The sequence below is a fragment of the Mus caroli genome, unplaced genomic scaffold (genome assembly GCF_978045245.1).
Source record: "Mus caroli unplaced genomic scaffold, Mus_caroli_1 scaffold_9, whole genome shotgun sequence".
NCBI lineage: Eukaryota > Metazoa > Chordata > Mammalia > Rodentia > Muridae > Mus > Mus caroli.
In genome coordinates, this window is record NW_028227264.1 from 129,375,732 (window position 1) to 129,447,820 (window position 72,089).

The following is a 72,089-nucleotide window of genomic DNA, read 5'->3' on the forward strand; positions in this document are numbered from 1 at the left end:
ATTTACTGTCAATAACAGAACCATGTCAATACATGGAGGCTCTTCAAATGTAACTCCAGCTGCATAGTTCTTTGTACGGCTAAACTTATTTTATCATTCTCTCAGAGGTCAGGCAACAGTTTTCAATTATAATATTCAGAACACTATTAATATCTAAATGGTGTGTGAATATTTTGTGATATATTTTCAAAAACCATAAACTGCTCAATGTTTAACTTTTGTTATCACCACTGTGATGAACTCCTCATAGTGAAATTGTTGACTCAAAATTAAACAGTACTTTAAATAAAACTAAATAAATGATCTATCTGAATCCAATCAATTCTCCACATTAGTGTACAAATGCTCCTATTTCTTTTATTCTATGTCCCCCTCTCTGAGAGATCCATGAGTCCAGAGGATCCACAGTTCATTCTTCTATGCCTTGACATTTAGGGTCTACTGATTATAACTTGATTTTCATTTATTAATGACCAATATCTACATATAATCAAATATTTATCTGTCTTGATCTTGGTTACATAACTTAGGATGACTTTTTCTAGTTTTATCCATTTGCCTTTAATAATGTGATCTTTTCTAACAGCAGAACAAATACTTCATTGTGAAATGCACCACTTTTTTTTTTTAATCCATACTTCAGTTGAGGTACTTCTAGGTTGTTTCCAGTTTCTGGCTATTATAATTACAACAGCAATGAACATGGTTGAGCAAGTGTCCTTGTGGTAGGATGATATAATCTTTAGGTATATGCCCAAGAGTGGTATAGTTGTATTTTAGGTAGATTAATTCTCAGCTTTCTAAGTAACTGTTGTTCTAATTTCCATATTGGCACACCCTTCCCAAGGCAGTCTAGCTTGGGGAGGGAACTCTACAGACAGGCAATAGCTTCAGAATAGCCCTGCTTCAGTTTTTGGGGGACCATATGAAGACTGAACTGCACATCTGCTACACCAGTGCTTGGAGCTTTGGTTCAGCCCATGTATGCTCCGTGTTTGGTGGCCCAATCTCTGAGAGTTCCCAAACGCCCAGGTTAGCTGACTCTGTTGGTCCTCCTGTGGAGGTCTGATACCTACTAGGGTCTTCAGTTGTTCCCTCAACTCCTTCACAAGAGTCCTCAAGCTCCATACAATGTCTGGCAGTGGGTCTCTGTATCTTTTCAGTCAGATGCTGTGTGGAGCCTCTCATACTAGGCTCCTGTCTCTAGCACAATAGAGCATCGTCAATAGTATCAGGGATTGGTGCTTGTTCATGGGATGAGTCTCAAGTTGGGCCAGTCATTAGTTGCCCATTCCTTCAGTCTCTGCTTCATCTTTCTCCCTGCATTTCTTGTAGACAGGACAAATTTTGGGTCAAAAATTCGTTGGTGGATTGGTGTCCCCATCTCTCTACTGGGGACCCCTCCCTGCCACAGGAAGCATCCGCAGGTTCCACATTCCCACTGCTATGCATCTGAGCACAGGTTACTTTCAATGACCCCTGAGACCCTCTCTGACCTGGTTGGTAGTTCTGGAAGATCTGAGTTTTAAATTCCTTTGCAATTGTAGGAAACTAAAGGGACCCTCAGTGAAAACTTGGCATCCTAAAGGATGTTTTTATTTCTCCTAATTCATTCTATAAATTCCACTAGCTTAGCAAAATTTCTTCAGTGTTGTATGTATTAATTTGCATGTTTCATGCAGCCTATAATAGCCATAGTATGTGATGATTAATAAATACTTTATGTAGTACATGACCTAGGATAGGGAAATGCTAGGCTACTGAGGCAGGAGAGGGTGGGTGGGTGGGTGGGTGGGGAAGCACCCTCATAGAGGCAGGAGGAGGGAGTAGGGGAAAGAGGGCTTTTGGAGGGAATCTGGGAAGGGGAAAACATTTGAAATGTAAATAAATAAAATAACCAATAAAAAACCAAACAAATATTTTATGGAAGATAGTAAAACATGGGAAACTATTATGAAGAGTGTATCCTTTTCCTCAATTGTTATAAAGGTGCTATCAGAGTTCTTACAGTAAACATTTATGAAAAATACTGTTAAAAGGCATTTTTAATATTTACAAAACTACTATTGAAATCTTTAAATGTATTGTTTGGAATGATGGAATATACCTGTAATCTCAGTTATGCAGCAAGTTCACTGTAAACGTGAGCTAAATGAGATGTCTCAAGGAAAAAAAAAAAGACAGGTATGGTGGCTCAGGCCTTCAATCCCAACACTTAGGAGGCAGACTCAGGCAGAAGTGTATGCTTTTGAAGTCAGTCTGGTCTATATAGCAACCTTCTAGGACAGCCAGAACTAAGTAGAAGAACTCTGTAACAAAAAACAAAAACAAAACCAACAAACAAAAAAGTCAAAACAAAAGCCAGTAAAATGGCCATCCTACCAAAAACATTCTACAGATTTAATGCAATCCCCATCAAAATTCCGACACAATTCTGGAAAATACAATTCTCAAATTCATCTGGAAAAACAAAAAACCCAGAATAGCGAAAACAATTCTTAACAATAAAAGAACATCTGGGGAATCACCATCCCTGGCTCAAACTATACTACAGATTAATAGTGATAAAAACAGCATAGTAATGGTACAAAGACAGATAGGTTGATCAATAGAATAGAATTGAAGACCCACAAATAAATCCACACATTTACAGACACTTGATCTTTGACAGAGAAGCCAAAATTATACAATGGAAAAAAGAAAGTATTTTCAATAAATGGTGCTGGTTTAACTGGTAGTCTATATATAGATAAATGAAATTTGATACATATTTGTCACCTTGCACAAAGCTCAAGTCCAAGTGGATCAAGGACCTCAATATAAAACCAGATACACTGAACCTAATAGAAGAAAAAGTGTGAAAGAGCCTCAGACTCATTGGCACAGGGGGAAATTTCCTTCATAGAACTCTAGTGGTTCAGGCTCTAAGATTAAGAACTGATAAATAGGACCTCATGAAACTGGAAAGCTTCTGTAAGGCAAAGGACATAGTCAATAGGACAAACCAAACCAGCAACCTAAAGATTGGAAAAAAAACTTCCCTAACCTTACATCCGATAGAGGGCTAATATTCAGAATATATGAAGAACTTGAGAAGCTAACCACAAAGAAATGAAATAACCCAATCAAAAAATGGGGTATAGAACTAAACAGAGAATTCACAATAGAGGAATCTCAAAGAGCTGAGAAGCTCTTAAAGAAATGCTCAAAGACAATTTTTTATTTTATTTTATTTTTTTACGGAGATATTATTTTGGTACAAGTTTTTTTTTTTAATTGGATATTTTCTTTATTTACATTTCAAATGTTATCCCATTTCCTCGTTTCTATCCCTCCTGGAAACACCCTATCACATCCTCCCTCCCCCTTCTTATATGAGGGTGTTCCTCCACCTACCCACCCATACACTCCCACCTTTCTGCCCCTACACTGGGGCATCTATTGAGCTTTCATAGGACCAAGGACCTCTCCTCCCATTGATGCATGACAAGGCAATCCTCTGCTACATATGCAGCTAGAGCCATGTGTACTCCTTTGTTGATGACTTAGTTTCTGGGAGTTCTGGGAGGGTGTCTGTTGGTTGATAGTCTAGTTCTTCCTATGGAGTTGAAAACCCCTTAAATTCCTTCAGTCCTTTCTCTAACTCTATTGGGGACCCTGAGCTCAGTCCAATGGTTGGTTGTGAACATTCGCCTCTATTTGTAAGGCTATGGCAGGGCCTCTCAGTTCTTAGTGATCAGAGAAATGCAAATTAAAATGACCCTGAAATTCCATCTTACACCAATCAGAATGGCTAAGATCAAAAACTTAGGTGACAGCACATGCTGGTGAAGATTGGAGAAAGAGGAACACCCCTTCATTGCTGGTGGGATTGCAAATTGGAACAACCACTCTTGAAATCAATCTAGAGGTTCACCAGAAAATTGGAAATAGATGTACCTGATGACCCACTTATACTGATCTTAGGAATATACCCAAGTGATTCCCCATCATACTACAAGGACACAATGTTCATAGTAGCCTTATTTGTAATAGACAAAAACTGGAAACAACCCACATGTCCTTCAAACAATGAATGGATACAGAAAATGTGGTTCATTTACACAGTGGAATACTATTCAGCAATTAAGAATGAACACATCATGAGTTTTTCAGGCAAATGCGTGGAACTAGAAAATATCATCCTGAGTAAGGTAACTCAGACCCAAAAGGACATACATGATTTGTACTCACTATTAAGTGGATATTAGCCAAAAACTACAGAATACCTAGGGTACAATCCACAGAATTTAAGAAGTTTAACAAGCAGAAATGCCAAGGAAAGGATGCTTTAATTCCACTTAGTAGGTGGAAGAAAATAATCCCGAGAGATAGAAGGAGGGAGGGAATTAGGTGGGAGAGGGGAAAAGGGAACAGGATCAGGTATGGGGATGGTGACAGGAAAGAAGCCCAGGAAGTGGGAGATGGGGAGACCCTTTATAAAGGACAAGAGACCTGGAAGGTCAGAGACTCTCAGGACTCAATAGGAGTGACCTTAGATGAAATGCCCAACAGCGGGGAAAGGGAACTCGAAGAGTCCACCTCCAGTAGATTGAACGGGCCTCAAGAGGAAGGATACTGTTGCTAAGCCTCAGTCAAAATTTCTGACAAGAAGTGTTCCTATCTAAAAGTACTGCAGGGACAAAAATGGAGAAGAGACTGAGGGAAAGGCAGGCCAATGACTGGCCCAACTGGAGATCTACCTCATGGGAAGACACCAGGCCTGACAATATTACTAATGCTATGATCTGAGAGACAAGAACCTAGCATAGCTGTCCTCTGAGAGGCCTAACAAGCAGCTGACTAAGACAGATACAGATACTTACACTCATCCACAGGACTTAAGTCGGGGCCCCTACGGTTGAATTAGGGGAAGGATGGAAGAAGTGGAAAAGGAGGCCAATCCCATAGGAAGACCAGCAGTCTCAACTAACCTGGACCCCAGAGAGCACCCAGAGACTGAACCACCAACCAGGGAGCATACATGAACTGGACCAAGGCCCCCAGCATTGTGTGTCTGTCTGTCTGTCTGTGTATGTTCATGTCTATGTATATATTATGAATATGTATACATATATGATGTATATGTATAATCAGAGGACTGCCTGGTCTGGCCTCAGTGGGAGAAGGTGCACCTAATCCTGGTGAGACTTGAGGTACCAGGGAGGGGAGAAGCCTGGTGGTTGGGGAATATCCTCTCAGAGACAGTGGTGGGAAGAAGAAAAGGATGAGGGAGACTGTGGGAAGGGAGAGCAGGAGGGGGCAATCGCTGTATTGTAAATAAATTAATAATATATATATTATATATTAGTTTTTCGAAACAGGGTATCTTTGTATAGCCCTGGTTGTCCTGGAACTCACTCTGTAGACCAGGCTGGCCTCAAACTCAGAAATCTGCCTGCCTCTGCCTCCCAAGTGCTGGGATTAAAGGCATGTGCCACCACTGCCTAGCAATAATAATAAAATTTAAAAAGCCATTTCTTTGACCATTTTTAACAACAACAAAAAAGATAACAAGTATCAAGCACTGTCCCCTTAATGAGACATGTTTACACACCTCAGAAGCCCCTCTTCCTGCAGTTGCTCACAGATTCTCATGGCTTAGTGTGCTCATTTTTCTGTGTTCTAACTTGAAAAATGTAAATTTTTCTTTTCTCTGTAATTAAAACATTTCTGAATCTGCTCAATTTCTACTTGGTCTGAGCTTTACTCTGGGCATTCTCTCTCTCTCTCTCTCTCTCTCTCTCTCTCTCTCTCTCTCTCTCTCTCTCTCTCTCTCTCTCACACACACACACACACACACACACACACACACACACACTCATTCCCAATGCAGCAGCTTGCAAATTTTCATTGTAGAGCCTGTCTCTTCCATTCATTTCTAAAAGGCTTGGCCTTTTCCATCCCTTTGATCCAACTCCACCCTCCTGGCATCTACCAAGTTACAGCCTCCTCTGCTCTTCTTTTAAAAATCTTTATGTTTCTGACTTCTTTCAAATATTTTTTTTCTGTAAAGAAGATAAAGAACCTGCATGAGGGTCCAGATGATACTTGGCAACATATTCAGCCTTGGTAAATTACTTATATGATTCTGAAATCTTCAGTAGTTTAATCCATTTCCAAGCTATTTCTCAAGATCTAATCAGTCTTTGATAGCAACTCCATAGGGAAACCAACCCTTCAGTACATGAAGCTTTTAGTCATATCAGAACACTAACAATCACATTTTTACTTATGGAAGTTTTACAGATGTTTTAAGATTCAGTTTTATTATTCTAATTATGTGCATGTGTGTGGAGTCTCTGTGTGCATATGTGCACATGAGTTCAGGGGGCCATAGAAGACAGAGTAGTTTGGTACTTTTACAACCAGGATTATAAGCGATAGTGAGCCAGCTAAGATGGATACTGGGAACTAAACTCAGGACTTCTGGAAGCACTCTTTTCTTAAACACTTCGGCTCCTGACTATTTATTTATATAAATCATGGCTTTAAATGGTATTGTTAAAGAATGTTGTAAGTTAAATACATACCATAATTCAAACATTTTGAAAGTATGATGTGAAGAGTATATATGTATATACAACCATAAATATTCATATACATATTTATAATATATATGAATGCTTAATATCTTTTAGAATTTTTATATTAAATTCTAGAGCTGTTTTGAGCAAGGCATACATACAAATATAATTATAAATATTAAATATTTGTCTGCTAATATTCATAGTATTGCTTTCTGTTGATAGATTCAGAAAAAGCAAATTTGAATCCTGAATATAATGGCCAATTCTTCACTATTTTTTTTACATGTGTGTTGTGTGTTATTGTCAACTATTTTATCTATTTGTTATAGATATATATATCAGTTACATTTAGGGAAATGATGCTAATTTATCTGTATTGGGAGCACTCAGGAATTTAATAACATAAATGTTTATTTAACATTTTACCTAAAGTTTAAATGAGTAATGGTCTATGATGACTCATCAATAATCAAATCACTGAAGCATAACTTATGAAAGTAAGCATCAGCTAACATGTCTTCGCTAATAAAAAATACCTTACATTTCATTCATGGGTAGGCTTTGATTTGGCATTTGAATCTATTTTAAAGGTAAGGTGAGTTTGGAATTTCTATAAAAAAAGTTTTGGCCCACATCAATTGATTATCCAATACAAAATGGTATTTCTTGGAGAGTAAAATTATGTTAGAACTATGTAGGGAAGCAATTTTAATTGGATGACCAAGGATAGAGAGCCATATTGATATAAGTAGGTCATTGAAATCTTCTATTTTGGCCTTCAACGTACCTCTCATTCACAGTCCATTTCATTTAGTTGTAGAAAACACCATCTTCCTTGCCATGTTCATAAAGGCTTGCTTGACTTGCTGATTCCTCAGGCTATAAATGAAGGGGTTGAGCATGGGAGCGACTGAGGTATTTAGTATGGCAACTCCCTTGGTCAATGATGCTCTCTCTGTAGCTGAGGGTTTAATGTACATAAAAATGCAGCTGCCATAAGAGATGGAGATGACAATCATGTGGGAAGAACATGTGGAAAAGGCCTTTGACCTCTGACTGGCAGAAGGAATCTTCACAATCGTCCTGATGATGTATGTATAGGACAGAAATATTAACACCAAAGTTAACATTAGGGTAAAAACAGCACAGGAAAATCCCATCCTCTCCAGGAACTTTGTGTCTGAACAGGAAAGTTGAAGCAGGGGGAAATAATCACAGGTATAGTGATCAATAATATTGGAACCACAATAATCAAGCTGTAGAAGTAACATCAGTAATGGGAAGATGATTAGGAAAGAAGTCAGCCAGGAGGCGAAGACTAGCATTGTGCATACCTTCTGACTCATGATGGTCAGGTAATGCAGGGGCTTGCAGATGGCAACGTAACGGTCATAGGACATGGCAGCTAGAAGGTAAAATTCAGTGACTCCCAAAAGGATGAAAAAAAATAACTGTGCTATACAGTTGTTGAAGGAAATGGTTTTATCCCCTGAGATAATGGTGCCTAAGAACTTGGGTATAGTGACGGTTGTGAAGGATACTTCTAAAACAGAGAAATTCCTAAGGAGGAAATACATGGGAGTCTGGAGGTGAGAATCCAGCAAGGTGAGAGTGATGATGGTCAGGTTCCCTGTGATGCTGAGTGTGTAGGTGATGAAGAGAAAGATGAAGATCACAACCTGGAGCTTTGGGTCATCTGACAATCCCAGAAGAATGAACTCTGTAGTTTCTGTATGGTTGCTCATTCTGCAGTTACTTTTTAATCCTTCTGCCAAATCTAGATACAAAAACTAGAAAGAATCATGTAGAATTGAGAATTTGTGAAAACCCAAACAGGGGGCTGTTCAAGTAGTATGCTGTTTCTACCTGTAAGGGAAATGTAAAGCTCTTAAATACTAGTGATTCTTTAATTACCTTTCTTTGTACAGAGAACAACTTCACATTCAAGGCAGTTTGAAAGACAGTTTGGAATTAAAAGTGTAATGCAATATCTTTCATCTCAATGAACAAGAAAATTATGAAAAATATTCTCTTGGGGGCTGTAAAGAGAAAAGTACTCTAAGACATTTCAGTAGTGATGTTGTCTTGGTACAACTAGTATGAGAACAGAATAGAGTTACCCCAAATAGGAATAAGAACTTAGCATATATCCCTGTCGCCCTGTTCCAAGGTATATATCCAATTGATGCTATTTGAAAGAGGGTTTTACTTTTCATAGAAAGTGAGGTGATCTTGCAGCTATATAACCCCAGGAAATGTTAAGGATACCTTGTGTTGAATATGAATAACTTACTAGCCTGAAAGTTAGTTAACCCCTTTTGCTTCATTTTTCTGCCATGTAAATAAATAGTTTCATTTTCAGACAAATCAATATTGAAGGACAACTTTAAGTTGTAAGTGTTAACATATATTAAACATTTGAAAATCATATAGGTGGTCATGATTGTATTTGTAGCTCAGTGTAATGACAACCAAACCACATTTTCTCACTCCTTTATTTCCATGACATCAGCAGTACCACCTGCTGTTACCACACATAAAACCTTACATTCCATAGGAGGAACAACAATATGAACCAAGCAGTACCCCCAGAGCTCCCAGGGACTAAACCAAAGAGTACACATGAAGGGACTCAGGGCTCCAGCTGCTTGTGTAACAGAGGATGGCCTTGTTAGTCATCTATGGGAGGAGAGATCCTTGGTCCTGTGAAGGTTCTATGCCATCTGTTTAGGTACAGAATGTTAAACGGCATAGGTTATTTATGCATTTAAATACATATTGATTTACTTATTTATTTTTATGTATATGAGTGCTCTGTCAGCATGTATGCCTGCATGCCAGAGTGGTCTTCAGATCTCATTATAAAAAGTCGTGAGCTGCCAGATGGTTGTTGGGAATTAAATTTAGGACTCTGGAAGAGCAGCCAGTTCTCATAACCACAGAGCCATCTCTCCATGACATGGGTTAGATTATTAACGTCTCATTTTCTTCCACTCATTTCATCAAAATTACTTCTTGCTTATCTTCTAAAGAATCTGAACAATTCAAAATAAAATGAAAAATGATAACATTTGTTTAGTATCATGATTCTAATTAATTTTGGGGGTTTTCACTATGAAAATATCCTCAAATCATGTCCTTTCCAAGTCTCTCCAATGAAACAAATAACAAAAACTCTTAGAATAAACTAGGTAAAATATGGACAAATTATACAAAATTCATGGAGAGAAACCATATTGGAAGGTATATTAGACTGAAAGGTTAAAAATGCTCTTTTGAGAGATAGGTTATTAAATTTGACTAATTGCAATTTAATTTTGTTATGTGTATTTAAATATTGTTAGTAATATTACATGATACAATGATGATCATTTTCCGCCATGATACATTGACTTTGAAAGGCCATTTTTTCCCTCAACTTTCTCTACATTTATCTATTCTTTTCAGTCAACCCTCATTAGATTAAAGTTATTAGAAAAATTATACAAATCACATCTCCAAACATATTTTATTGACCACATTGCCTTAATTCTTTACACATTCAAATATTAAGGAGTTGTTTTTAATTTTAGAGGATAGAAAGAATAGTTATTTAATTCAATGTGTGAGTAATATCTAGCTCAGCTTCAAATTTCAAAATGTAAAAAAAAAACTCTATAAATATGAAGTTAAATAATAAGGAGGTGGAGTGGATTTAGGGTGAGTTGAGAGATAGGAAAGAATATGATCAAAATATATTATGAGCAATAGATTTAGATACATGTTAACAATAAGTAAACAATAAACAAAAATATTCTCATATCAGATACTCTCACTGCACTGCACGGTCTGGACCGTGCCACAAAGATCTTTTGAGAGCTTTATTTATTTATTTTCTTAATTTTTTTAAATTGGATATAGCAGACTTCTAAGAGCTGAATGATTGGACTTATTTTTACTAAATTATCTTTTACTACTTTCACAGCTAGTTGTGTTTTTATTTCTAGAAACATATGAATAGAATAAATTAATTATTTTCAATAATAATGAAAAGGGTCAATTTTCAACATTGCCATTTATATATAGAATAAAACTTTTCTTTTTCCCAAAAGAAACTATTGAGTTACATTTAATACTAAAACTCATATCATAGTGTTTTTGAAAATGAAAAAAGAAAATCTGATCTATTAAGAATAATGCCAGTACAGAAGAAAAATGAATTTCAAGAATACGTTTCACAGAAATGTTAGAAAAGTAATAAGTAATGCCTCATGGAAGTTTGTTTAATACCAACAAACTATATACCAACTATATACCAACAAACTATAAATTCCCTTATGTAAACTTCATTTAAAATGAATGAATTCTCAAATTTAACAGTATATTCATAGTAGTAATAATTTATTAAGGACATTATTTATTTCAGAAATGAAAGGCTTGTATATTTTTTTTCATTTGATTATTCTAACACATTTGTAAAACTTTTATTCTGATTCTCAAATGGAAAATCCGATTTGGCAATTTTCATTAATTTATACAAATGTCGAATGTCAGATATCAAGAGATTACCTACAATTAAAGAATATTTCTTCAAAAGAGCACTAAATAGCCTGTTAAAAACAGAATGAGAACTGGTGAGATAATGAACATTTGCTTTCAACCAATGGAAAATGTATAAATTGGCATAAGCAGTCATGCCACATTTCAAAATCTTCAATTTGACAACGTTGAGCTCTGAATTGATGTTTAACTTTTAGCGACTTCCACTTCCCTCTTTATGTCAGCTTACCTGTGATTATAAACAGCTTCTCAGAACAGCTAGAAGAGTGGATGCATCGTCCATTGCTATTTCTTTAAAAACTTCTTCCCCCAGGAAATGAGATTAGGATTCATTGCAAATGTTTTCATCTATGTTCTCTCATTTTACCCAAAGTGAGTTTATTCATTTAATTGCTGAGAGATAAGAAAGAATGAAGGTGGACATAGAATTAGTGTCAAAAAAGGATTTAAAATAATCATGGTTTGTTAATATGTTTTATGTTGCAAGGGATAAAGTTTTATCCATTTACTCTGCAATTGGCCCAAGGGACCAATTCAATGAGTAAAAGTTGCCAGCAGAGGAATGTACACAAAACACAGGGGAATAATCAATCATAATAGCATTAGTATCAAAACTAAAAAAAAAAAAAAAAAAAAAAAAAAGAAGCTTGGGGGACATTGTCCAGTGGCTGATTTTTCATGCAGTTTAAAATCTCCCCACCTTTAAAGTTTTGCCTACGTTAAAATTTCTTACACTTTATTCTCCTTTTATCTGTTCACTGAACTGCTAAATGACAATGAGTTAATGTTATAATTTCTGTGTCAAATATATTAGGACCATCTTCCTTGAAGGGGCCATAAATATACTGTCATGTTGGATTGATATTAAGGTCCAATAATATTGTGCAAGAATTTAGCAAATGCTGTCCAAAACATTAAAGTAGAGCATGACTAGGGATTTTGATTATGTATTTTGCTTGCTTTTTATTTCATTTTAAAATTATTTATTTTAGTTTTTGAGATAATAATTGCATGACTTGATCTTTTTGCTTTCCTCCCTCCAAACCCAACCATATACCCCTGCTTAACTCTCTTTCAAACTTTATGGCCTCGTCTTTCATTAATTATTGTTATAGACATATATGTATAGGGACATGTATGTACATAAATACAATCATCTATTAAGTCTGTTTAATATTACTTGTATGTATGTTTTCATAGATGATTATTCAGTATTGGATAACAATTGGTATGCTCTTCCCTGGGGAGGACTATTTCTCAAACTTTCTTGCTTTTTAAAATTAGTTTGTTTTACTTTTTCATGTTTTAATTAAAATAAAGTTTTATGCAATATACTCTAATTATGGTTCCCATTTTCCAAACTCTTCTCAAACCCTATCCATATCCTCACTCATCCAACTCCATGACATCTTTCACTTGCTTTTAAATTCAGGTCATCATTTTATCTATAATTGGTCAGTGATTATAATCAAGTTTCTCAACTTTCCTGAGCATTGATTACATATAAAGAGGAGGTAATGGTGATTTTCATGTAGTTATAAACATTAAATGTGACAGAAGTTAGGTCATATATATATTTCAAAATGACATTTTGTAAATGTATTATAGAATAGTATTATTTGGTATATTATATTTATTCTTTAAATATTTCTTAATTTTTTTTTCATTTTATGCTCATGAATTTTCTGCCTAGTGTATGAATATGTACCATGTGTCCACAGAAGTCAGAAAAGGATGTTGGCTACCTTGGGTGCTAGAAATTGAACTCAGGTTGTCTGCAAAAGTAACCAATGCTCCTAACTACTATGCAGTCTTGCCATAAATACTTCAGAGGTATAGCATAATATATAATTTTTTAAAATTATCATATTTTAAACAGATTTCCAGCTAAAATAATAGTAATGGTGGGTACCATTTGATTAGTCATTTGATTGGTGATAGTTTTAATACAATGGTTACATACATGATTATAGTTAAACTGAATGGGTCACCAATCAAAACTAAACATTTTAAATCTTGAAAACAGACCGGTAGAGATGATGGATATTGAAAAGGATAGGACACATATAAAAGAGAGTATCATAGCATGTAATCGGATTATGACATATACATGATTATGAAATATGTATACAAAACTAATAAAAATCAAAATGGAGAATAATGGATCAGGTAGCTGGCCTAATGTGTAAAAGAATTAATGATGCCACACTGGTAATCTCACTTCTATCCCTGGGATGCACATCAAATGCTGGATCTGGTGGTTCAAAGCAATGGTCCCAGCATGTCTACTGCTATATTGAAGGCAAAGAGAAGAATAGGAAACACAGAAAAGAAACAAGATAGACCCTGCCACAGTTGTTGAAGACAAGATCTGACTCCTGAAGTTGTAATCCATGTATGTACAATGGCACATGATGGGCAATAAAAATAATAACACAGGCATACACACATAAACATGGAAAATACAGAAACAAAATCTAGGATTTCAGCAAATCTATGAAATAAAAATATTATGAAACTCAAATTGTTTGTTAGTAGAAAATATTTGTATATCCAATAAGTGAAGAATTAGTTGGGCAATGTACACAGCTTGAAAAATAATGTTTATTGCAGATATTTAATATAGTCCATGTAAAAACTATTTCTTTTGTGACACAGAAGAGGAAATTTATGTTTATTAGGGATAGCATTGGAAATGTAAACAAAATAAATACCCAATAAAAAAAGAAAGAAAGAAAAAAAAAGAAAGAGTAATCCGCAAATTCATCTGGAATAACAAAACACCTAGGATAGCAAAAACTCTTCTCAAGGATAAAATTACCTCTGGTGGAATCACCATGCCTGACCTAAAGCTTTACTACAGAGCAATTGTGATAAAAACTGCATGGTACTGGTATAGTGACAGACCAGTAGACCAATGGAATTGAATTGAAGACCCAGAGATGAACCCACACACCTATGGTCACTTGATCTTTGACAAGGGAGCTAAAACCATCCAGTGGAATACAAATGGTGCTGGCACAACTGGCTTGTAGTGTGTACAAGAATGCAAATTGATCCATTCTCATCTCCTTGTACAAAGCTCAAGACTAAGTGGATCAAGGAACTCGACATAAAACCAGAGACACTGAAACTTATAGAGGAGAAAATGGGGGAAAGCATCGAAGATATGGGCACAGGGGGAAAATTCCTGAACAGAACAGCAATGGCTTGTGCTATAAGATCAAGAATTGACAAATGGGACCTCATAAAATTGCAAAGCTTCTATAAGGCAAAACACACTGTCAATAAGAAAAAAAAGGCCACCAATAGATTGGGAAAGGATCTTTACCTAATATCCAATATATATAAAGAAGATGGACTCCGGAAAATCAAATAACCCTACTAAAAATGGGGAACAGAGCTAAACAAAAAATTCTCACCTGAGGAATACTGAATGGCTGAGAAACACCTGAAAAAATGTTCAACATCCTTAATCATCAGGGAAATGCAAATCAAAACAACACTGAGATTCCACCTCACACCAGTCAGAATGGCTAAGATCAAAAATCCAGGTGACAGCAGATGCTGGCGAGGATGTGGTGAAAGAGGAGCACTCCTCCATTGTTGGTGGGATTGCAAGCTGGTACAACCACTCTGGAAATCAGTCTGGTGGTTCCTCAGAAAATTCGACATAGTACTATAGGAAGATCCAGCAATACCTCTCCTGGGCCTATACCCAGAAGATGTTCCAACTTGTAAGAATGACACATGCTCCACTATGTTCATAGCAGCCTTATTTATAATAGCCAGAAGCTGGAAAGAACCCAGATGTCCCTCAACAGAAGAATGGATGCAGAAAATGTGGCATATTTACACAATGGAGTACTACTCAGCTATTAAAATCAATGAATTTATGAAATTCTTAGGCAAATGGATACATCTGGAGGATTTCATCCTGAGTGAGGTAACCCAATCACAAAAGAGCACACATGATATGCACTCACTAATAAGCAGATATTAGCCCAGAAACTTACAATATCCAAGATACAATTTGCAAAGCATGAAACTCAAGAAGAAGGAAGACCAAAGTGTGGATACTTCGCTCCTTCTTAGAATGGGGAACAAAATTCCCATGAAAGGAGTCACAAAGTTTGGAACTGAGACCGAAGGAAGGACCATCCAGAGACTGCCCCACCCGGGGATCCATCCCATATACAACCACCAAATGCAGACACTATTGCATATGCCAGCAAGATTTTGCTGACAGGATCCTGATATAGCTGTCTCTTGTGAGGCTATGCCAGTGCCTGACAAATACAGAAGTGGATGCTCACAATCATCTATTGGATGGAATACAGGGCCCCTGATGAAGGAGCTAGAGAAAGTACCCAAGGAGCTAAAGGGGTCTGCAACCATATAGGAGGAACAACAATATGAACTAACCAGTACCCTCAGAGCTGTGTCTCTTGTGGCATATGTAGCAGAGGATGTCCTAGTCGGCCATCAATGGATGTAGAGGCTCATGGTCTTGCAAAGATCATATGCCTAGTACAGGGGAATGCCAGGGCTGGGAAACAGGAGTGGGTGGGTTGGGGAGCAGGGTTGGGGGAGGGTATAGGAGTCTTTGGGGATAGATTTTGAAATGTAAATGAAAAAAAATTCTAATAAAGAAAAGATGAGAGAAAAAATAAATATGACTTCATTATGAGAATAATTTTATATTCTAAGATTATTTTCACTTTAATTTTATTCCCCTTATCATTATTTTTAAATATATTGTACATTAATTCATCATATGCATTGAAGCATACAGACACATATAAACATAGACATCGTTAAATACATGTTTAAATATACTTTCTAATTAACTTATTTTTATGTGGATGAGTGATTTGCCTGCATGTATGTCTATGCATCATGTGCATGCATGGGAACCAGAAGAGAGTATCAGATCTCCTGTGATTGGAGTCACGATGGTTGTGAGTCACCATCAGGGTGCTGGGAACTGAACCAGTCCTCTGAAAGAATAAGTGCTCTTTCTTAAATACCAAGTCATCTCTCAGGCCTCTAAACACAAATATTAAGCTACTCTTATTCATTTAATATAGTAGAAGACAATGCATATGCAATATTGATTTTATCATTTTAACTTGAGCTTCTAAAAAGAAATGCTGTTAATAAGGATGTATGATTGCTTCTATGTGACTTGATATACTAGATGCTGTATTTATAGGATTTTACACTCTTAGACATTTTCTAAATACAAAAATTTTCTCCTTATATTCAAGGCTTTAAATGTAATTGAAGAATTCAGAAATTAAATTTAGCCTAGTATTAAAGATAGAACCAGCAATAAATATGAATAATTTGGGCTTTAAAATACTGCATTACAAGTGGAATAATTTTATATCTACATACCTTATTGTATTATTTGAAGTTTTTAAGAAACAAATCTTTGTCAAGACTTGGCATATTGTGGTTCAGTTTATCCTTACTTTAAATACTTAATTGGAAGTTTTAGCCTTTCTGAACAGTGAACTGAGTAAACAGGAAACGGAGACCATTAGTTTTGTGATGATGGCCCCCAACCTTGCAAATACAGGAGAAGACAAATGAGAAGACTGCCTTGGACTGCAAGGACTATGCTCTCATGCATTTACTTTGCATCACTCTAAAGAATTTCGACACTCGTCCCCAAATAATTTGACCTATCAAATATATAATTCTATAAAATAGTAATATTTTAGTATATAAATTTCAACATGTATAAATTGAAGTTTATAAAACAAATAAAATTAAAGGAAAATAAAAAAAGAATATAAAATACTATTGTCAAGAATAAAAAACAAAGTAATTTAAATTTTATAGTAACTAGTTTTCCACTCAGAATTTTATTCATATTTTCATTTTTTATTTTTTTGAATTTGGTATTATAACATAATTGCATTTCTCTCTCTTCTTTCTTGCCTCCAAAATCTCCTGTATACCCTCTCCTTCAAATTCATGGCCTCTTTTAGTGTATGTGGTGTGTGTGTGTGCGTGTGTGTGTATGTGTGTGTGTGTGTGTATTCCTAAATATAACCTGTTAAGTCTATAGCATGTTAATTGTATATATGTTTTCAGGGCTAACAATTTGTCAGTTTTTTTTTGACCAGACTGAAAGGTGTGTGATTCAAGCTACTTTGGAAAATGAGGTGCAAGAAATAGTGACTCAGCCATACCTGGGCTACAAAGAACAAGCACAAGAGTGATTTGGTAAGAGAGCATTGAGATAGACTCTATAAGATCAGTAAAGAATATAAAGGATTTAAATTTTTATTAAATTTTATTGAATATTTACAATGGCATGTGTTCATATAAACACATTTTCTTTTCATTTGTTTCTGTAAAAAACTATCTTATGAATCAAGTCTTTGAAAGCTTGTTTTACTTGCTGGTTCCTCAAAGTATAAATAAAAGGGTTCAACATGGGAGCAACTGAAGTGCTGAGAATAGTTACTGTTTTGGTCAGTGATGCTCTTTCATTTGCTGAAGGCTTCACATAGATAAATATACAGCTTCCATAAGACATGGAGATGACAATCATGTGTGAGGAACAGGTGGAGAAAGCCTTTTTCCTCTGATTGGCTGATGGAATTCTTAAAATAGTCCTGAAAATGTACGTGTAAGATAAAATCACCAATGCCAACGTGAACAGTAGAGTAACCAGAGCAACATAGAAACCAATCACTTCTAGGAGCCAAGTATCTGAGCAAGACAGTTGTAAGAGGGGAAAATAGTCACAGCAGAAGTGATCAATGACATTGGAAGCACAGAAATCTAACTTTAGGACCAGCATAAGTGGTGGGAAGATGGTCAGGAATCCTGCCAGCCATGAGGTGAAGACAAGAAGGGTGCAGACTTTCTGATTCATGATGAGGGTGTAGTGCAGTGGCTTGCAGATGGCAACATAACGATCGTAAGACATAGCTGTTAGAAGAAAAAACTCTGTCACCCCCATGAAGATGAAGAAAAATAACTGAGCAAAACAATTATTATAGGAAATGGTCTTGTCTTGGGTAATTATTGATGCCAGAAATCTGGGAATGGAAACACTAGTGAACATAATTTCTAAGAAGGAGAAATTACCAAGGAAATAATACATAGGAGTCTTTAAGTGAGAGTCCAACAATGTGAGGAGGATGATGGTTAGGTTTCCAGTGATGCTTACTATGTAAGTTATTAATAAAAAGACGAAAATTACTACCTGAAGCTCTCTGTTGCCTGATATTCCCAGGAGCACAAACTCTGTAATGATAGTGTAGTTTTTCATACTTAATTTCTCTTCTAATAAAATATATTGATGAAAAAGAGACCAAAGAGCATATTTAATGGGATGGAACTGAAATTTTTATATGCTGATATTACCATCTCCAACAAAACATTGCAATGACTTCCCTTCCCTGTAAGAATTGCTGCATGTGCATTTTCCAGGTTTCATCTAACATTTTTGTTAATCAGCATTGTCTTCCTTTATAAATACATATAGATGTCATTAATATATCATCAAAGCATGCAGGTCAAAGCCAATACTTGTGTTCATTATTATTGAAATAGAGACCATGTACCATACTATATTGAAAAGGGATATATACTTATGGATCAGCATATAAAATTCCCTTAGTAATGTTTTTATATGAAACATATAAAATGTGTAACACAACATATGTGTAATACAACATTGAAAGACAGATTGCTCCATAGTAATTATTAACTTTACATGTAATTTGAATGCTGCCAGGAAATAGCTGCCTGGAAAGAACATGTATTAATTTCAAGTTTCTGAGACTGTTTTTAGAACTGAAATATCCAGTACTTAAAGTTGATTCTGATGCCATTTGAAACTTAAAGGATTTATTGATAGAATTCAATGAACAAATGTACAATGCATAATATTTTAAATTTTTTCATTCTTATAAAAATCATTTTTATGTATAACCCCAAGTACCTGTGTCTTGCAAACAGAGATATGTAGGATTATCATTATGTTGGTTATGATTAAGAGTAATAGGGCTGGTGAGATGGCTCACTGGGTAAGAGCACTGACTGCTCTTCTGAAGGTCCTGAGTTCAAATCCCAGCAACCTCATGGTAGCTCACAACCATCCGTAATGAGATCTGATGCCCTCTTCTGGTGCATCTAAAGGCAGCTACAGTGTACCTACATATAATAATAAATATTTTAAAAAAGAACAAACAAGAATAATATTAGTCAGATATCTAGAAATAGAAACATAATATGATAAACAATAGATTTAGATGATTATTATATGAAATATTTTCATGAAAAATGAACTTTTTAATATTTGCTTAGTGTTTTATCCTTAGTTTTTTTTTTTTTTTTTTTTTTTGAGAACAAAAAGGAACTCATAAGGAAGTTTTGTTCTTTGGTGTGCAAATATAGCATTGCTTATTGCCTTAAAGACTATCTATTCTGATTAAATTTAAAAAATTATTAGATTTACTTTTTTGAATGTTTAAGGTATAAGCGACATGACTCCTAGCTGTCCTGTTTAATACTAATACCCAGTAAACAACATAATGGCTGTGGCACAAGTTCTCCATTATTATGTGATATAGCTGTCTGTCTATAACAGGTCATGCTCTTCTTGGCAAGAGGTAATTATTAAAAATTATAATGGACATTTCCCCTCTTCTACATAATGTTTTCGATAATCAGTGCTGTACTTTTTGCAGTATACATATTTGTCAATAATTTATTATTAAACAGGTAAGTCAAAGGCCTACTTATTATTTGAAAAATTATTGAACTATATTCAATGTGCTTCTACTAAGAATAAATGTTTAAATGGTAATTGAAGGCATTCTCAATTCTTTTTAATTAATAGGATTTTAAATAACAGCATGAATTTATTGAAATCACAGAACATTCTTTTCTTATATTGTATAACTACATTAGAAATGTAACCTTAAATTTTCCCAAAATCTGAAATATATTTTATGATATTTGTCAGAATAATTTTTGGCTTTCAGTTTTACATTTATATAAAATATTTTCACATAGATTAAGCACATGCTTAACCTCAAGGAAGATTTCTGGTAGTCTCACATAGAAGTAAAATAAATTGCTCTATCATCTATCTCTATCTATCTATCTATCTATCTATCTATCTATCTATCTATCTATCTATCTATCTATCCTATCTATTCAAATGCATGAATATGTGTATATTGGGATAGTCTTATTATGAAACTCTGGCTGGCCTGGAACTCACTATGTAGACCAGACTAGTCTTGAATTCATAGAGATATGCCTGCCTCTCTCTATAATATTCTTTATCCTTCCATGTGAACAGAAATATGACTAGGAACTGCACTATAAAATGTTATGTCTTGAATTACAATAATTTAACTTCTAGGGAAATGTGTATGACTAGACATTTTAAAGTTTTATGCAGAAGGTAAAGAATGAATATTACATAAGGATAAGACAACTTTACCTTCTGTGATCACTATAAATCCCTGAGAGACTAGCTTGAAGAGAAGAAGAAAGCAGAGGTTAATTCAGGAGGCGTGATGCTGTCATGACATACCTGTCTGGAAGTCACAGCAATATAGGATGATAAAAACATTGTAAGCCAATGAGCTGATGCAATAAAACCACTCTCTCTTCAGCCAAACTTAATTTTCCTAATAAACACATGGACTCTACACTCGGGACATAATTTATCCTTAATTATCTGGGGATTGGTTAAAACTGAGTGAACTATTATGCAAAGCATGCTTTGATGAGAGTAGTATCTTAATTTTATTCATCTGTGCATCTCAAGGGCACAGAAAAGATGAACAGTTAAATGAAAATATTTTAATATCTTTAAATATCAGCAAACATTATTTGCTTCTTTCAGAGTATAACATGTTGCACCCATTATGGAAATCAATATGGAGCTTTCTCAAAATTAAATTTAGCACATGACCCATTCGTGGGCATATACCCAAAGGACTCTAAATACCACCATAGAGGTGCTTGAGTATTCTTGTTACTTTTGCTCAACCAGAAAATGGAACCAGTATAGTTGTTGAACAACACATGATACATTCACAAAATGGAATTTTACTTAACTAAATAAAAAATTAAATAGTAAAATTTGTAGAAAAATGAATTGAGCTGAATTATTATATTGACTAAAGTAACATGCTCAGAAAATAGGTAAAAATTGAATGCTCTCAGGCACATTCTATCTTAATTTTTATATATGTGCAGATGTCTAGGGTATATATATATTCATATGAGGCCATGATTGTGAGTTTAGGACATATAACTAGAGTTTAGAAAAGTGACTTTAAAGACAGAAAAGGAAGTTGCCTAGTTGGGAGGAAAGGGTAGCTGGCAGAAAGGAGATATCCTATTTTTACACTCAGTGTTCTGATCTACGAACATTTGAATGATTAATAGCCTAATATTCCCTGAAAAAAGAAAGTCTGAAACAACTACCAATCCATTACCAGGGGCTTGAACAGGGAGCTAGCCTGAGATGACCACCAGTTTGGTGCCAGGCAGACCTGGCACCAGATCAAGGTGCTTATCACCTTGGGAGCCAGACCAACTCCCAGGTCCAGGAGCAAGCTAGAGGCTAGAAGATCCAGATTTGAGACTGTGAACCTCTGTGGCTGTGAGTCTGAAACAGAGGACCCTTGCATGGTGAGGAGTAAACCTGAGATGACCATCAGACTGGCATCATGGGGGCCTGGACAGGGAGCTAGCTTGATATGGACCACCAGTAGGCGAGTATGAGAATCAAGGGTGGTGGGGTTCAGATAACGCCCAAGATGACCCCTCCTGAGTTCCATAATATATGAGTAGTGCACAGCACTCCTGAGATGACCACAGACACTCAGAGATCCCAGGAACTACTAAGAGGAGCAAGTAAGTGATGGAGAAATGGAAGAGGAACATAAGGGTATGGGCACTATGAAGATGGGCAGAACTGGAGACTTGAGGGTAGTGATGAGCACCTTGATCTGAGTAGCCAGTTATGCCACCTGGGACCATGGTGTGGTCCTGGCCTGTGCTGCCACATCTGGGTCCCTGGCCCTGAAGCAATAGGGATCTATTACCACCAAAGGCCAGGAAGATGTCCCTGACCTGGGCTGCCATCTAGGGACATGTTGATGTCTGTGGGCTATGTGTAACTGGCCACAACCCTCACCTGGGCATCATGGGAGAGCTGGTCCTGCCCCTATCCAGCTGCTGTACTCAGTAGAGCCCCTGGGAGCACACTGCAGGAGTTGCAGATGAGCCAACCCCTGAAGATCTGAGTGTGGGAGGTCTGGTCCTACCACTTATCTGGGCAGTGGTGTAGATGAGGGAGAGATACCTCCTACCCCTCTTGCCCATTGCCACCTATGGGTTATCTGAGTGGGAGAGCTAACCCTGCCCCTCACCTGCTGCAACACTTGGGGAACGGTCCCCTGCACCTCACCTGGAAAGCACAGTGCATTTGATCCTTGATGTGGGGGTTGTGGGTGAGCCAGCCTGTGTGTATGAGAATGGGAGAGCTGGCCCTGCCTCTTGTCTGCTATGTGGTGGCATCAGTGAGTGAAAGATTCCCCTCCCCTCCCTTTTTGACATCACCACCAAAGTCTGGCGAAGAGTTGGCTTAACTGAGTCATGAGAGTAGGAGAGCATTCCCTGAACTTACCTAGGCAACACAATAGAACTGATCCTGATGGCTGCATTGTGTGTAAGCTGGCCAGAGAGTGTGAGTGTGTGAGAGCTGGTTCTGCCTTTTGTATGCTGGATAGTGGCATTCCTCTGCCCCATCCTTTGCCATTTATAGCAGGCAGGAGAGCTGGTCCCAGGAGCATAAAAATGGGAGAACGGGCCATGTCCCTCACTGTCTGCAATGCTTGGGAAAGTGGGCACTGCCCCTTGTTTGGGCAGCATGGTAGCGCTGGCACTGACGGCAAAGTCCTGAGGGTTTGAGGGTGGAAGAGTCCATGAGCTGACCAGCTCAGATATCTCTCAGGCCCAGATCCAGGGTTTTGAGTTGGCCCAACCCAACATCAACCACACCTATGTACTTCTAAAGTGCATGAGGATGCCATTCTTATAGTTCTAAAACTGTAGGATCTCCATGACACAAGGCACATGACAGGGTGTCTAAGATTAGTCCCAGTAAGGTTTCAGTACTGATAGAATAGCAAAAGCCAGAGACCTCATACCAGACCAACCAGTCACTGCAATGAATATTTGCAAGAAAAAAAGGGTATACCATGAGACACAGAGTGACACACTACAGCTTCCATGAGATTTTGTTTTATTTGGTTTGGGAGAAGGTTGCTGGGTGGATAGTGGGTGCAAGGGGAGGGGGCGGTGAGTGTGATTGGGCTACATGATGTTATGTTCACAAGGAACTTATAAAAAGTTTTTAAAAAGTGACATGACTACCTGGGCATAGAAACTCAGAAGCAGTATATCTTTAGAATCATGGTTTGAATATCAAAAGCCCCTCAAAGGCAATATATTTTCCAAAAGAGATATTGCATATATTTTATTATTTATTAGTTCATCAATTGCTTTTGTCTTATTTAATATTAAGTATTATTTCTGGACATTAATAAGAAACTTTTGAATTTTTATCTTATTACACAAATAATGGGTTTCATCATGGAAGTTTTGTGTGTGTGTGTGTGTGTGTATGTATGTTTATTCTTGATTCTCATGTGCACCTGTCCAATTCTCGTTTCATTCCCCCATTATTCTCTGGTCCCATGCTACCCTACCATTTCCCTAGAGAGTCTTCCTTCAGCTGCATGTCCCATGGTCCATGGTCCATGGTCCTTCCACTTATGTTCTAGTTTACTTTTCTTTTCAAATATGAACAATCTGTGGCAAAGTAGATGTGAGGGTGGCCTTTAAGTCAAGAAGTCCTCTCAGTTTCAGTTACAGCAGGGGAATTGCAGACTACCCGTGGCTGGTAAATCATTCTTTTTAAAATCAATCCAGGTTTGAAGAACTGTATATTTTAACCAGAATAGTGCAGCAGGTACAGAAAAAGATAGTTTGTATGAGTAGAAAGACATCAGCATTTACAGTGTGTATTGTCCTAGCCTGGAAATTCTGTGTGTATAGGATGTTTTTGTTAATTATATCCACATGTTTAAGACCATAAGTGTACACAAATTACATATCCTTCTTTCAGGAAAAGATGGGACACCATGCAAATGTCTACTACTAGAATCTTGGATGCATGAAGTATGTTTAGTATAATCCTAAATGCAATTGCACATATACTATAATATATATTATAATATATATAGAACATATGTATATCTGTCAAGAATAATCATACACATACTTTATAGAGCAATTGATGAGGGCAAATACCCCAGAGTGCCTCCTCTATCCTAATTTGGTGTCTTTTATGTTTCATTTCTGAGTATTCCATTTATTCGATTATTTTTTCAGTTCTGCAATGAATTTCATTTGGATTATGAGGGGGATTTTGTTGATCAATAGACTGCTTTGGGAAATATAACTACATTGATCTTATTTACATGATGAATATCCTTGTTTTCTTCTTTCAATTATTTTTCTAACAGTCTTTAACAGCCAATTCTCTTGCTCCTATAAAGTCAATTACAATGGTTAATCTTTTGCCTCTCCCCCATAAAAGGACCATCCTAGTAGGAGATTGGAAGAGAGTAAGGCTAAGGTGTCACACTGTTTTGATTGTAAAATAGTGGTGGGGCCAGCAACATTGTTCAGTAACTATTGCTAATTGTGTGAAGGCCTGTTGACTTGAGTTCAGTCCCTGAATCTCACAGGAAGCAAGAAAAAATTGACATCCAAGAGTTGTCCTCTGATCTCCACATGTGTGCTTTGGAGGCACTCACTTACCTTTACACAAACACACAAACACACAAACACATAGAGAGAGGGGGGGAGGGGGAGAGAGAGAGCAAAGCTAACAAAATGAAAGAAAGAAAGAAAAGAAAGAGAAAGAAAGAAAGAAAAAGAAAGAAAGAAAAAGAAAGAAACAATAAAACAAAACAAAAAATGTTAAAAAATAGTGTTGTAGACAATGGAAATTATATTAGATACTATGTCTTTGTAGACATAAATATCAAAGAAGACCTATGTGATCATGATAAACCCATTCAACTAGAAGCTATACTATGAACCTCAGAATGAAAGGAGCAAGGAAAGCAAAGCTTCAGCCAAAGCACATGCCATTCTCTCGTGCACCATCTGAGATCTCCAGATTAGTTCATACATAAATGAAACATAGTGAGAGATGCCTCTGGGGCTGCTGAGGTTCTTAGAAGTACAGTTTCAGGCAAACTAAGCATGTGCAGTTGTTGACCATACATTGTTAGATTGTTGTTGGGAAGAGACACCAAAGTGCCAGTTGTTGGAGTAGGAAGGAAGAATAGCGAACCAAAGAGTGTTCAGAAGACCATAGTTAGTGTCATGGCAACTACAATTGAACAAGACAATGGACAATATGGAGCAAACACATCCAGTACTCCATGGATCATTATATAATATAATGTGCTGTAGCAGTTATCTGGTAGAATTTTTGCGGAGAAGTGGATAGATCTTGAGAATATTATCCTGAGTGAGTTAATGTATTAGCTACTGAAGGACTGAGCCATCTCTCCCACTCCTGTATCCTTGGTGTGGCTCATGCATGCCTTTGCCACCAGGGCTAGCTCTACTGAGTTGCCCAGGTGAGGTATGGGACCCACTTTCTCAAGTGCTGTAGCTGCTGAGAGACTGACTAACATGTGTTCTCATAACCCTGGGGACAGCTCTCCTGACTATTGCTGGTGGTGATGGATAAGGATGGAATGGCACCACCCAATCTCCATATCACCTATAGCAGATAAGTGTCAGGGCCACCTCTCCCATGTGCATGCCACCTCTCCCATAATTTCATATAAGGGTGAGCTATATTATGCTGTTTAGGTGAGGTACAAAGCCTGTTCTCCTGAGTGCTACAGCTGGTGACAGGAAGAACCAGCTGTCCACAGTGTATGAAGCCAGTGAGGGGCAGGCCCAGCTCTGCTTAGCCCTTGAACATCTACATGTTCCTAGACAGCTGTCCCAACCAGGGTTGTCCACACGGTCTTTAGTGGTACTCTGAGCCATGGACATTGACACAGACCCTGTTGCTTCATGGCCACCAACCCTTAGAGGCAGCACAGGCTGGGACCTCACCATATCCTCAGGTGTCAGGACTGGCTACTCACCACAGGCTATTTCTCTTCAGTTCTACCTATTTTCATAATGCTTAAACTGTTCTTTTTTTCCCTCTCCCATCTGTGTACTACATATTGGTACATTGTAGTGGCTCCCACAGCTGGTGGGCCTCTGGGTGTCCTCTGCCTGCCCACACCATGTGGTGTGGCTCTTTCTTCAGCTTCTGATCCACAAATAAACTGATATTAGCTTGAAGCAGATGATCATGGACTTTCAGAGTGCTTATTCTATCTACCTTCACAGCCCCACTATTTGTCATAGAACAGCCATGCCAGGCACAGATGATACGCAGTAGGACACCTATGTATGATACAGATGATGCATACTAGGGCAACTGTGTCAGGCCAAGATCATACACAGTAGGACAACTGTGTATGGCACAGATGATGCAGAGTAGTAAGCTGAGTTAGGCACAGATTATGTCCACCAAAACAGCTATGTTAGGTACAGATGATACACAGTAGGACAACTATGTATGACACAGATGATACACAGTAGGACATCTGTGTAAGGCACAGATTATGCACACTAGGACAGCTGTGTAAGACACATATGATAAACAGTAGGGTGTTTTAGGAGATTCTATGGCAGCCTATGTCTGTAAGTGTTAAAACATTATTTAAGGAATGAAGAAAAGTATCCTATAAGGGTGGAGAACGACACTCCAGGAAGCCACATCCTAGTTAAATGAGCATCCCAGTATTAGAAGTAGTAGGTTGTCCCCTGTGAGTTGTTGGCAACAAGGTCCTTTGAGTGTCCCTGATATGATAAAGACTAGTGTCATTGCTGTTAGTTGCATGTTAGAACTAAATATTAATTGGAGAAATTAATGGAGAAATCAAGCTGTATTGGCCCAGAAACATTCATTTCCTTTGGATATCTTTCATAATGATGGAAGGAATTATGCAAGTTAGGAAAAATGATAGCCCACATTTCTACTCAGCTATTGACCCTGTATGCTATATTGTAGAAGTGCCAATCAAGGTATAACAGCTATAGCAATAGTGGCATGTATTATTATGGGTACAACCAACCTTTTATTGGATTTAGTAATCATTCAATGAGGACGGCAGAGGGCATGCTGTAAAACTGGTATTGAGAGCTCAGATAAAATCTCATGGCAGATGAAGTCACAGGCACCAGGGGAAAGTAACTGCTATTGGTTTGTTAAATGAATGTAATGCATCTGTTAAACTTTTTACTGAATATTTATAGTTTTGCCCATATATTATTACTTCTGTTAACCTTAGAGCTGAAAATGTGGATATCCACAAAGAAATAAGATAACATATACTTGATTTATATCACACACAAAAAAATCAACTTAAAGAGAATTATGTAAATAATATAATACTTGATAATTTTAAAATTTTGGAAGAAAACTTGGAGGTTCAACTTCACATTGCTCTTTTTCATTTTAAAAACATCCTTTCATTTTCTGTGTATGGGTGTTTTGTCTGCATGAGTGTCTGTATACCACTTATGTGCTGCACTTGTGGAGACCAGAAGGTGTTGCATTTCCAGGGACTGGAGTTGCATGCTGTTGTGATGTCATATGGGTGTTAGAATCCAAATCCAGGTCCTGTGAAAGAAAGCCAGTACTATTAACCATACAGACACCTTTCTAGTCTTAATGACATTGTTCTTAGTGATGATTTGAAAGATGTGATACCAAAGACACAGAACAAAAACAAAAAAATAAAAATGAATGCACCAATGTAAAAAATAAAACAAACAAACAACAAACAAAAAACTCAGCAGAATTAAAAGATAGTGTATAGAAGCATAGTTTATAAAACATAAAACCCAACAGGGGGCTAATTTCAGAAACGCATAGCAACTACAGTGAGCTGTTGATGCTTCTGAGAAGCATTTTCTTGACTTTTCTAAGCCATTTATGACACTCCTCAGGGATGCTTTTCCTAAAGTTCTGATAGACCTTGGTATCTTTTATTACATTAATGAGTACTTTGTTGCAGGTATCCCTAGAGAAGAGTTTGCTGTAAATTCAGTAGATCCCCTGAGTTAATAGGAAGTAGGAAGCAGTGGAACTAGAGCATTTATAAGTGTGTAGGTGGCTATGAGGCATCTCTTTGATCTAAGAGTTGTGTATTTCAGCAATGAGTTCATATTTTTGTTACTTCTGATTTTTTTTTACTTCATCTTTAAGAATGACATCTAATTGGAGCATTGTAGTGACAGTGATCTCAACACAAAGACCTAAATTTTGCAAAACTCAGCCTGTCATATGGCACAGTTAAAATTATCCTCATGATGTCAATATTCCGTAGTAAATGTGGGTTTGAAGGAATGTGGAAATTCTTCATGGAAGTATATTATTTATTGTGCCTTTTCTGACAAAAACATTAGAAATCAGTATTTCTAATGAATAAAAGTGATCATGCAAACAATTGAAATTATCTTTAACAAAACAGAATGGTTAATGTGCGCAAAAAGTAAGTCCATGCTGATTTTACATTAATTTTATAATGTGAAACTTTAAAATGTGAAATGTCCATGTTAATTTTAAATTAATTTTACAGTGTAGAACTAAAGCAAATGCACAGTTGTAAGTCCAATTAAGGCAATTGTGTTTGGATTACTGAATTTCTATATTTTATAAAATGTTCAAGGTAGTATGTGTTTTGAGATTATGTTTAACAAATTAACTAGTACATTTTATTTTATACTATTATATCTATAATTGTTTTTTCTTTGACTGTTTTATAAGGTGGTATGAAAAATGCTATAATAAGCAACTTGTGATTTGGTGATAGCATAATTCTAAGTCTGCTAAACCTACACCATTCATAAATGACTAATGTCTAGCCATCTTTTCAAATATGAGCATTGTGGGTAACAGGAAAATAATAAATATGTTCATTTGATGAAAGCTTACAAGTACTTAGTAACTAAAACCTGAACATAAGAAGTCAATCTTAAAATTATTCACTAATGCTGATTTTTTGTGTAAAATTTTTTTATGTTTGTACAGAATTGATTTCCCCCCAAATTGGTTTATAAAATAGCATATGGAAAGGAAAAGAATATTAATAAGATAAATAAAAAGGAATAAACAGGAAAGAAGGAGCTCTAGTAAACTCATTTAAAGGGAAAGAGAGCATCAATTTGTTATTCAAAACCAAACTCTCAGCTCTGAAACCATATACAACATCATACAGACTGAGCAGGTGGCACTCATGTATTCAGGAATAAGTGTATATAAATGTATCTATGAAAAAAGGAGTCTATGCGTTTGAAAGAGAGCAGGGGTGCAGGGTACATGGTAAATTTAGAGAGAGGAAAGGGGGAGAGGAGATATTGTAATTAAGCTACAATTTTGAAAAAAAAATTAAGTCCATAAAGAAGCAAGAACCAGTGACACAGGTCTGTAATCCAGGCTGCTTCAGAGGCCCAAGCAGGGGTGAAGGGATCAGAAGCTTATGGCCTGCATGGTGTTAGAGGCCATTTGGAAGTGAATGTATTAATTAGCACTTTTGCAAATTAAAGAAAAATACTATCTGTTTTTTAGGAGGGAGTTATATGAAGAATGGAATTATATGAAGAATGTTGAGAGAAAAAAAAACAGACTAGGACAAGTTTATAATTAACCTATGGCATATAATCATGTGTCACCTGAAATTTCAGGCTAGAGAACACTTGAAAATGGATTTTATGACACATAACCCCTTCTGCTTTAGTGTAGGTATATAAATTCTAATACACCTAAAATATTCATTTGTTTTTAGTTTCCTATATTTGTTTGCTAAGGCTCATGCATGAGAATGAAAAATCAGTCAATGGAACTTGACTTCATTCTTTTGGGATTGACAGATGACCCACAGTTGCAAATTGTGGTTTTTCTGTTTCTCTTTCTCAATTACATGATGAGCCTGGTGGGGAACTTAATCATTGTGCTTCTCACCCTGCTGGACCCTCGCCTCAAAACCCCAATGTATTTCTTTCTCCGTAATTTCTCCTTTCTGGAAATCATGTTCACAACAGTGTGTATTCCCAAATTCTTGACAACCATTGTCACTGGAGACAAAACTGTTTCTTATAATAATTGTGCAACTCAGTTGTTTTTCTATCTTTTGCTGGGAGTCACAGAATTTTATCTCCTGGCTGCCATGTCCTACGACCGCTATGTTGCCATCTGCAGACCACTGCACTACCCTATCATCATGAACAGCAAAGTATGCCACCAACTCATCCTCAGCTCCTGGGTGACTGGATTCTTGATCATCTTTCCCCCATTGGCCATGGGTCTGAAGCTGGATTTCTGTGATTCCAGGATAATTGATCATTTTATGTGTGAAACTTCTCCTATTTTACAGATCTCCTGCACAGACACTCATGTCATAGAAATGATGTCCTTTGTCTTAGCAGTGGTGACACTTGTAGTCACACTGGTACTAGTGAGTCTCTCTTACTCTTTCATCATTAAGACTATTATGAGTTTCCCTTCTGCACAGCAAAGAACCAAAGCCTTCTCCACCTGCACTTCCCACATGATTGTTGTCTCTACAACATATGGAAGTTGCATCTTCATGTATATTAAACCATCTGCAAGGGAGAGAGTGTCTGTGTCTAAAGGTGTAGCTCTGCTGTATACTTCAATCACCCCTCTCCTGAACCCCTTCATTTATACACTAAGAAACCAGCAGGTGAAAGAAGTCTTCTGGGATGTATTACGAAAGACTTTGGGCTTTTTAAAAAACAAAGTTTAAAAATGTATTTTAAACTGCAACCATGCATTAAAAAATGAAACTTTATATACTTTTATGATTGTTTTCCTATGTCAGCAGTTATTTCGTATACATGATGTTTCTGAAGAACCCTGTAACTCTGTTCCACCTTATACTCTACTTTCCCATGAAAGCTTGCACTCTTCAAGAACTAACTTCCTCCAATTCATTTCTAAAGGTATCTCTATGGGTATATGTTATTGTCTGTTACATGCCCATTTCCAGAAATCCTTGCACTTGAGTTTGACTTCCAGAAGCCAAGGTAAGTACTTTCCCCAGGAGTTTTCCTGTGACTTCCATACATGGGTGCATATGCACTTCACATCCCCACATCACACACTCCACCCCTCCTCACCTTACCAGACACTCAGTACAGATTAGACAAGTGATTCTGCCTGGCTTCTCTGTGTATTACATAGGAGAAGTGCAGCCCACAGAGTTGTTCAGTGAGTATGCTCTATTTGGACTATGGACCATTCAGTAAAGATAACACCTGAACTTGTAAAGACACACAGACACCTGTGGGACCGTTAACGGCAGCCTGATTTCTGGTTGAGCTGGGTTTAAAACCCTGGAGATCCTGCAGATAACTCTGCAAGGAATGGTAGGTATTCTGCCATGCTCCTAGATATCAGGCCCCTGATACAAGGCCATAGATCTTCATTCCACAGGTCTGTGGCCATTAGTCATATACCACATTTTCTGTATCCATTCCTTTGTTGAGGACATCTGGGTTCTTTCCAGCTTTTGGCTATTATAAATAAGGCTGCTATGAACATAGTGGAGCATGTGTCCTTATTACAAGTTGGAACATCTTCTGGGTATATGCTCAGGAGAGGAATTGCTGGATCTTAGATGGAAGGAAAGACCATCCAGAGACCACCCTACCCGGGGATCCATCCCATATACAGCCACCAAACCCAGACACTATTGCATATGCCAGAAAGATTTTGCTGACAGGACCATGACATAGCTCTCTTGTGTGAGTCTATGCCAATGCCTGGCAAATACAAAAGTGGATGCTTACAGTCATCTATTGGATGGAACACAGGATCCCCCTAGAGAAAGTACCCCAGGAGCTAAAGGGGTCTGCAACACTATAGGAGGAACAGCAATATGAACTAGCCAGTGCCCTCCAGAGCTGTGTCTCTAGTTGCATATGTAGCAAAGGATGGCCTAGTAGACCATCAATGGGAGGAGAGGCCCTTGGTATTGCGAATATCATATACCCCAGTACAGGGGAATGCTAGGGCCAGGAAGCAGGAGTGGGTGGGTTGGGGAGCAGTGTGGGGGGAGGGTATAGGGGGCTTTGGGGATAGCATTTGAAGTGTAAATGAAGAAAATATCTAATAAATAAGTAAAAAATACACATTTAAAAGAAGGTTCAACTTATCATGTTCCTCTCTTCCCCTCCCTGTCCTCTTTCCCACCCAGGATCCTCCCTCCCTCTTCCTTCCTGTGATTGCTTTCTTCTCCCTCCCAAGTGAAATTGAGGTATTCTCACTTGGGCCCTTTGGCTTATTAACCATTAACCTTTGTGAGTTCTGTGGACTGTATCCTGGCTATTTTGTATTATTATTGCTATTATTATTATTATTAATTTTTGCTAATATTCACTTATTAGTGAGTACATACCATGCATGTGCTTTTGGGTCTGATATTGTGTGGGGGAAAAGTACTGAAGCCCTGACAGCCAACATGAAAAATGGAAACAGGCAACCTGGGGAGGTAGGATGTGGGGGACACTCCAGAATGTAGTAGAGACCTGGAAGGTGAGAGACTCTCAGGACTTAAAGGAAGGGACATTAGATGAAATGTCCTATAGGGTGAAGAAGGAACTTGTAGAGCCCACCTCCAGCAGAAAGACAGGGTAGCAAGTGAGTGATGGGGTTGCTATCCCATGGTCAAAAACATTGACCTATAATTGTTCCCATCTGAAAGAACTGCAGGGACAAAAATAGAGAAGAGTCTGTGGAAAAGAAGGCCCAGCGGCAGGCCCAAAGTGGAATCAGCTCAAGGGGAGGCCTTAAGGCCTGACTCTACTACTTAGGCTATGGAATGCTCTCAAAAGGAGCCCTATCATGACTGTTCTCTGAAAGACCCAATAAGCAGCTGAGTTAGTTGCAGATATTTATACCCAACCAATGAGCAAAAGCTGCTGACCCCTGTGGCTGAGTTAAGGAAAACTTGGAGGAAGCTGAGGAGGAGGATGACTCTGTAGGAGGATCAGCAGTCTCAATTAACCTGGACCCCTGAGATCTCTCAGACACTGGATCACCAACAAGGCAGCATACACCAGCTGATATGAGGCCCCCAATACATATACATCCATCCATTGGACAGAGCACAAAGTCGCAAATGAAGTAGCTAGAAAAGGTATCCAAGGAACTAAAGGGGTTTGCAGCCCCATAGGAGGAACAATATGAATTCACCAGTACCCCCAGAACTCCCAGGGACTAAACCACCAACCAAAGAGTACACATGGAGGGACCCATGACTCCAGCTGCATATGTAGCAGAGGATGGCCGAGTTGGACATCAATGGGAGGAGAGGTCCTTGGTCCTGTGAAGGCTCTATGCCCTAGTGTGGGGGAATGCCAACGCCAGGAAGCAGAAGTGGGTGGGTTGGTGAGCAGGGGGTGGGAGGAGGGGATAGGGAGGATGGTTTTGGAGGGGAAACCAGGAAAGGGGGATAACCTTTGAAATGTAAATAAAGAAAATATCCAATTATATATATATATATATATACAGCAGAGGACTGTTGGGCTTGGGTTCTCAGAGAAGATGCACCTAACCCTCAAGAAATTGGAGGCCCCAGGTAGTGGGGAGGTCTGGTAGGGTGGGGGGGGGGTGACATACTTGTGAAAATGGAGGGGGAAGGAGGAAATATGTGATGTGGGTGTAGTCAGGGTGTGGACCGGGAGGGGTATAAAATCTGGAGTGTAAAGAAAAGATTAAATAAAACTTAAAAAATAAAAAAGTGTTCTACTCATTTGATGAAAATACAAATGAATACTACTTTGACATTTCATCTTACCTCAGTAAGAATGGCCATTATCAAGAAATCAAATGATAACCAATGCTGACACAGATTTTAAAAATAAATGTAAATTCACAGTTGGTGTGTGGGTTAAAGTGCAGTCACTGTGGAAATTACCATAGAGTTTTCTAGGAAAGCTAGAAATAGAAGTACCATAGTACTCAAGTATAAGATTTATGGGAATGTAGGCAAAGTACTACATATCATAGTACAGAGACACTTGCTCTGCCATGTTCATTGGCCTTTTGTACTCAATAGCAAAGTAATTGAGAGCATAAGCTATTTGTGTTCTGTACAGGAAAATTTCCCCTGTGCCCATGTACTTGAAGCTCTTCCCCACTTTCTTTTCTATTAGTTTCAGTGTATCTGGTTTTATGTGGAGGTCCTTTATTCATTTGGACTTGAGCTTTGTACAAGGAGATAAGAATGGATTGATTTGCATTCTTCTACATGCTAGCTGTCAGTTGAAAAGTTGAACCAGCACTATTTGTTGAAAATGCTGTCTTTTTTTTCCCCACTGAATGGTTTTAGCTCCTTTGTGAAAGATCAAGTGACCATAGGTATGTGCGTTTATTTCTGGGACTTCAATTCTATTCCACTGATCTACCTGCCTGTCACTGTACCAGTACCACACAGTTTTCAACACAATTGCTCTGTAGTACAGCTTGAGGTCAGGGGTGGTGATTCCACCAGAAGTTCTTTTATTGTTGAGAATAGATTTTAATATCTTAGGTTTTTTTTTTGTTATTCCAGATGAATTTGGAAATTGTTCTTTACAACTCTATGAAGAATTGATTTGGAATTTTTATGGGGATTGCATTGAATCTGTAGATTGCTTTTGGTAAGATGGCCATTTTTACTCTATTAATCCTACCTATCTATGAGTATGGAAGATTTTTCCATCTTCTGAGATCTTCTTTGATTTCTTTCTCCTGAGAGGCTCTGCCAGTGCCTGGCAAATACAGAAGTGGATGCTCACAGTCATCCTTTGGACTGGGCACAGGGTACCCAATAAAGGAGCTAGAGAAATTACCCAAGGAACTGAAGGGGTTTGCATCCCTATAGGAGGACCATCAATATGAACTATCCAGTACCCCCAGAGCTCCCAGAGACTAAACCACTAACCAACGGGTACACATGGAGGAACCCATGTCTCCAGCCACATATGTGGTAGAGGATGACCTTGTGGGACATCAATGGAAGGAGAGGCCCTTGGTCCTGTGAAGACTCGATGCCCCAGTGTAGGGGAATATCAGGATACAGAAATGAGAATGGGTGGGTTAGTGAGCAGGGGGAGGGGAAGGTTTCAGATAGGAAATGAGGAAAGGGGATAAAATTTGCAGTGTAATAAAGAAAACATCTAATAAAAAAGGAAACAAAGAAATTGAGTCTGAATAAATGTTCATCAACAGATGAATAAATAACAATAATATGGGCTATGCATAGAATCTGTTTTATCCAGCTTAAAGAAAATTAGATTATTAAATATCAGGAGGAAAGGATAACAGGAAAAATATTGTTCTGTAACATATGACTCAGGCCTAGAAACAACTGCCTAAAACTTCTCTCCTACAGGAATCCTAGTCTTAGATCTTTAGATTTTATGTATAACTTGTAGAATTATTAGAAATAAGCAAACTAGAAAGGGTCATGGGATTGGGAGGACTTTAAAGGTGGGAAGAAGTTCAGAACATAGATCAGATGAAAAAGAGGAGCAGGGATTTCAGGGTATATAGTTTAAAGCATGGATGTGGTTGTGAGAGAGATAAGGTGGAACAAAGGGGAAGTAACTAAAACCAAGGTATATATACACATATATATGGATGATATCTCTAAAGCCTGCATATTGATTCTCCTGTAAGGCAAGGGTAATTAAATAACCCCAGTTAGTGACAGGTATGAGTTTTCTCTTTTTTTGTGTTGTCGGCCAAAGAAGGCCCCAGAGACCTCTAAAATACTGCATTCTCTTGTCATTATTCCATTTTGCATAGTACAGAGAAACCAATCTTGGAACTTCCATCTTGTTAGTAGTAGAGAAAAGGGACTAATGGCTCAAGCCAGAAGTAAACCCTGTGAAGACCAACCTTCCAGGCAAGTTGTGCTCACTGATACAATGGTGGCATGACTAGCGTGGAGGTATCCAACTTTATTATGATTAAACGCTGGCTGATATTACAAGATGAAATTCTCATATGGTATTGTAAAGAGAGCCAAAAATCTTTGACTGATGACATCTCAGAACCAGTGGAGTTTTATCATACCACTGTTAAGCGAAATTGTCATATCACCAAATTACCTTCTTAATGTATACATACACAAGTGCTACTCCTGGTCTTACTCATAGAGGCTTCTTTTGTAATAAATGATTGTGAATGAAGGGATACATATCTGCTTAAGGTCTGATCATAAGTGGTGTTTGAGTGATCAGTCCTAAACAGGACATTTACATTATCTATTGAAGGCACAGGGGTATTACAGAGAGGGGTTAGAAGAATCTAAGGGTCCAAAGAGGGGAGAAAGGTTAGAAAATAGTGGTTTGGGGGCATGACACAGACAATGCTGTCACAACTTTAGAGAAGTTAGGGCTGCCTGAAATGGACGTAGAAATTCTGAGTACTGCAATGTCAATCAGGGATTGCCAAGAGGCTAAGAGAGTAGTATTCTTCCCAACTGAACTACTGGATACTGATGATTTGTGGGGAAGAAACTGTCTTTGTCTTTAGCTGTTTATTCTCTGAGTAGTTCCCTGGTCTACAATGAATAGTTAAAAATAGATGCCACTGTTTAAAATAAGACAAGAATGTAGGAGTGGGATACTTAGGGAGGAGGAGTAGTTATTAGGAGTGGGAATGAATTTAAAGACAAAGGAATTATATTAATTAGAATATTTTTTAATTTATTTTTTTAATTAGGTATTTTCTTCATTTATATTTCAAATGCTATCCCAAAAGTCCACGAGACACTCGCCAACTCCCCTACCCACCCACTCCTACTTCTTGATCCTGGCATTCTACCATACTGAAGTATATAAAGTTTGCAAAACCAAGGGGCCTCTCTTCCCAATGATGGCCGACTAGGCCATCTTCTGATACATATGCAGCTAGAGACAAGAGCTCCGAGGGTACTGGTTAGTTCATATTGTTGTTCCACCTATAGGATTGCAGACCCTGTTAGCTCCTTGGGTACTTTCTCTAGCTCCTACATTGTGGGCCCTGTGTTCCATCCAATAGCTGACTGTGGGCATCCACTTCTGTGTTTGCCAGGCCCCCCAGCATAGCCTCACAAGAGACAGCTATATCAGGGTCCATTTGTGGATTCTTAATCTTACAACACAAGTCATCCCTGTTCTATTCAGGAATTTTCCCCCTATACCCATATCTTCTAGGCTTTCCCCCGCTTTCTCCTCTATAAGTTTCAGTGTCTCTGGTTTTATGTGGAGTTCCTTAATCTACTTAGATTTGACCTTAATACAAGGAGATAGGAATGGATCAATTCGCATTCCTCTACATGATAACCACCAGTTGGGCGAGCACCATTTGTTGAAAATGCTATCTATTTTCCACTGGATGGTTTTTGCTCCCTTGTCAAAGATCAAGTGACCATAGGTGTGTGGGTTCATTTCTGGGTCTTCAATTCTATTCAATTGGTCTATTTGTCCATGGTCCATAAAAACCATGCAGTTTTTATCACAATTGCTCTGTAGTAGAACAGCTTTAGTGTAAGGAGCCGCCTTCACATTTGCCATTACAAGATGGCGATGATGGCACTGACACCCGTGTTCTAAGTAGTAAACAAGCAAGCTGCGCATGTGCCGGGGTAGCTTTCCACACCATGTGCTCTGCCTTTCCCGTGACGACAACTCCAGCTGATGGGCTGCAGCCAATCAGGGAGTGACACGTCCGAGGCGGAGGACAGTCCTCCATAAAAGGGAGGGGGCTCCGCCATATCTCTCTCTCTCTGGCTCTCTTCTCCACTGGCTCCTGATGGGGTAAGCAATAAAGTTTGTGCTGCAGAAGATTCCGGTTGCCCTGAGCATGTTCTTACCAGGGGGACACAAAAGCGGCGGGCAATACTTTAGGTCAGGCATGGTGATTCCACCAGAGGTTCTTTTATCATTGAGAAGAGTTTTTGCTATCCTAGGTTTTTTGTTATTCCAGATGAATTTGCAAATTGCCCTTTCTAGTTCGTTGAAGAATTGAGTTGGAATTTTTATGGGGATTACATTGAATCTGTAGATTGCTTTTGGCAAGATAGCCATTTTTACTGTGCTGACCCTGCCAATCCATGAGCATGGGAGATCTTATCATCTTCTGAGATCTTCTTTAATTTCTTTCTTCAGAGACTTGAAGTTCTTATCATATAGATCTTTCACTTCCTAAGTTAGAGTCATGCCAAGGTATTTGATATTATTTGTGACTATTGTAAAGGGTGTTGTTTCCCTAATTTCTTTCTCAGCCTGTTTATCCTTTGTGTAGAGAAAGGCCATTGACTTATTTAAGTTAATTTTGTTTCCAGCTACTTCACTAAAGGTGTTTCTCAGGCTTAGGAGTTCTCTGGTGGAATTTTTAGGGTCACTTATATATACTATCATATCATCTGCAAAAAGTGATATTTTGACTTCTTACTTTCCAATTTGTATCCCCTTGATCTCCTTTTGTTGTCTAATTGCTCTGGCTAGGACTTCAAGTACAATGTTGAATAGGTAAGGAGAAAGTGGGCAGCCTTGTCTAGTCCCTGATTTTAGTGGGATTGCTTCCAACTTCTCACCATTTACTTTGATGTTGGCTACTGGTTTGCTATAGATTGCTTTTATCATGTTTAGGTATGGACCTTGAATTCCTGATCTTTCCAAGACTTTTATCATGAATGGGTATTGGATTTTGTCAAATGCTTTCTCTACATCTAAGGGTGTGGATTTTGTCTTTGAGTTTGTTTATATAGTGGATTACATTGATTAAACCATCCCTGCTTCCCTGGAATGAAACATACTTGGTCAGGATTTATGATTGTTTTGATGTGTTCTTGGATTCTGTTAGCGATAATTTTTTTGAGTATTTTTGCATTTATATTCATAAGGAAAATTGGTCTGAAGTTCTCTATCTTTGTTGGGTCTTTCTGTCGTTTAGGTTTTAGAGTAATTATGCTTTCATAGAATGAATTGGGTAGAGTGCCTTCTGCTTCTATTTTGTGGAATAGTTTGTGAAGAACTGGAATTAGATCTTCATTGAACGTCTGATAAAACTGCACTAAATCCATCTGGTCCTGGGCTTATTCTTTTTTGGTTGGGAGACTATTAATGACTGCGTCTATTTCTTTAGGGGATATAGGACTGTTTAGATCATTAATCTGATCCTGATTTAATGCTGTTACCTGGTATCTGTCTAGAAATTTGTCCATTTCATCCAGATTTTCCAGTTTTGTTGAGTATAGTCTTTTGTGGAAGGACCTGATGGTGTTTTGGATTTCTTCAGGATCTGTTGTTATGTCTCCCTTTTCATTTCTGATTTTGTTAATTAGGATGCTGTCCCTGTGCCCTCTAGTGAGTCTGGCTAAGGGTTTATCTATCTTGTTGATTTTCTCAAAGAATCAACTCCTCTTTTTGTTGATTCTTTGAGACAGCTATATCTGGGTCCTTTCAGCAAAATCTTGCTAGTGTCTTTGAATAGTTCTTGTTTCCAGTTGGTTGATTTTGCCCCTGAGTTTGATTATTTCCTGTAGTCTACTCCTCTTTGGTGAATTTGCTTCCTTTTTTTCTAGAGCTTTTAGGTGTGTTGTCAAGCTGCTAGTGTGTGCTCTCTCTAGTTTCTTTTTGGAGGCACTCAGAGCTATGAGTTTTCCTCTTAGAAATGCTTTCATTGTGTCCCTTAAGTTTGGGTATGTTGTGGCTTCATTTTCATTAAACTCTAAAAAGTCCTTAATTTCTTTCTTCATTCCTTCCTTGACCAAAGTATCATTGAGGAGAGTGTTGTTCTGTTTCCACGTGAATGTTGACTTTCTATTATTTATTTTGTTATTGAAGATCAGCCTTAGTCCATGGTGATCTGATAGGATGCATGGGCAATTTCAATATTTTTGTATCTCTTGAGGCCTGTTTTAGAGAAGGTATCATGAAGTGCTGAGAAGGGTATATCCTTTTGTTTTAGGATAAAATGTTCTGTAGATATCTGTAAAATCCATTTGTTTCATAACTTCTGTTAGTTTCACTGTGTCTCTGTTTAGTTTCTGTTTCCACGATATGACCATTGATGAAAGTGGTGTGTTGAAGTCTCCCACTATTATTGTGTGAGGTGCAATGTGTGCTTTGAGCTTTACTAAAATTTCTTTAATGTATGTGGTTGCCCTTGCATTTGGAGCATAGATATTCAGAATTGAGAGTTCCTCTTGGAAGATTTTACCTTTGAAGTGTATGAAGTGCCCCTCCTTGTCTTTTTTTGAAAACTTTGGGTTTGAAGTAGATTTTATTCAATATTAGAATGGCTACTCCAGCTTGTTTCTTCAGACCATTTGCTTGGAAAATTGTTTTCTAGTCTTTCATTCTGAGGTAGTGTCTGTATTTTTCCCCGAGATGGGTTTCCTGTTAGTAGCAGATTGTTGGGTCCTGTTTGTGTAGCCAGTCTGTTAGTCTATGTCTTTTTATTGGGAGAATGGAGTCCATTGATATTAAGAGGTATTAAGGAATAGTAATTGTTGTTTCCTATTATTTTTGTTGTTAGAGTTGGCATTCTGTTCTTGTGATTGTCTTCTTCTAGGTTTGTTGAAGGATTACTTTCTTGCTTTTTCTAGGGTGTAGTTTCCGTCCTTGTATTGTTGTTTTGTTTTTTGGGGGTTTTATTTTTTTCCTGTTATTATCCTTTGAAGGGCTGGATTTGTGTAAAGGTATTGTGTGAATTTGGTTTTGTCATGGAATACTTTGGTTTCTCCATCTATGGTAATTGAAAGTTTGGCTGGGTATAGTAGCCTGGGCTGGCATTTGTGTTCTCTTAGTGTCTGTATAACATTTGTCCAGGATCTTCGGGCTTTCATAGTCTCTGGTGAATGTCTGATGTAATTCTAATAGGCCTGCCTTTATATGTTATTTGACCTTTCTCCCTTACTGCTTTTAATATTCTATCTTTATTTAGTGCATTTGTTGTTCTGATTATTATGTTTCGGGAGGAATTTCTTTTCTGGTCCAGTCTATTTGGAGTTCTGTAGGTTTCTTGTATGTTCATGGGCCTCTCTTTTTTAGGTTTGGGAAGTTTTCTTCTATAATTTTGTTGAAGATATTTGCTGGCCCTTTAAGTTGAGAATATTCATTCTCATCTACTATTATCCGTAGGTTTGGTCTTCTCATTGTGTCCTGGATTTCCTGGATGTTTTGACTTAGGATCTTTTTGCCTTTTGCATTTTCTTTGATTGTTATGCCCATTAGAATATTCTTTATATATGTATAATTCAATAAAAAGCTAATAAAATAAATATAAATAAATTATTCCTGGGAAAAAAAACAGAAAAATCTTCCTTGTCTTTTAAAGATGCAAAATCCTCTATTATACATTTTAGCTGTGGTGTGTGTGTGTGTGTGTGTGTGTACACTTTATATTTGTGTCTACTTTTTGCATGGTTGTGCTCAACTAAGCATGTGTATAGAGAGGTCAGAGGTCAGGTGTTTTCTAGTCTTTCCCACCTTATTTTTATAAATGGTTTCTTCAATGAATATGAAGCTTACCATTTATAGCAGAATGACTGGCTAGCAAGCTACTGGGATTCCACTTGCTCCAACTCACCAGCACCCACACAGATTTTATGAGTATTGTTATTTTGAACTAAGTTCCTCAAGCTTGTGTAGCAAGACTTGTACCTGCTGATCTACCTATCTAGTACGTAATTATGCATTTCATTCCAAGTATATAACTGCAAGTATTATATTTTTTATAGACCACATTCTATAATCAATGGAGTTATAAACATTTATTCTCAGAGGATGTTTCATGTCAATATCTGTAAATATTACTAATATCAGTAGTTTAAAAAATTAAACTCAAATGAAAACCTATACACTTCTACACAGAATATGAAAATTACTGATTGGAAGGAATCTTTTGTAGAACTTGAAAATTAATCTTTTTTTCTCTCAGGGAACTGATAGATTTTAGAATACAGATGCAATTTATTTACAGATTAGTAAAAGCTTGGTGATATAATGTAATATATTTTAAAAATTATACTTTTAATGATTCTTTCCATTCCAACTTTAGACTCTATCCTGTTGATCAGGCCTTTCAATCAGGGCTTCAAAGGGGTTTGAAGTATTATAAGTGAGACTTCTGAACCTGAGTACTCATAATGGTTCAAATTTCAAATGTTCCTATGCAATAGAATCAAACTGTGGACAAAATGATACTTAAGTCAGTTTTCTTTACATTTTCCCCACACAGACATGAACAATGATAAAAATATCAATTGTAACTTCTGATTCTACATCTTTAGGTATTTTCACAGAGTTGCGTTTAACTGCATGCTAACACATTAGTGTCACTGATGACCTTCCTCTTAAAGGAGGAGGAGCTGGGAAGCTCTTTCCTAACATACTTTTCCCTTAGTTCTTCTATTGCAGATTTTTTAGAGGGTGGGTTTTGTATATAATTTAGTATTGGGAGATAGAGAAGAGACTTGTTCTTTGTATCCAGGATGATGAGCTAATATGACATCCATAGTGGGTTTTCAGTTTGGGAACCATTTACATTTCTGGTAAGATTATTAGCAAACACCCAAATATTACTGAAAATCACTGTCATTTCCCACTAATGTAACTTCACTTCCTGGCAGACCTCTAGTTCAAATCATAAACATTGTTAGTAGTTTTCAGACTTCACCCCCATGAGCTCTTCAAAAGGAGGCTGAACATTGTCTACCTCAGTAACAAATAAACCACTTTCCAATTTCAGCTGGGATGGGTTGTTATAGGGAGTAACAGAATTGGAATGGATCTTTCAATGTTGGGAGCACAACATGAAGATACTTGCTTTCACAGATCTCTAGAGAAACCAGAAATCTTAAGCAATGGTTATTTCCAATGGAAAAAAGTATGAAACCTGTTCCTCGACCCAGATAGCTGGGAATTGGAAGTGACTAATAAATAGCCTATTAGGCCAGACTATATCAAGCTCCTACAACCAGGACCATAAATGGCTAGTAATTTAAATGAACCTTACATTCAAGGCCTACTCAAGCTCCCACAATCAGGAACTGAAGTACATAATAGTCTAAAGGACCTTCCTTATATTATCTGTATATACAGAGGATTCCCAAAGCTGTATTACCTTATTGAAGATACCTAATAGACCAAATGATCTCTATATTATCGGTATGATTGAGGTCCTTCCTTTGGTCCCTAAGCTAGTATAATGTGAATTGAGTTTTCATTCTCACCTCTTCACAGTTGGCTTCCATGCCTGCCATGACCATCTATAGGGTTCCCTTCACTTTCATGAGTTCTGTTTCATTCTAAGAATTATTTCTAAAACTTTGGAGGAGACCTAGGTGAAATCCTGTTTGGCAGACAGTCAAGCTACACTGCTGCAAAGGTACAATGTGGAAAGCTATATTAAAAGACTTGGCAGGGCATTATATCTATTTTCTACACCTATTAAAGTAATATTCATTATTGTGTTTTTCTGAAAAAAGAAAAATAGCAATACAGTGCCAAAATGGAATGAGATCTGTCAAATAAAGAGGTGCAACAGACAGGCTAATACATCAAATCAGTACAGGGAATCAAGTATAGCATGGGAGGTGTTGAAGCCTGCTTCCCCAGCTTAGTTGTAGCCATTTTGTTCCATACCTGCCAATAATTCCATATTGCTACTGACATAGAAATATAGCTTGACTCAGAGCAGGGTCAGGTTGACCACATATCCTGTTATTTTCTGAGGTTTGTTAATCCTAAGAAGTTCCACAACCATAAGCTCCACTAAGGGCCATTCAAAATAAAGGTCATTTAGAACTGTTCTGTCTAACTAGCCAAAATAGCTTGAGTCAGAGCTGACCACTGGGCAGAACTTCCTGCACCTGCACATGAGCTTATTGTGGTTTTTCTTTTATAAACTGGCCCTGGGAAACATTTGTGGTTGCAGTTGGCTCTTCAGTCGGGTCTGAGACCCTGATGGATCACTTCTGACTGAAATTGGCATATGTATGGGTTGTGGGGGTAACTCCTGGTTCCCAGTAGGAGACCTCAAAATTTTATGTGAGCTCATAAACTCTATAAATAATATGCAAATTGAGTATTTTCTTTCAGTTAAATTTTCATAAGGGACAAGAGTATTTACAGTAACTGAAATATCAACTGTGGATACTTCATTTAATTACTAAAGGACATGGGCATTATTAGGGGAGTGACTGGAGTGAAGATGTAGAGACCTGTGGAAAAAGGGTAATAAAGAACAGGAGCCTTGAAAACAAAAGAGGGATAAACTGACTGGTTTTGTGTATGTGTGTGTGTGTGTGTGTGTGTGTGTGTGAGAGAGAGAGAGAGAGAGAGAGAGAGAGAGAGAGAGAGAGAGAGAGAGAAAGACAGAGACAGAGACAGAGAGACAGAGAGAGAGAGACAGAGAGAGAGAGAGACAGAGAGAGAGAGAGACAGAGAGACAGAGAGAGACAGAGAGAATTTAACTCAAGCTGGAGTCATTAGAAGGGAAGAAGACTCAGTTGAGAAAATGACCCTATGAGATTCAGCTGTAAGGCATTTTCAAAATTAGTGATCAGTGGGGAAAGGCCTAGCCTACTGTGAGTGCTGCCATCTCTGGTCTGGTGATCCTGGGGTCTATAAGAAAGCAGTCTGAGCAATCCATATGAAGCAAGTCAGTAAGTAGTATTCCTCTATGGCTTCTGCATCAGTTCCTGCCTCTAGGATCCTGCTCTGTTTGAGTTCCTATATTGAATTTCTTTATGATGTATGGTGCTGTGGAAGTATAAGAGAACTAAACCTTTTCTTCCCAACTTGCTTTTTCATGTAGCAATAAAAACCCTAAGACAAATTGGTACCAGTGTAGTGAGGTATTGCCATGACAGTCCTGACCATGTTTTTGGGAGAATTGTGGAAGGACTTTGGAACTTTGGACTAAAAAGTCCACTGAGTGTTGAGAACTAAGTGGAATGTTCTTTAGGAGCTTGGAAGATAAGAATTTTTGAGAGCAGCTGGAGAGGGAGGCCTGGCTTGTGAAATTTCAGAGGGAAATTTAAGGACTCTATCAGGACCATTTGCTATTTTGAATTAAGATTAAGACATTCTAATCAGCTGGGGCTGAAGAGTCTGTAGAAGAATTTTAATTCAGCAACAAGCCTCTCTGGAAAGTGATCACAGCCAGAATGCAGACATGCCCTGAATTACACTATGATCTGGCTGGAATGCAGACACACTGTTAGTACACACTTTTAATCCCTGATTTTATCCCTTGTGTTCTGATTTTATCCCGTGGAAGTCTGTTTGTTTTCTAATGAGGGACAGAAATAGGGTGGATTAGAATGGGGGAGGGGAGATGGTTAGGAACTGGGAGGAGTAGAGGGAAACTAATCAGAATGTAATATATGAGGAAAATATCATTTTCAATAAAAGGATAAAAGTAATTAAAATTCAAGAACAATAGAAAAAAAATGCTATGGAATCATTAACAGATTAGTTGGTTCTATAACCAAAAAGCTAAGCCTGTCATCAGGTAATATCTGTAGCCTATAGGAAAGATTCCCCACATTTCTGTAATCTACTTTTTAGATGCTTCCATCAATGTATTTAAGAAACATCCTGACTTATGGCTTTCTTTGATCTGTTACTAAAAGAAAAACAAACTTCATAAGACTGTTTCCAATAGGCATTTGGGACTACAAGTAACACAAATCTGTTTCTAGGCCTCAGTTACTAAAAATTTAGCTCTAGAATAAATATCTTTAATTACCTTTGACAACCAAGCTGTGTTACTTTTGCGTTGACACTATTGAACAAATGATCTAATTAGGCTGAGAACTAATTCTAAATGATTACAAATCTAGAGGAGAAACATCTTACTCCTTTGCATGCTTCAATCATCTCATCACAGTGTACTTCAATATTTATTTTCTTTATTCACATCACAAGTTTCATCATGTGGACACTTCGTTCTACAACACTAATTTAAAGTTCAGATCAACTCAGATTTCCTAGGGATTTTCCATGATAATATCCATCACATTATAGATTGATTTCATGCTCTCTACTTGTCTCTACTTTTAACAAAACAAAATATTAAACTGCAAATAAAATACTTAGCAATTAATTATGGACATAGGACTAATTCAGAATATCTAACAGCATTTAATTGTACAGTACATTTAGTAAATAAACCTATCACAAGAAGAGAGATTTCTAAGCAAAGATAGAATTACACATTATGAATTAAAGAAGCATTTTTCTCCTAGTGATTCAAAAGATTGATTCTGAAAGATGAACATAGAGCAATGAGAGTACTCATTATGATCTAAGTTTTGGAGAGAAATAGCATAGGCCATCGTGGATACATCTAACATTAATTTTCGGTTTTTAGAAATGTCTCAACAGCATGCTATTGATGCCTAAATCTTAACTCACTGTTTTGAGAATGACACAATCTTTGAAGCATCTGCTTGAAAGCATCCTTCACCTGCTGGTTTCTTAGGGTGTAAATGAAAGGGTTTAGCAAAGGGGCCACAGAAGTGTTGAGCACAGCTACACCTTTATTTAAACTCACCCTCTCCTTGGCTGATGTTTTAATATACATGAAGATACAACTCCCATATGTGATGGAGACAACAACCATGTGTGAGGAGCAGGTGGAAAAGGCCTTTTTCCTTTGTTGAGCTGAAGGGAACTTTAGGATGGTTTTGATGATGAGTGTGTAGGAAAGAATCACTAGGATCAAGGTGATGATAAGTGTCATTATAGCTATGACAAAAGCCATCCATTCTATGAAACGAGTGTCTGTGCAAGACAGCTGCAGGACAGGAGAAGTGTCACACAAGAAGTGGTCTATCAGTTTGGAAGCACAGAAATCCAGTTTGAGTCCCAACATTAAAGGGGGAAAGATGGATAAAAACCCAGTCACCCAGGAGCTGAGGACCAGTATGTGGCACACTTTGCTATTCATGATGATGGGATAATGCAGTGGTCTGCAGATGGCTACATAGCGGTCATAGGACATGGCAGCCAGGAGGTAGAACTCTGTGATTAGTAATAGAAAGAAGAAGAATAATTGAGTTAAACAAGATCCATAGGAAATTGTTTTGTCTCCAGTGAGAATGCTCATCAAGAAACGTGGAATGCAAGAAGATGTGAATGCCATTTCCAAGAAGGAGAAATTCCGGAGAAAGAAGTACATTGGAGTCTTGAGGCGAAGATCCAGCAGGGTGAGAAAGATAATTACTAAGTTCCCCATCAAGCTCAAGATGTAATTGAAAAACATAAACAGGAAAATCAGAATTTGTAGCTGACGATCATCTGTCAGTCCCAGCAAAATGAACACAATCTCTACTGACTGATTCTTCATTCCTTCTTTATTCTAACATGTCTTAAAAAAAAAAAGTTTAGGAAAAAAAGTACACATGTTAAAATTTTTTCCCTTTTCATCATAGAAAATTTCTTAGAAGTTCAACCAATGTCAAAATATTTTTAAAAATTATCTTAGAGTTTACGCACAATCTTGTCCTCCATATCCTTAGTAAGTTTAAAGAACAAATTTTTCTATTCTTGTTAAGATCTGAGTATAATTGTGTATTTTAGAGTTTTTGTCATCTGAAATATAAATTTTCAGTTTCATTAATATTAATCTTTGCCTATCTTTCCTATAATTTATTTCAATAGACTATTCAATTGTTTGATATTTAAAATTTGGGGGTTATATTAGATAACTCTGTATATTCCTGGTAGTCATACAACGTAATTTAGGAATACACACTTACAAAACTTCTAAGAAAAGAAAACAACAAAGAATTTAAATAAATGGCAATGTAAAATGAGAGTACTGTAGGATCAGTATGATGATGATCTTAGTTAAGTGCTAACATGAAAAACTTACAAGTTTCAAACTGAATCATCAATTCAACCTGCTAACATAAGCTGTTTTGTTGTTTTTTGTTTTGTTTTGTTCAGTTTTTTGTTTGTTTTGTTTTAGTATGATTTCTTAGTCGTGTCTTCAGAGTCATGACAAGCGAGAGAGGGGAAAGATATTTATAGAAAAAGTAATAACTAACATTTCACCTATAAATATAAATCTAATATTTCAGTAGATATACATTTTCATACATTTTTAGAAGGACTGTTGTAACAAATACTTCATATTTTTACCTGCAGAGTCAATCTGGGCTCATAAAGGCTCACAGAGAAAGAGCATCAACCAGGGAGCTTTCATGGGATTAACATAGGCCTTCTACAGATATCTTACAGTTATGTAGCTTGGTCTCTTTGTGCAACTTGTAACAGTGGGAGCATTGTCTCTGTTGCCTACCTTTGGAACTTTCCCTCCTATTGGGTTGCCTTGTCCAGCCTTAATAGGAAAGGAGGGGCCTACTCTTACTGTACCTTGATATGCCATGGCTGGTTGATATCATGGGAAGCCTGGCTTTTTCTGAAGAGAAATGGAGGAGTGGGGGATGGAGGTGGGGAAGGGGAGGTAGCAGAGAGGGACTGGGGAAAGAAGAGGTAGGGAAAACCACAGGTGGGATGAAAAGAAAACCAAACAAACCAACTAAAACAAACAAACAAAATCCACCAACCAACCAAACAACTCCCCCAATAGTTTATATTTCTAAACTATCTTGATTAAGTATTATTCCAGAATTTATAATTCTGTAAGCATCCAAATTTTCAAGCGAATCATTATAATAAATTCATTATAATAGATTCACATTTTTTTTTGCAAAATGCATAGAAACTAAGATAGCATGTAATTCCTTCTAATTTGTAAAGTAGAATCAAATGGCATACAAATAATAGCATATATTTGGAATTTAATACATATCTTTGTCCATGCCAGTATTTAGAATTTGTTTACTGTGTCAATTTTAATCATTTTAACAAAGCTGAAACTTACTGATTTATAGTGATATTTTGTGACTAATAATATTGCCTTCCCAATATTTCCATGAAACAAATAGGTCAATTCAGTTGCACTTCTTATAAGACTTCCAAATTGTGCATTTTTGGTGACATTACAGATAATACTTCCTTTCTTTTACAGTTTCATTAGGAAAAGTTTGGTGATACTTCCCTTGAGAGCAACATAACTTTTTTTTTCATATTCCCATGGTTTTAAAAATAGATAGGTATTAGATGTATAGCAAATTATTATAGAAATAGGGAAATATATTTTTACAGCATACTAAAGAAAACACAAAGTGAAAAGAAAGATAAATGATCATGAAAGCATACAATGCTTATTTTTCCTTTTTATGTGAAGGAATTCAAGGAAGAAGAAAGATGTATGAAAAGATCATTTACGAATATAAGTATATAATATGGACAATGCTTATTTTCTTAAAAAGGCTCTATTTTTGAAAGATTTTATGTAAAATTTTATCCATATTTTAATTATAATTTACTTTATGGAAAACATTTTAATAAAGTTTTAGGGTTCTTTCTAGGAAAAAAATTACGATGTCATTTTTTCATAATGAAAGAATTTAAGCCATTTAAAGTAGAAAATGTATAAGATCATGAATTCTTATCTGATGATAAAGTTATTTGCAACCTGTGTAGTATATGTTATTCTTTAGAAAATAGTACAAATACAAGATAAAAATACAAAGAATCAAAAGTTATTCAGGATAAATGTCTTCCCTTTTGTCATTTACAGGAATTTATAGAAGGAGCTTTGTGAGCATCTGTACTGATAAATGGTTTCTAAAAGAATTGAACACTTGAGACAGGCCACTCCAGCTAACTGAAGCAACCTGAGATTCAGAAATCTAATATGCCAAACCAAAGTTGGTTTGAAAAATATTCAGCACCCTGGTATTTTTAACTCTGCTATAACCATAAAACATTGTAAAAAACAATGTCATGGACTCAAAGGTTCTTCACAACATATAGATACTTGAATAACCATATAATATATAATGGTTTCATTTGTAAAATCTGTGTACTTGACAACATTGATATAAATGTCTAACTATATAATTCTTTAAAATCTCCTTATTTGAAATTACTGACTAGTTCTGCTTCAACGATTATATACAAAATACATTTTCACAATATAGTATAAAGGATTAAAAACACAAATCACATTACAAGATTATATGACTCACAGGCCAAGAAATACAATTGTATTGAATTTTATTGTATATTAAGAATACCTGTCTCGAAAAACCAAAAAAAAAAAAAAAAAAAAAAAGAATACCACGCCGGGTGTGGTGGCGCATGCCTTTAATCCCAGCACTCAGGAGGCAGAGGCAGGCAGATTTCTGAGTTCGAGGCCAGCCTGGTCTACAGAGTGAGTTCCAGGACAGCCAGGGCTACACAGAGAAACCCTGTCTCAAAAAACCAAAAACCAAAAACAAACAAAACAAAACTATCAAATAAGAATTAAAATATTCTCTAATGTTATAAAAAAACTTTGCATCTTACTCTATTCAAATGCCATTATTTCTCCATAGGTCAATATAAAATATATCAAAACACTTACCATTTATTAGTTTAAAAGCCTTTCTCAGTTGTGTACATTGATTCTGGTAAATGTGCACTTCCATCTTTCAGCCAGGATCCTGGTAAATAACGAGTATGGATGGACCATCTCTACTCACCATATTCTAACCTAAAATACATGGTTTTCTTTCATGTTGTTTTAGAGATAGCATTTTTGACTAATTTATTGCTTGGTTGGAAAGTAAATGATATTGACATTTCTATCACTTACTACAAAGAACTCACTTGCCTGAAGTATTGTAAACCTGACTGAGTGTGACATGCAGCACAATATGAAAATACACTGCCTCTGATGTGGTGGAGGATGTGTGCCTCTGCATCCTAGAGGAAAGCATCTCAGAACAACAAATTCTCAGGGTAACTGCAAACCACGACCATCATTTATTGCCTCAGAGATGCCAAATTTAGATATGAAGTACTTTCTATAGAAATAAAAATGTATGCACAAACCTTTTCTTTTTGAAATCTATGCTTGTAGGGAATTTGGTACAGATTAATGTTTGATTATTTATCACAAACCCACCTTTAGAAAGCATGGTTACACGGTTATGTTTGGAGCAGAATAAATACAGTGAATAGGAAAAGTGATAATATGAGACTGGTAAAGATAACCTGTTGTAGGCTAATCAAATTTAAGCTACATCCTACAAATACCTTGTTTTTTTCTTGGCGTATAGACTCACTTCTCCTCATTTTCATATAATTTTTTCTGTTTTCCACATTTGACAGAAAAATATTTGATGTGTCATTAAAGTCTGTCTAAATATTTTGATATGCTCAACTCCAGCTTATTTTGGGGTATATATACTTTGCAGTGGTTCATCTGGTAAACATAATTATTTTATTTACAGTCTTTTTGAGATGCTTCTATACTGATTTTTGATTTCCAGAGGAATATACTAATTACCAGTCATACCAATAATGTATCAGAGTTCTTTTTCACCTAGATCCTTATCTACATTACTTTTTCATATGTAACATTTTATTTTGCACTGTTATAAAAACATCCTGGTAGATCAAGGATAAAAAAGGATAAAGTTGCCTCAGTGAGTAAATGATACAATATTGAGGCACAGCAAGAGAAAAAACTATAGAGAACATTATAAGACACAGGCATAGGTAAGAACTTTCTAATTAAGATTCAAGTTACTTAGGATAAAAGGACCCAAATTGACAGATGGAACATTATTAAATTAAAAAGTTTCTGTGCAGTAAAGAAAACTAACAGAATTAAGAGGCAGTCTACATAATCTTTGCCACACAATCTTTGGCAGTGACACATCCCACTGACCTCCAATATCTAAGATACAATATCTAAGTACAAAAGAGATAAAAACACAAACATTAAGAAACTAAACAACCCATAAAATAGTCCATAAATATAATAAGAGTTACAAAAGCAGAAATATAAATCTATTAACATGTTAAAAGGTGATCAATGTCTTTTGCCAATCGAGAAATTCAAAATGAGAGAATTTTGCTATTCTAACTTACCTCAGTTAGAGTGGCTATTATCAAGGTATGAAATAACAATGGATAATAGCAAGGATGCAGGGAGTGAAGCCATTAATAAATCATATTAAGTGCTAAAAATCCCCACAAAATCTCAGTATTTTGGTTCCTCAAGAGCTAAATATAAAACTATAATATGAACCATATATAGCACTGCTTGCTGTATACCAAAAGACTATCAGAGATACTTGGAAATCAATATTCACTGTTGCTCTATTTTTAATACTTAGAAATCATTCTAATTGTTAATCAACTGATGAACAGCCAATGACAATGTGAAATGTACACAAAATGAAATTTTATTCATGCACAAAGAAAATAAAAATTATGAAATTTGCATGGAAATGAACGAAACTGAAAATAAATTCACTAAATGAGGTAACCCATGAACTACAGTCATGCCAGGCACTAGAAATCAAGTTAGTTACCCTGGGCTCATGAGATCATGATTCTTGGAGTAGAACCTACAATTGCCACTTTACTAAATCAGCATAATCCCTAACTACACTCTAAATATTTCTATCATACCCACAGATAAGAAGCTTACAGCTGTTTTTGTGGTTTGTCAGGGTGAGTTTCTTGTATTACCTGGGCATAGTGTTTCTGAGGGTAAAGTGGAATGGTCAGCTAGGGACTAAGCAATTTGTTGTGGCTTGGGATTATTTCCCAGTACAACCTGATGCAATTCCTAATGTCCTGAGGCTATGGCCCAACAAATAGAAATTACTTTATACTCATTAATATATCTCTATCTATCATCCATCTATTATATGTTATATACTTATATGCATATTGCATACACTCTACATTATATAATAGATATGCATATATATGCATATATATGCGTATATACACACACACACCACACAAAAGAAAATGCTGACTTTCAGATAACCCTAACTTTAAATAAGCTGAATAATTTTCCATTGTATCAATGTAGTACTATTTTAAAATCATTTTTTTTTCTGTTGAATAAGCATGGAGGTTGGTCTCAGTGTATGGCTATTATGAACAGAGCAATAATGACCATGGTTCAGTGTACTGGCTTGTTCTGGATGTCAACTTGACACAAGCTGGAGTTATCACAGAGAAAGGAGGCTCCCTTGAGGAAATGCCTCATGAGATCCATCTGTAAGGTATTTTCTCAATTAGTGATCAAGGGGAGAGGGTCCATTGTGGGTGATACCATCCCTGGGCTAGTAGTCTTGGATTCTATAAGAAAGCAACCTGAGCAACCCAGGGGAAGCAAGCCAGTAAGAAACATCCCTCCAAGTCCTCTGCATCAGCTCCTGCTTCCTGACCTGCTTGAGTTCCGGTCCTGACTTTCTTTAGTGATGAACAGCAATGTGAAAATGTAAGCTGAATAAACTCTTTCCTCCCCAACTTGCTTCTTCGTCATGATGTTTATGCAGGAATAGAAATACTGACTAAGACAGTTGAATAAATGTCTCTGTATTGGATGAAGTGTCTTTTGGATATATGCTCAAGATTGTCTTGAGGTACATCTATTTCCAGCTTTCTGAGGCATCTCTATAATGATTTCCACAATAGCTCTATAAATTTTCACTCCCTCCGGCAATGGAGGAGTATTTCCCTTATGCTATATCTTCACCAGCATAGTTGTCATTTGTTTTATTGATCTTGGGTATTTTGATGGGTGTAAAGTGAAATCTCCAAGTAATTGTGGTTTTATCATTTCTGTGTTTCTCCGCCATTTGAGTTTCCACTTTTGAGAATCCTCTACTTATATCTGCACAACATTTGTTTCATTTTGATTGATTGATTGGTTGATTGATTGATTGATTGATTGATTGATTTATAGTAGATTCTTCTCTCATGCATACATCCCAGACCACAGTTTCCCCTCTTCCACCCTCCAGGATCCTCTCCACCCCTCCATTTCCCCCAGATCCACTCCCTCTACATTTCTTTTAAGAAAAGAGCAGGCCCCCAAAAGACAACAACCAAACATGACAAACAAGATACAATAAAAGGTGTGTCACTGTGGATATAGGCTGTAAGACTGTTATCCTAGCTGCCTGGAATCCAGTATACTGCTAGATGAAAATGTAGCACTCCAAGCTCCTCCTGTACCATGCCTGCTTAGATGCTGCCATGTTCCCACTTTGATGATAGTGGCCTAAACCTCTGATCCTGTAAGCCAGCCCCAATTAAATGTTGTCCTTATAAGAAAAAAATATATAAGACAAAAAAAGATATAAAAAGCCCTCATGTTGAGGATGAACAAGACAATCTAATAAGAGGAAAAGAATCCTAAGAGCAGCCAAAAAATCCAGAGACACACCTGCTCCCACAGTTAGGAGTTCCACAAAATACTGAGCTAACAGCTAAAACATATATGCAGAGGACCAGCTGCAGACCTGTGAAGGCCCCTTAGGAACTAAATGGCCTAGAGACCAACAACTGGCAAAAAGGTAAAATAAAGAAATGACTCCTAATGATATTCTGCTATCTTTGTCCAGTTTTCATGAGTGAGGCTTCCTCTGGCAGCAGATAGGAGTGGGCGCAGAGACTCACAGCCAGACATGATACAGAGTCTGAACTGGAGGAGGTCTGGATTGGTTCCTTTCCCTCAGAGCTGAGGAAACACTGTGGAAAAAGAGGAATAATTGTTGGAATCTGAGGTGATGGAGGAAACCAGGAGAACATGGTAAACTGAATCAGCTGATCAGGGCTCACAGAGACTACACCATTTTTGAATTGAGTTATTTGGGTTTTTTTGACAGCCAGTTTCTTTTTTTTTAATTGTAATTATCATTTTATTTTTTTTTAATTTTTAATATTTTTTATTACATATTTTCCTCAATTACATTTCCAATGCTATCCCAAAAGTCTCCCATAGCGCCCCCCACTTCCCTACCCACCCATTCCCATTGTTTTGGCCCTGGCATTCCCCTATATTGGGGCATATAAAGTTTGCAAGTCCAATGGGCCTCTCTTTCCAGTGATGGCCGAATAGGCCATCTTTTGATACATATGCAGCTAGAGACAAGAGCTCCGGGGTACTGGTTAGTTCATAATGTTGTTCCAACTATAGGGTTGCAGATCCCTTTAGCTCCTTGGGTACTTTCTCTAGCTTCTCGATTGGGAGCCCTGTGATACATCCAATAGCTGACTGTGAGCATCCACTCCTGTGTTTGCTAGGCCCCTGCATAGTCTCACAAGAAACAGCTATCTTTGGGTCCTTTCGGCAAAATCTTGCTAGTGTATGCAATGGTGTCCGCGTTTAGAAGCTGATTATGGGATGGATCCCTGGATACGGCAGTCTCTAGATGGTCCATCCTTTCATCACAGCTCCAAGCTTTGTCTCTGTAACTCCTTCCATGGGTGTTTTGTTCCCAATTCTAAGAAGGGGCACAGTGTCCACATTTTGGTCTTCATTCTTGAGTTTCATGCGTTTAGCAAATTGTATCTTATATCTTGGATATCCTAAGTTTTGGGCTAATATCCACTTATCAGTGAATACATATTGTGTGAGTTCCTTTGTGATTGTGTTACCTCACTCAAGATGATGCCCTCCAGGTCCATCCATTTGGCTAGGAATTTCATAAATTCATTCTTTTTAATAGCTGAGTAGTACTCCATTGTGTAGATGTACCATAATTTCTGTATCCATTCCTCTGTTGAGGGACATCTGGGTTCTTTCCAGCTTCTGGCTATTATAAATAGGGCTGCTATGAACATAGTGGAGCATGTGTCCTTTTTACCGGTTGGGACATCTTCTGGATATATGCCCAGGAGAGGTATTGCTGGATCCTCCGGTAGTACTATGTCCAATTTTCTGAGGAACCGCCAGACTGATTTCCAGAGTGGTTGTACAAGCTTGCAATCCCACCAACAATGGAGGAGTGTTCCTCTTTCTCCACATCCTCGCCAGCATCTGCTGTCACCTGAATTTTTGATCTTAGCCATTCTGACTGGTGTGAGGTGGAATCTCAGGGTTGTTTTGATTTGCATTTCCCTGATGATTAAGGATGTTGAACATTTTTTCATGTGCTTCTCTGCCATTTGGTATTCTTCAGGTGAGAATTCTTTGTTCAGTTCTGAGCCCCATTTTTTAATGGGGTTATTTGACTTTCTGGAGTCCACCTTCTTGAGTTCCTTATATATATTGGATATTAGTCCCCTATCTGATTTAGGATAGGTAAAGATCCTTTCCCAATCTGTTGGTGGTTTTTTTGTCTTATTGATGGTGTCTTTTGCCTTGCAGAAGCTTTGCAGTTTCATGAGGTCCCACTTGTCAATTCTCGATCTTACAGCACAAGCCATTGCTGTTCTATTCAAGAATTTTTCCCCTGTGCCCATATCTTCAAGGCTTTTCCCCACTTTCTCCTATATAAGTTTCAGTGTCTCTGGTTTTATGTGAAGTTCCTTGATCCACTTAGACTTGACCTTAGTACAAGGAGATAGGAATGGATCGATTCGCATTCTTCTACATGAAAACAACCAGTTGTGCCAGCACCATTTGTTGAAAATGCTGTCTTTCTTCCACTGGATGGTTTTAGCTCCCTTGTCGAAGATCAAGTGACCGTAGGTGTGTGGGTTCATATCTGGGTCTTCAATTCTATTCCATTGGTCTATTTGTCTGTCACTATACCAGTACCACGCCGTTTTTATCACAATTGCTCTGTAGTAAAGCTTTAGGTCCGGCATGGTGATTCCACCAGAGGTTCTTTTATCCTTGAGAAGAGTTTTTGCTATCCTAGGTTTTTTGTTATTCCAGATGAATTTGCAGATTGCACTTTCTAATTCGTTGAAGAATTGAGTTGGAATTTTGATGGGGATTGCATTGAATCTGTAGATTGCTTTTGGCAAGATAGCCATTTTTACAATGTTGATCCTGCCAATCCATGAGCATGGGAGATCTTTCCATCTTCTGAGATCTTCTAGAATTTCTTTCTTCAGAGACTTGAAGTTTTTATTATACAGATCTTTCACTTCCTTAGTTAGAGTCACGCCAAGATATTTTATATTATTTGTGACTATTGAGAAGGGTGTTGTTTCCCTAATTTCTTTCTCAGCCTGTTTATTCTTTGTGTAGAGAAAGGCCATTGATTTGTTTGAGTTAATTTTATATCCAGCTACTTCACCGAAGCTGTTTATCAGGCTTAGGAGTTCTCTGGTGGAACTTTTAGGGTCACTTATATATACTATCATGTCATCTGCAAAAAGTGATATTTTGACTTCATCTTTTCCAATTTGTATCCCTTTGATCTCCTTTTGTTGTCGAATTGCTCTGGCTAGGACTTCAAGTACTATGTTGAATAGGTATGGAGAAAGTGGACAGCCTTGTCTAGTCCCTGATTTTAGAGGGATTGCTTCAAGCTTCTCACTATTTACTTTGATGTTGGCTACTGGTTTGCTGTATATTGCTTTTATCATGTTTAGGTATGGGCCTTGAATTCCTGATCTTTCCAAGACTTTTATCATGAATGGGTGTTGGATCTTGTCAAATGCTTTTTCCGAATCTAACGAGATGACCATGTGGTTTTTGTCTTTGAGTTTGTTTATATACTGGATTACGTTGATGGATTTCCGTATATTGAACCATCCCTGCATCCCTAGGATGAAACCTACTTGGTCAGGATGGATGATTGTTTTGATGTGTTCTTGGATTCGGTTAGCAAGAACTTTATTGAGTATTTTTGCATCAATATTCATAAGGGATATTGGTCTGAAGTTTTCTATCTTTGTTGGGTCTTTTTGTGGTTTAGGTATCAGAGTAATTGTGGCTTCATAGAATGAGTTGGGTACAGTACCTTCTGTTTCTATTTTGTGGAATAGTTTGTGAAGAACTGGGATTAGATCTTCTTTAAGGTCTGATAGAACTCTGCACTAAACCCATCTGGTCCTGGGCTTTTTTTGGTTGGGAGACTATTAATGACTGCTTCTATTTCTTTGGGGGATATAGGGCTGTTTAGATCATTAACCTGATCTTGGTTCAACTTTGGTACCTGGTACCTGTCTAGGAACTTCTCCATTTCATCCAGGTTCTCCAGTTTTGTTGAGTATAGCCTTTGGTAGAAGGATCTGATGGTGTTTTGGATGTCTTCAGGATCTGTTGTTATGTCTCCTTTTTCATTTCTGATTTTGTTAATTAGAAATCTTTCCCTGTGCCCTCTAGTGAGTCTGGCTAAGGGTTTATCTATCTTGTTGATTTTCTCAAAGAACCAGCTCCTTGATTGGTTGATTCTTTGAATAGTTCTTCTTGTTTCCACTTGATTGATTTCGCCCCTGAGTTTGATTATTTCCTGCCGTCTACTCCTTTTGGGTGAATTTGCTTCCTTTTGTTCTAGTGCTTTTAGGTGTGTTGTCAAGCTGCTAATGTGTGCTCTTTCTAGTTTCTTTTTGGAGGCACTCAGAGCTATGAGTTTTCCTCTTAGAAATGCTTTCATTGCGTCCCATAAGTTTGGGTATGTTGTGGCTTCATTTTCATTGAACTCTAAAAAGTCCTTAATTTCTTTCTTTATTCCTTCCTTGACCAAGGTATCATTGAGAAGAGTGTTGTTCAGTTTCCACGTGAATGTTGGGTTTCTATTATTTATTTTGTTATTAAAGATCAGCCTTAGTCCACGGTGATCTGATAGGATGCATGGGACAATTTCAATATTTTTGTATCTGTTGAGTCCTGTTTTGTGCCCAATTACGTGGTCAATTTTGGAGAAGGTACCATGAGGTGCTGAGAAGAAGGTATATCCTTTTGTTTTAGGGTAAAATGTTCTGTAGATATCTGCCAGATCCATTTGATCCATAACTTCTGTTAGTTTCACTGTGTCCCTGTTTAGTTTCTGTTTCCATGATCTGTCCATTGGTGAAAGTGGTGTGTTGAAGTCTCCCACTATTATTGTATGAGGTGCAATGTGTGCTTTGAGATTTACTAAAGTTTCTTTAATGAATGAGGCTGCCTTTGTATTTGGAACATAGATATTCAGGATTGATAGTTCCTCTTGGAGGATTTTACCTTTGATGAGTATGAAGTGTCCCTCCCTGTCTTTTTTGATGACTTTGGATTGGAAGTCAATCTTATCAGATATTAGAATGGCTACTCCAGCTTGTTTCTTCATACCATTTGCTTGGAAAATTGTTTTCCAGCCTTTCATTCTGAGGTAGTGTCTATCTTTTTCTCTGAGATGAGTTTCTTGTAAGCAGCAACATGTTGGGTCTTGTTTGTGTAGCCAGTTTGTTAGTCTATGTCTTTTTATCGGGGAGTTGAGACCATTGATATTAAGAGATATTAAGGAAAAGTAATTGTTGTTTCCTGTTATTTTTGTTGTTAAAGTTGGCATTCTGTTCTGTGGCTGTCTTCTTTTAGGTTTGTTGAGGGATTACCTTCTTGTTGTTTCTAGGGCGTGATTCCCGTCCTTGTATTGGTTTTTCCTGTTATTCAGTTTCTTTTTTTATTCTTTTTATACAACTGTCAGGCATTTTCTCAATTAGTGATCAAGGGGGAAAGACCCCTTGTGGTTGGGACCATCTCTGGGCTCGTAGTCTTGGTTTTATAAGAGAGCAGGCTGAGCAAGCCAGGGGAAGCAAGCCAGTAAAGAACATCCCTCCATGGCTTCTGCATCAGCTCCTGCTTTCTGACCTGCTTGAGTTCCAGTCCTGACTTCCTTTGGTGATGAACAGCAACATGGAAGTGTAAGCCAAATAAACCCTTTCCTCCCCAACTTGCTTCATGATGTTTGTGCAGGAATAGAAACCCTGACTAAGACACATGTAATAGAACTAAACTCTGAAAATGAAAATAAAGTCAACATTTTTGACCCTTTCTTAACACAGACATGACCAATAATAGAAATATTGATATTTTGACAGATGAGTTTAACTGCATGCCAACACAGCAGCATTATTTATGATCTTCCTCTTAAAGAAGTAGGAGGAGCTGGGAAGCATTTTCTGAGTATCTATTTCTCTTAGTGCTTCAACTGCAGACTTTACAGAGGGTAGTTTTTATGTATAATTTAATATTGGGAGGTGGAGAGGAGACTTGTTCTTTGTACCCAGGGTGACAAGCTAATATGACATTCATGGTGGGCTTTCATTATTTGAGAACCATCTATATTTGTGCTACAATTATTAGCAAACACTCAAACATTCCTGAAAATCACTGCCATGTCCCCCTAATGTTACTTGCAATCAGGGCTCTACTCCAAATCTTAAACATTGTTAGCAGCTTTCAGACTCCATCCCTATCAGCTCTTCAAAAGGAGGGTGAACATTGTCTGCTGCAGTAATAAACAACCCACTTTCTGATTATTTTCAGCTAAAAGGCTGAGAGCAGGACAATAGCCTTCTCCAGGGAGGATCACACTGCTTGTTTATCCAATAGTGAAAGATCAGCTCTGAGAACATGTATATGAGTACAGATTGAGTTATATTTATGGATTTATACACACATGGATGTGCACACATTCACAAAGTGCCCTCCTCCAACAACAATTACAGGAAAAGAGGCTATCAAATTTAAAAGCAAGGGGCTGGGGTACATGGTAAGGTTTGGAAGAAAGAAAGGGATGGAGAAAATGATATAATTATAATATATGTGAAATGAGTTCTTAAAGGTAGCAACCGGATTGGAATGTGTCCTCCCACGGCTTTGCTTTCCTCTAAGGATTATTTCATAAATGTTTTTTTCACAGAGAATGAAAATTGAAGAGTGTGATCCTGTTTAGTAGACTTTCTGTACTCCCATGAAGGAGCATTATGAAAAGATAAAGGAGCTGGCCTTTCAATATACCTCCTTTTAATACTTATCTAAGTATTGATTCATTCTTTCGAGTACTTTAAACAAAAAAAAAAATCCAACTCATTGGTGTAGAGGAATTTTAATCCAGTAACATGACTGCTCTGGCAAGCGTTAACATCCAAAGACCTATGTCTGTGTGATCCATCTGGAATACAGACACACTAAGACCTTTAAGCTCTTTGATTTTAATACATATACACCCTTAGTACACCTTTTCATGTATAGTTAGTTTGTAGAAGGAAGCAGCCACGTTTGAAAGTGACATCTAATTTAGGGGCAGACAAAGTGATGAATCAGAGAAAGATTTTATAGAATGAGTCAGAGATTGGATACACCCAACTTTCTCAAGAACAGCACAGGAAAGAGAAACTATTTAAGAGAAGAATATGGAGTTCAGTTGAGTTCAGTTTTGTCAGTTGGGAGTTAGTTCAAGGCAGTGGAGTTGTGACTGCATGCAGTTCAAGGCAGGTGAGCAGAGGCAGTTGAATCTGGAGGATAAGAAGTAGCCAGAAGATTAAAACAAATTTCCAGAATTAGTTTAAGGAGTAATTCTTAAGCAGACTAATTCAGTGAGAGACTGACTGAGAGAAGACAGACTGAATCAGTCTGCACGAAGAGGAGTGTGAACCAGAACAGCTGAGTTGAACTAGCCAGACAGAGTTCAGAAAAAAAAGAAAAAACACTAAAAAGAGTGAGCTTATTTTATTCAGCAGTAAGCCTCTGAGATGACAATTACATCAGGGTAATAAAAGTTATATTTACATATTATCAAAAAATAAAAGCTGGCAGAAAGTACTGTTGTTCTTAAGCTAACACCAGCTCAAACCCTAACCCTAACCCTAACCTAACCCTACCTAACCTGATCATAAACCTAGCCCATACCCTTACCTTACCTTACCCTTAAACTTAACCTTACATCTGCACTTATCTGTTCTGTTAACTCAACCTATATTCTGACCAAGAATATGACCACCTGCCCCTACACAAAACCCAGTACCAAACACAACCCCTGCCCCTAAACCTAACACAAAAATCTACCTGTAAAGCTATCTTAACTGCTACCCCTTGCTCAAATAGACAGGCTGCTTCATCAAATCAGTACATTCCTTGGGAGACCTCAAAATTATTTAGTCTGGAAATCCATATATAAAGGGAAATAAGAATGTTTTAAATTAGAACATTCATTTATAAATAAAAAGTTACAACATATAGTTATTTGATTGTGTTCTTTTTCCTTCCCAGCTCCTTTCAGCTCCTCCCCAACTCCCTAAACACTCAACTTTATGTCCTCTCATTCAAAAAAATGGGGGAGAAAAAGAATACCAATAAGACAAAATAACAAAACCAAAGAAAAAGCACACAAAAAGCATGAGATCCCCTTTGTGTGGGCAGGAAGGCAGATTTCTCTAAGTAGGCTGAAAAAAAATCACATGTGTATACTGGATTTAATTGCAAACAGACTGGAAGGTATTAAAGGAGTCAGTGGTATGAAGAGACCTTAAGGGAGCTAAGAAGGAAAGGATTTCAGAGAACCTGAACCTTGAAAGCAGAAGGTAGATTGCTTATGAGAAGGAAGGGAACTGGGGAGGGAATTGGAGAGGAGTAGGGAGAATTTTAGAAAAAGAGAACAGTTACATGTATGTATGAGAATGTCATATGACTTTGTGTGGTGACTTTAAAAATTGATAAAACTTATGTGTCCCCGAGGTTCTGTTGTTCATATTTATACTTGTACCAGGAAAAAAATAAGAGAAAAAAAAGAGGTGAAGAAAAAAATAATACCACATTTTACGTCATTCCATAACTACAGATTTTTCTGAATTTAGATTAAATTAATTGTATATGAGAGATATATCATTAGTTTTGTCAAAAGTGGCTCAAGCAGATTTGTTAGAAAATTTTAATTTATAAATAGAAATCTCTGCAAACTAAGATGTAAACAAGTCACAGGTTAATTTTTTTCATCACCAGTAACATTTCTAGGATTCAGGACTATGAAAAAAAAATAGCTTCCAGGCATGAAGTAAAGTTATTTCTCCCTATGAAAGTAAGTCATACTTTCTAAATATGTCAACTAATTGTTAATTATAACTCTACAAAAGAAACATCTCAGTTCATTATATGCCTCATGCTTCTCATCAAAGGGCTCTTCAATCTTTAATTCCTTCATTCATTTATGTCACAAAGTTCATCCTGAGCTTATATCCTTCTAGAAGACCAATTGTATCTTTAAAATGACTCTGATTCCCTAGTTATTGTCCAGGACAGCATTCATTACATTATAGATTAATTTTATGCTCTGTGCTTGATTCTATCTTTAGCAGTGCAAAATATTAAACTTCAAATAAAATACCTAGCAATTAATAATGGCATAGAATTAGTTCAGAACTTCTTATAGCATTTACTTATACAATACATTTAGTAAATAAACCAATCATGAGAAGCGAGACTTCTGAGCAAAGATAGAATTATACATTATGGACTGAAGAAGCATTTTGCTCCTAGTGATTCAGAAAATCCATTCTGAAAGATGAACATAGAGCAATTTGAATACTCACTATGATTTAAGTAGCAAAGGAAAGAAAAGACATGGGCCATCATGGATGTATATAACATTGATTTTAATATTTTAGTCATGTCACAGCAGCATGCATTTATATCTTTCTTTTCTTTTTTAAGTTTTTACATTTAATTTTATTAGTTATTTTATTTATTCACATTTCAAATGTTAGCTTCCTTCCCAGTTAAATCCCCTGTCCCCTACTCTGTCCCCCCTGCTTCTATGAGAGTACTCACCCACCCACTCCCACCTCAGCATCCTAGCATTCCCTTACGCTGGGTCATCCATCGAGCCTCCACAGGACCAAGGGACTCCCTTCCATTGACGCCAGATAAGGTAATCCTCTGCTACATATGCAGCTGGAGCCATGGGGCCCTCCATGTGTACTCTTTGATTGGTGGTTCAGTCCCTGGGAGTTTGGGGGCTCAGGTTGGTTGATACTGTTGTTCTTCCTGTGGGGTTACTAACCCCTTCAGCTCCTTCATTTCTTCCTCCTAACTTCTCCATTGATGTCCCTGGCTCAGTTGGATGATTAGCTACCAGCATCCGCCTCTGAATTGGTTAGGCTCTCACACAGCCTCTCAGGGAACAGCTACTATACCAGGCTCCTGTCAGCAAGTGCTTCTTGGCATCAACAACAGCCAACAGCATCTGGGTTTGGTGTCTGCATATGGGATGGATCCCTAAGTGGGGAAGTCTCTGGGTGGCCTTTCCTTCAGTCTCTGCTCCACTCGTTGCCCCTGCATTTCCTTTTGATAGGAGCAATTTTGGATTAATATTTTTGAGATGGGTGGAGGCCCCATCCCTCAACCGGGAGACATGCCTAACCTCTGGAGGTCTCTACAGGTTCTCTCTCCCCTTTGTTGGATTCTTAATTCACTGTTTGAGAATGACACAATCTGTGAAGCACCTGCTTGAAAGCATCTTTCACCTGCTGGTTCCTTAGGGTGTAAATGAAAGGGTTTAGCAAAGGGGCCACAGAAGTGTTGAGCACAGCTACACCTTTATTTAAGCTCACCCTCTCCTTGGCTGATGTTTTAATGTACATGAAGATACAACTCCCATAAGTAATGGAGACAACAACCATGTGTGAGGAGCAGGTGGAAAAGGCCTTTTTCCTTTGTTGAGCTGAAGGAAATTTTAGGATGGTTTTGATGATGAGTGTGTAGGAAAGAATCACTAAGATCAAGGTGATGATAAGTGTCATTATAGCTATGACAAAAGCCATCCATTCTATGAAACGAGTGTCTGTGCAAGACAGCTGCAGGACAGGAGAAGTGTCACACAGGAAGTGATCTACAGTTTTGGAAGCACAGAATTCCAGTTTGAGTCCCAACATTAAAGGGGGAAAGATGGATAAAAACCCTGTCACCCAGGAGCTGAGGACCAGTATGTGGCACACTTTGCTATTCATGATGATGGGGTAGTGCAGTGGTCTGCAGATGGCTACATAGCGGTCATAGGACATGGCAGCCAGGAGGTAGAACTCTGTGATAAGTAGTAGAAAAAAGAAGAACAATTGAGCTACACAAGCATTGTAGGTAATTGTTTTGTCTCCAGTGAGAATGCTCATCAAGAATCGTGGAATACAGGCAGTTGTGAATGCAATTTCTAAGAAGGAGAAATTCCGGAGAAAGAAGTACATTGGAGTCTTGAGGCGAAGATCCAGCAGGGTGAGGAAGATAATTACTAAGTTCCCCATCAAACTCAAGATGTAATTGAAAAACATAAACAGGAAAATCAGAATTTGAAGCCGAGGGTCATCTGTCAATCCCAACAAAATGAACACAATCTCTACTGACTGGTTTTTCATGTTTTTTCTTGTTCTATCAAGTCTATGGAAGAAAACAAAAACAACATTATCAACAACATGAAGAACAAAGTCAAAAACTAAAATAAAAGTTGTTCTTTTTTTCAATCTAGAAAATTCTATTTTATAAGTTTAAAGAGTGTAAAAATGTTTTAAAATATTAGTTTAGACTTTATCCTATGTGTAAGTCCTCTGCCTTTTCAGCATCTTTCTTTGTCTGTACAAATTTACAGGAGGTATCTCTGTCATTTGAAATATAGCCCCTCTGTTTCATTAATGTTCATCTGTGCCCATCTTTCCAATACTTTATCCCAATGGATTGTCCAGGTGTGTAGTAATTCAGGATTTCAAAATTTTGATATTTTATTTCAAAAATTCAAACTGAAATGCCATAAGGATGATAAAATGTTTGTAGGTGATTCTTGTATTCTCAGTAACCATGATACCAATGATTTAAAGATACACATTTAAAAATTTTCTAAGAAGAAGAAACTTCAAAAACTAAAATTAACTTAATATTGTAAAATATATTCTAACACAGTCAAACAAAATTTTAAACTGAGTTAGTTAAAACTGCTGCTGTAAAAATTCTTTCTTTAGTATGTTTTCCTATGACTGTCCGCTATTCCATGATGGGTATGAGATGGGAAAAATAGATATTTATGAAAAAAACCATAATAACCTATAAATTGAAAAATGTGTTTAAAATAGATATGCAAGGTTTATTCATCTTTTACAAAGTTACATGAGACAAATATCTTATATATGTAGAATATTCTATTCAATATTAATTCCTCCTGTATTCTACCATGTTTATAGTCTTAAGTATCAAAAGTAAAATGTATATGTAAATAATTAGAATATTCTCAAACCTTCTAAGATATGTTCTGTATACTATAAGTGGATTAAAATGGAATATACTTCCCCAATTAAACTTTTAAATTGTTAAGGAGAATTAAAATGACACATGTGCAACAATATATACCTGATTTTAATAAACACATCAACTTGTTGGTAACTAGAATTGATGTGTTGAGTTTATTTCATCCAGTCCAATAAAGCTTAAACTAACTCCAGATACCACTTCCTTTCCAATATAATCTCATTTGGAAAAATTTGATGAAAGTTTGGAGAGCAACATAGTCCCATTTTCATATCTTTGTGATTTTTAAAATAGATAGGACATACTGTTGTGAAATATACAGAAAATTGTTGTAGAAATAGAGAAATAAATACCTATCTTTACATATATGAAGAAAATTATGAATGAACAGAATGGTAGTGTTAGGAAAGCCTAAAATGTTTACTTTTTTAATTAATATGAACTAAGTCAGGGAAAGTAAGTTCAATATTGTGGAAGATAATTTCTTAATATAAGTGTGCAATATCAATACCTCTTTTAAAACAGAGCACAGCTATGTAACTAATGTACATCCTGCTTATTTTCTAGTGAACAAAGGCATCAACATATCCCAAGAGAGCACAATCAGAAGGAAAAAATACATAGAAAGCCCATAGCAACTTTTAAGCACAACATATGATAGGAATGAAATGAACACACATTTTTATATATTATTCATACTATCATTAGAATACTTAATTAGAATACTGAAACATACCAAAATTTTTTTGTCTACTGATATATATATATATATATATATATATATATATGTATGTATACATATATATGCATACATATCTATCAATCTACTATCTATCTATCTATCATCTATCTATCTATCTACACACACACACACACATATATACACATACATACACACAAATACGCATACACACACATACATATAACACAGGCACATACATACACACACACACACATACATATATATATATATCACCATTTCACCAACTTTATATTTCTAAAATTAAATGAGTATGATAAAACATTTAAAAAACTATTCTGAGTTGAATTTTCTGAAGGGGACAAACAGGTTATTTTCAGAAGTTATAGTTTTAAAATTACTCTATTTTATATAAGATTTTATGTAAGATTCTACTCAAATTTTAATTTTAATTCAGTTGGTATAAAATTTCTACTATGAAGAATTAGTGACATCTCTACAAAAAGTTTCCTAGTAGGTACTTTTTAAATCATCATAATTAAATGACTTAAAAAATATTAACTGGAAATTTTTAAAGTATAGCAGTGAGGATGAAAAATAAAACAATTTGCATCATGTGAAGCATAAATTATTCATTAGAAAATAGTACAAATATTAAATAAACATATAAAAAAGAAAGAGTGATTTAACATATATATCCTCCTCTTTGTCATCTACAGGAATTTACAAAAGAAGCTATTTGATGCCTTAAAAATTGAAGACTTGAGACAGCACTCTAGTCAGATGAAGCAGCCTTAGATAAAGAAACTGTATGTGTCAAACCAGCTTTGGCTTGAAAATATATTCGGCATCCTCATATTTATTCATCCCTAATATAACAATATGATTAATAATATAATACTATGAAATTTTCTCATTTGAAAATAGTGCTTTGTTCTGATTAAGCAATCACATATAACACATCCTCACAATGTATACTGAAAGGGATATCACGGAAGGCATACTCTGAGATGATGTGATCAGAGTATAATAAATATAATTGCATCTAGTCTTATTGGATGCTATAAATCTTATATACAATTAAAATATACTTTACTGTTGCATCATTACTGCATCTCACTTGTAATAGTTTACAATTACCTCTCAATAAAAACTTAAAAGACTAGCCTTTCATTGGTTTAAAAGTTTTCCTCAGCTATATGTGTAGGTTCCTGGTAAATGTGCACTTCCATCCTTCAGCCAGCATCCTGGTAAATACTCTACCCACCCCATTCTAACCTAAATACATATTTCTTTTCATATATTATCATAGAGATAACATTTTGACTAATTTATTGCTTGGTAGGAAGGTACATGAAATTACCATTTCTAGCACTTAATACATACAGCTCACTTGTCTGAAGTATTGTAAACCTGACTGAGTGTGACATGCAGCATAATATGAAAATACACTGCCTCTGATGTGGTGAAGGATCTGTGCCTCTGTGTCTTATTGTAAAGCATCTAAGGACAATGAATTCTCAGGGTAACTGCAAACCAAGACCATCATTTATTTCCTCAGGGAGTGCCAAATTTAGATACAGAATTATTTTCTATAGAACTAAAAATGTGTGCACAAACTTTTTCTTTTTAAATCTATGATTCTAGATAGTTACAGAATGCTGTTTTATTTATATCACATGTCCATCTATTGAAATTATAGTTATACAGTTATGATTTAAAGAATCAGAGAAAATAAAGAATATTTCAAAGGATTATAAAATTGATAATTTAAGATAGGAAATGGTAACCCATTGTAAACCAACTAATTCTAATGTGAGTGTGTTAGTCTATAAACATCCTGTTTCATCCAGTGTATTTGTTTAGCAATATGTTCTGTCAAACATGCCACCACATAAGTGCATAGAGGGATTTCAATCTTAGCTACAGCTGGAGAGCATTTGTAAGAATGTCCTACTTCTCTCTTAGAGATCAGTATACAGATTTTTTCCCCCAATTTCAACAATTAGAACCATTCAGTAATCTCTAAAATTGTGTACATGTATTTTATAAAGTATATTTTAGAAACTTATAATCCTATGAAAAGCACTCATAGGATTATAAAACTGAAAATAAGAGGACATGAGGTTGAGAGACAAGGGGTATTCAAAAGGAACTAGATAGTGAATATGCTCAAAATACATTTTATACTTGTATTCATATAGAATACAGAAAATATATTTTAAAATCCCCTGGGTTTTAACAATAGTATATAGCATTAGGATGAATTCCTCAAATTGAATTTTCTGAATCAAAAGTAAAACATGCTGGGCATGGTGGTGCATGCCTTTAATCCCAGCACTTGGGAGGCAGAGGCAGGTGGATTTCTGAGTTTGAGGCCAGCCTGGTCTACAAAGTGAGTTCCAGGACAGCCAGGGCTATTCAGAGAAACCCTGTCTCGAAAAACAAACAAAAAACAAACTAACAAACAATCATAAGCTAATGTAAACTAATTTTTTTTCTGTGGGATTCAAGCAATTCCCAATAGGTCTGATTTCTCAACAACAGAGTGGGCCTTTTCTTGTTTTGTTTATCTATTCAAAATGTATTTATAGGGATTGAAAGGATGGCTCAGTAGCTAATAATAGTTAAGACTAGGTACAAATAGTTTCTTCCCTTGCAGAGGATCTGAATTATGTTCCCAGAACATACTTTTCAACATCACAACTCCCTGTAACTATATATCCTCAGGACTGACATCTTCTCCTGTCCTCCATAGGTACTAAATTTACATGCACAGTGCCACATAGAGAAACAGACATATATGTAATTGAAGTGCATGCTTAGGTTATGTATATCTTTTCAGAATAGCTATGTTACTCCTCCCTACTCTCCTACAATCTTTATTTCTTTTGCATGTGACCTTTTCTTTGGAATCTGACTTATTGTTTTATAACTTCATTTCTATCTACTTTCCTGAAATTAACATGATTTTGTTCTGGGAGAAGGGCTGAAAATTGCTTAATATGTTTATCCACTACAGTTTCTCAAAACATATCCCTGTTCAGAGTAATTTAGGATGATTCCATGGCATAGATATTGTGAAAAGTGCTGCAAAACATGTGGCTATTCATTCATATCCTGTATAGTGACTGGTACCTATACGTTAGAGTGGTTTATCTGGTAAACATAATTATATCTATAGTTATTTTGTGATGCTTATTCCTGTAGTGGGTGTGATAATATACATTTTTGTCAGCAATATTTCAGGGTTTTTTCACCTTGCATCCTTACCAACATTCATTATTTTTAAATATAAGATTTTTGTTTCACAATGCTATAACAATTTTATGCTAGACCAAAGGCAAAAAGAAAAGAAGAACAAAATTGTCACATGGAATATCTGAAACAGCAAGTGCAAAAAGTCTTCTGAATACATTACTTAGGAAATAAGGCAAAAAGATCAGAGATGGAATCTTAAAAAATTAAAAGCATGTATAAATGGCAGAAACTGCTCTATGAATGAAGAAGTTACAGTCGTTGTCAACTACACATTTAACAGAAGTCTAATGTGTAGAATATAAAACAACCCCTCTAAACTGTAAATATCACTAAAAAACAATTCAATGAAAATGGACCATGGGACTAAAGGAAGACCCTGAAAATAAGAAATATAAATTTATTAACATTTTAAAGGTGTTAAATAATCTTTAAAAATTTTTATTGGTTATTTTATTTATTTACATTTCCAATGTTATCCCCCTTCTGAATTACCCCTCCAGAAACCTCCTATCCCATTGCCCCTACCCCCTGCATCTATGAGGGTATTCCCCCATCCATCCACTCCTGCTTCACCATCCTAGCATTCCCCTATGCTGGGGCATTGATCCTTCCAAGGACCAACCCCTCCCCGCCCCATTGATGCTATATAAGGCTATCCTCTGCTACATATGAAGCTGGAGCCATGGGTCCCTCCATGTGTATTGTTTGGTTGGTGTTTTAGTCTTTGCGAACTCTAAACATTCTTACCCAACAAAAACATGAGAATTAAGTTTGTTTGAAATTCTATGCAGCATCCCCCAACCAGAGTGACTATTATCAAGGAAACAAATGGAGAGGGTTTGGGGAATGCCAATGATTTTGTAACTGCTATAACCATAGTGTAAGTCATATTAAATAGTAAAAGCACCTCAGTGAGTTAGTTCTCTAAACAGCAAATACAGCACTATAGTGTGACACTCCTTATATACCCAAAGGGCTACTATAGAGACCCTTATAATCAATATTCATTATTGCTCAACACATAATAGAAAGGAATTGGCACCATCCTAGTTGTTTGTCAATTGCAGAATGGATATTAGAATTGTGAAATATATACACAATGGAACTTTATTCAGGGGTTCTAAAAAGAAAAAAAGAAAAAACCCAGAATTTTGAAATTTGCAGAGATGGATGAAGAGGCAGCAAAGAGTTTACCTAAATGAGATAATGCAGCCTCAGAAAATCAAATGTCAATTCTTTCCCTCATATGTGGATTCTACCTTCAAAATTTTAGATTTGTCTGTTCAAGTTGAAGTTTATGTCTATACATTTTAGAGAGTTAGAATAGAACCATGGGAAGGGGAAAGAGGACAGGATATGGAAGGTTGGAGGACATCATGAATTTTGCAGGCAAATGGGTGGAACTAGAAAAAAATCATCCTGAACAAGGTAACCCAGATACAAAAGGACATGCATGGTATGTACTCACTGAGAAGTGAATATTAGCCAAAAAATTACAGAATACCCAGGATACAACCCACAGATGATATGAAGCATAACAAGAAGAAGGCCCAAGTGAGGATGCTTCAATCCCACTTAGGAGTGAGGGGGCACAAAATAATCACAATAGGCAGAGGAAGGGAGGAACCTGGGTTGGAGAGGGATGGGGAATCAGGATCAGGTATGGGGAGAAGACAGGAGAAAAGGCCAGAAAGCCAGGAGAATGAATGAAAATATTCATCAGTGGGGTGAGGGGGCCAAGGAAATAACCATAAAGTCCCAGAGA

General features: G+C 36.9%; 5 protein-coding genes and 1 pseudogene across 5 annotated transcripts; 2 read left to right on the forward strand and 4 right to left on the reverse strand.

The window, feature by feature from the left end:
• Positions 1-7,375: 7,375 nt before the first annotated feature.
• On the reverse strand, positions 7,376-8,314 carry LOC147002800 (olfactory receptor 6C1-like). The gene has a single exon (XM_085843461.1). It carries the CDS (start codon positions 8,312-8,314, stop codon positions 7,376-7,378), a length of 939 nt encoding a protein of 312 aa, XP_085699587.1.
• A 9,149-nt stretch (positions 8,315-17,463) lies between these two features.
• On the reverse strand, positions 17,464-18,420 carry LOC147002801 (olfactory receptor 6C3-like). The gene has a single exon (XM_085843462.1). It carries the CDS (start codon positions 18,400-18,402, stop codon positions 17,464-17,466), a length of 939 nt encoding a protein of 312 aa, XP_085699588.1. The 5' UTR covers positions 18,403-18,420.
• A 3,030-nt stretch (positions 18,421-21,450) lies between these two features.
• LOC147002802 (small nucleolar RNA SNORA17) lies at positions 21,451-21,554 on the forward strand (annotated as a pseudogene).
• Positions 21,555-30,142: 8,588 nt separating this feature from the next.
• LOC147002803 (olfactory receptor 6C6-like) lies at positions 30,143-31,087 on the forward strand. Its single transcript, XM_085843464.1, has one exon. The coding sequence runs from the start codon at positions 30,143-30,145 to the stop codon at positions 31,085-31,087; it is 945 nt and encodes a 314-aa protein (XP_085699590.1).
• Positions 31,088-46,719: 15,632 nt separating this feature from the next.
• Positions 46,720-47,679, reverse strand: LOC147002804 (olfactory receptor 6C6-like). Its single transcript, XM_085843465.1, has one exon. It carries the CDS (start codon positions 47,677-47,679, stop codon positions 46,720-46,722), a length of 960 nt encoding a protein of 319 aa, XP_085699591.1.
• Positions 47,680-64,541: 16,862 nt separating this feature from the next.
• On the reverse strand, positions 64,542-65,483 carry LOC110303257 (olfactory receptor 6C6-like). Its single transcript, XM_021174307.2, has one exon. It carries the CDS (start codon positions 65,481-65,483, stop codon positions 64,542-64,544), a length of 942 nt encoding a protein of 313 aa, XP_021029966.2.
• Positions 65,484-72,089: the final 6,606 nt, after the last annotated feature.

Excerpts from the sequence above, each read along its gene's own strand:
- LOC147002800 (XM_085843461.1), bottom strand. The coding sequence starts at position 8,314 with ATGAGCAACCATACAGAAACTACAGAGTTCATTCTTCTGGGATTGTCA.
- LOC147002803 (XM_085843464.1), top strand. The coding sequence starts at position 30,143 with ATGAAAAATCAGTCAATGGAACTTGACTTCATTCTTTTGGGATTGACA.
- LOC110303257 (XM_021174307.2), bottom strand. The coding sequence starts at position 65,483 with ATGAAAAACCAGTCAGTAGAGATTGTGTTCATTTTGTTGGGATTGACA.
- LOC147002804 (XM_085843465.1), bottom strand. The coding sequence starts at position 47,679 with ATGAAGAATCAGTCAGTAGAGATTGTGTTCATTTTGCTGGGACTGACA.
- LOC147002801 (XM_085843462.1), bottom strand. The coding sequence starts at position 18,402 with ATGAAAAACTACACTATCATTACAGAGTTTGTGCTCCTGGGAATATCA.